The sequence below is a fragment of the Canis aureus genome, chromosome X (genome assembly GCF_053574225.1).
Source record: "Canis aureus isolate CA01 chromosome X, VMU_Caureus_v.1.0, whole genome shotgun sequence".
Taxonomy (NCBI): domain Eukaryota; kingdom Metazoa; phylum Chordata; class Mammalia; order Carnivora; family Canidae; genus Canis; species Canis aureus.
The window spans coordinates 46760532-46832620 of record NC_135649.1 but is presented as its reverse complement, the minus strand read 5'-3'; the positions used below and the strand labels follow the sequence as shown (position 1 = coordinate 46832620).

At 40.5% G+C, this 72089-nt stretch overlaps 2 protein-coding genes across 3 annotated transcripts in view; one reads left to right on the top strand and one right to left on the bottom strand.

Annotated features, from left to right (window-relative positions):
• Nucleotides 1-30636: 30636 nt before the first annotated feature.
• PLP1 (proteolipid protein 1) lies at nt 30637-47309 on the top strand. Of its 2 annotated transcripts, none has more exons than XM_077889124.1 (7): nt 30637-30783; nt 40264-40450; nt 41171-41327; nt 42500-42668; nt 43169-43242; nt 44026-44091; nt 45203-47309. In XM_077889124.1, exons 1-7 carry the CDS (start codon nt 30780-30782, stop codon nt 45272-45274), a joined length of 729 nt encoding a protein of 242 aa, XP_077745250.1. In that variant the 5' UTR covers nt 30637-30779; the 3' UTR covers nt 45275-47309. The 2 variants fall into 2 exon arrangements, with proteins under 2 accessions (XP_077745250.1, XP_077745249.1); XM_077889123.1 differs by having other exon boundaries at nt 41171-41432.
• Nucleotides 47310-68631: 21322 nt separating this feature from the next.
• The window catches only part of RAB9B (RAB9B, member RAS oncogene family), a 9748-nt gene continuing 6290 nt past the window's right edge, over nt 68632-72089 (bottom strand). Inside the window, exon 3 of the mRNA XM_077890407.1 lies at nt 68632-72089. This exon is cut by the window's right edge and continues 29 nt beyond it. Coding sequence (XP_077746533.1) covers nt 71471-72076 — 606 coding nt within the window. The 5' untranslated portion in view covers nt 72077-72089 and the 3' untranslated portion in view covers nt 68632-71470.

Genomic DNA, 72089 nt, shown 5'->3' with positions numbered 1-72089 from the left:
CCTTCCTGAGAGAGAGTTCTGGAGAGATATTACCTAATGAAAACCTGCCATCCCTTACCTCAGTGTTCCCTTTCTTCCCTCTGCTGCTTCCCCCTCCTTCAACTTCCACATTTCCCTAGGACCAGTTTAATTTGCCTAGTATTGAAATCATCCCAGGCAAAACTGTCAGCCTCTGCTCTTTACTAACAACTGGATTGAGGATTGAGGAGGCCTGGAGGTTTACTGGTTGCTATGGTGAGGAACAGGCCCTGAGAGGATTAAGGAGCTGGGAGTTTGAGCTTTTTTGTTTGTTGGTTTTGATGAGTTCTGTTTGCTTTTCTTTCCCAACCCTGCTTCCCCTTCATTCCCCTCCCCCCAACCCCTCCAAACTCTCAAATCTCTAAAGCAGAAGGATATTACTAGGAGCAAAATCAGAGCCTGATGCAGGCTCTGCTAAGAAAAATCAGTGCATACTTTGCAATGAGGACTCCTGGGAGGGCCAAGTTTGGATCCCAAGATATTTCACATTTGTAGCGTGGTGCAGCATTCTGAGGCAGAGGGGAAAACTGGTGAGGTAGGAGGGTTTGCTGGAGCTCTCTGAAACCTCCAGAGTTTTTCTTTTCTGGCCACAGAATAGGAAAGGCATAGATAAACTCAAAGCCAGGAGTTTGAGTGGAGGGAGGCTTCTGGAAACAGGGAAGCAGCTCAGTTCTGGCATTAGGGAGCTTTTATCCAGTGTTTCTCACACCCCCAAGATCCTTTTTATCTGGAGTCCAAGCATCCAGTCCACATCTCCCTCCCTTCCCACTGGTGAACAATGTAGAGCATATTTGTGGAGAAAATGTGGATTTCAAAAGGGCTTTGAAGGTATTATATTGTTGTTGTTCTAGAAATAGTTCCCTCCAATTCAGTTAATTGCTCTGAGAAGGAAGACAGCTGATTCAGAGAGATTTTGTGGTCTGGGTGCCTGGACTCTAGTCAAAAGTGACCTTGCTTCCTTCTTAATTGGTACCCCGGGGCTGAGAAGCTATATGAAGGGAGAGCTAGGAAGGAAACCCTGAGTGCACCAGCAAGGCCAGATCATGGCAAATGGTGATGTCTCAGTGGCTCCTATGTCCTCTTTCATCCTGTGGCAACTGCATAAAGCTAGCTTGATTGGATAATCATCTCAGGGTGAAGGTATCAAATGGCATCCCTTTACTCCTAGACCAGACTCTTCATCCATACTAACTTGAGAATAAGGACCCTGCTCCCTTTTTAACTCTCCAAACTTTTTTCTTAGCACCAAGGTCTTTATTTATCTTCACCTAGGTGGTGTTGTGTGAATACTCTCAAGTCTTTGTTCTCCCAGCTAGATGGCATGTTTCATGCAGACTAGTTTTATGTCAAAAACTCCACTATGGTCCCTCTTCAGGACTTTGGAACACAGAGGAGCTTGGTAAATGGGTCTTGGCTTACTGCTCAAGAACCAAGGGTCACACAAAAGGTCCATGCTATGTAAAACCAGAATAATGTAGCAATAGCAGGAAAATCTGCTTATTATGTAAAAAATAAGATTAAATACTCATCTCATGTCATATAAAAATAAACTTTAGAGGTATTGAAGACTTAAATATGACAGGCAAAACTAGGCAAAGTAAAAAATGTAGAAAGAAATCTTTGCAGCATTGGGGTAGAAAGGTTTTCTTACCATGTGGAGAGCACATACATCATAAAGACAAAAGTAGATGGATTTGATTAACATCCATTAAAAGTATTCTTTTCTACAGAGGACACAATGGGCAAATCATAGGTGACAGATTTCGAGAAAATATTTGTAAAGTATATGAACAAAAAAGGTTAATATCCAGAATACATAGGGTAAGAAAGAGGTGGAAAATCTGATAAAGAAAACAGCAAACATACAAATAGGCAACTTACAGAAGGGGAGGCTCAAATAAGTGGATCATGATTATCTGAAGAAATGGCCAACCTCATAATTTGGGAAAGGCAAATTAAAAGAGCAGGGAGATACCCTTTTGTACCCATCAGACTGGCAAAACATTTAAAAAGAGTAAGATAATAGCAAGTGTTGGTAACAATGTAGGGAAACAGGGATCCTCATGCATTGCTAGGAATTATGTGAATGAATATAACCATTTTGGGGAGGAATTTGGACGTGCTTAGAAAATTTAAATTTTTCATGACCCATGAGAGAGCAATTCCACTTCTTTTACATGCCCCATGAGAGAGTAGTTATCCTCCAGTAACTACTCTCACAGGTACACAAAGTAGCTTGTATGAAAATGTTCATCACAATATTGCAATAGAGAGGAATTGGAAATAACCTAAATGCCCATCAATAGGGGAATGGATACATAAAATGTAAAATATACAAATCATGGAATACTATGCAGCAAAGTGAACACACTAGATCCATAGATGAAAACCTAATCAGCTCTCTATAATTATGAAACTGCATGAAATAAAGAAGAAGAAAAAGATGTACAAAATAATATCATTTATGTAAAACAAACACACAAGAGTGGGTGTCCATCTGGAAAAGAGATGGGATTGGGAAAGGCAATAAAAAGGGAAAGAAAGAAAGTGAGATGAATAAAAATAAAAATAAAATAAAACAAAGTGGGTCATGCATGAACTAATGATAGTGGAACTCTGACAGAATTCTAATGAAATGCCATTCTTTGTACGTGAGTCAAAACTCCCTGTCCACCAAAAAGGAAAATAAAATAGAAAGAAATAAGAGAAGGTATAAGAAAGTGCTCAAAGCCATGTCTAGCAACCAATACTTGCTCAGCAAATGTGAGTTTCCTTTTTCCTGATTCATCTTTTTTTTTTTTCTTTTGAGAGGGAGGCGATGGTGAGTAGGGAGTACTAAGAGCCAAACACCTGGGCATTTGGATCTGTCCATGGATGCCAATTGGTCCACCTGGAAGAGGTGTCCCTACTGGAGGACACCAAATGTGAAACAAGGGCATGTGGTTAGAGACCAACAAGAGGCCTCCACGTCCTAAATGTTTGTCATTGGGATGTGAGCTATCTCTGTCCCTTATGTCCCCAGCCCTACTATCTTTGTACTGAGAACTTAATCCAAAGACCCCAATCAGTAGGGTTGCCAGGCCAGCAGTCCTGGATCCTGTTCACTCAATAGTAGGGAGAAGCTTTTCCTTTTCTCCTGACTGAGCCAACACTACACCTGCCCAGAGAACTTCTGGCTGCTCTGAGAAATGGGCTCCATGGCCAAGACACCTGACAGCTAGTTCAAGGAAACTGCCCTTCCCATATAGGGACACAGGAAGTGAAACTAAAAGAAGTGATGCCGTTAAAGAGGCTTAGCCCACATACTAAGCTAAAGAGTCCCTAGCAGAAAGGTGCTCAGAAAACCTGCTTTTCATTTGCCTTAGCCTCCATCTCTGCTGGAGGGTGATCAGGTTAGCCCAGCCTGGCACAGCCTGAATAGGGCCAGTTCTGGAGATACTAGCCTTCAGGAGCATACCACCAAAGTAGAGAAGTAAAGGAAGGAAGTGGAAAAAGCTTTGCTTCCAAGGGCATGATTTAGGAAGAGCAATCTGTGAGACATGAGTTGTTACAATGGAGCAACCAGACAGGAATGCCTTAAGTCTCCAGTCTGACTTTGACCTAGTTTGTAGCTGAGAGATATTATTCCCTCATAGAGGTCCCAAGACAGAACCAGGCCATTGTTCTAAGAACCACTAGAATGGTATTGTAGGAAAGGAAAAATTCTTCCTCTATCCTTCAAGATATCCCAGCTGATTAAGGATTAAATCAACATGAGGCAGATTGACAGAAAAAAAAAACACACAAAGTTTGTCTACATGCACATGGAAACCCAATGAAGAAATCGAGACCTAAAGAAATGACAAGGCGGCGGCTTTTGTACTTTTTAGACAAAGAGACAATAAATGTATGAGGAATTGATAGTACAAAGAGGACTTAACTTTGGGAGCTTATATTAGTAAGGGATTCTAAACAGAATTTGGGCTGGGGTAGTGAATTAGTAAAAAAATAACAGGAGTTGTTTCTATAGCCTTCTCAGCCCTGAATATCCTAACTCTGGTGATAAGGATGTCTCTTTACCTCCTTGGACAAGGAAGGGGCCTTTCACATGGAAGACTTATTTCCTGATTTCAGGTGGATAGAGGAGAGTCTGAGCATCCTTCTTGCACAGGATGTCTCTTAAGCAACTTTTATTTAAAATAACCAATATGCCAAAGTGGCACATTTTGAGGCAGTCCCCACACATTGGCCCCTACAGTATAGGTGAGAAAGGAATAGATAAGTATACATGGGGGCATAAAAAGGAAGGGCTTCTGGAAAGAGCAATTATTTATCATTTACTCTCCTTCTCTTCTGAACCAAGCTCCTGCTTGCTGGGATTCTTATTGGGCCAGTGTTAGGACTTGACATTGACCTTAGCTTTGGTTCTGCTAAGGAAGAAGGAGGCTTGGTCCTACCAGGCCACAGAGCTGCTTTGCTGTCTGTCTGGGGAAAAAAGGACTCGGCCATGTGCTGAGCATCAATATTTATGCCCACTTGTATCCTTGCCTTCATTGTATCTCTACCTCCACCTCCTCCTCCACTTCCAAGCTGTAGAGCCCTCAGTCCTCCTGGCTCATTCCTCTACATCTGTTGTCTATCTTTCTGTCTCTTTGCTTTCAAGGTCAGGCAATTGGGATTTGCTGATTTATTTTTTTATAAGTTTGAATTTAAAGATTTTGCAGGCTTCCTGCCCAGGAATGCAAGCAGCATGGGGAGTGCCAGTCCACTTGGAGTACTCCTTTGTCCAGCATCTTTGGCAGATTGAGGGAGGGAGGAGGGGCTGGGGCCAGGTGATTGGGGAACACTGCTGATCATGTGTTCCAAGGCTCACTTTCTTGGCTTTTGTTATCGGCAAAAGGTCTGCCTCCTCCCACTTGGACTCTCAAAGAGATAGGCACTGAGGTTGGAGGGGAGGATGCAGAGAAAGGAAGAATTACTAAGAGTTATGGGACACTTACCATGTGCCTCCGAGGTCAGTACTATTATCATTCCTCAGTTTATAGTCGAGAAAACTGAGACCCAGAGATGATAGATAACTTCCCCAAGGTCTCTGTGGAGATGAGACTCAAAGCCAGGTGTGTCTGACTCCAGTTGTATTGCCCTTAATCATATGGCTGCCCTGTCAAGAGCCCTAGGTTATGCTCCTGACCGTATCACCAATATTTGTGGCTGTTAATGTGAAAACTTTCCTAGGCATCCATTTTCTTTGGTAAAAATGAGAATGACAGCCTTTGTTCTGCCTAATCTCTGGGGTTGCCCTGAAGATCAAATGGGCTAGGGGATATGAAAGATTAAAAAGCCACACCCCCTTGTGGGAGAATGAGGAACAAAATGAATGCTGGTCTGTGAGTTGGGCTGCTGGGGTTTCAGTCATGGCTGTGACCCTCTCTGGTACTGTGACTTTGGGTGAATTACATTGGGTTTGGGTCTCAACAGTAAAATGAAGGAGGTAAACTCAAAGGCCCCATTCAGGTCTATGGCTATGATCATTTCCTCTCTCTCAAGTCTTAGGCCATCTGCCTGCTGCTAGAGTGAAATTGTTCCATTCAGCCTTCTTCCTTCACTGTGTTCACAGTGACTGGCTCTGAAATGATTTGAAATGAAAACAGAGTGAGAACCCAAACAGTGTCTATGTCTCCTGCTGTCCCCCTTTCACTCTCTACCAAATGGTGTTGGTCCCAGGTGTCACCATCCCTGCTACTTCTTTGTCATTAATGGGAGAAACGACTGTGCCTTGACCCCACCTTCTTATAGCCCAGCACAGCCCTACTCCCACTGGACCCCTCTGAAGAAAAATGAGTGACATTGGCTTCACTTCGTGTCATCTGCTGCTGCCATTGGAGATGTGGGAAGACCTAGTCCCAGGCTTAAGTTGTGAAATGGCTCACAATAACAGAGGCTTGACTGTCATTTGAAGTCCTAAAATGCTGCACTTCCAGTCATATCATGAAGCACCAATTTGTTGGGTATTTGTTATGTGCAAAATACTCTGCTGAGCACTAGGAAGGGAATAATCAGGTATATGAGAAGTTTATAGGCTGGTGGTCATGTGTTCTAAGGCTCACTTTCTCGGATTTTGTTATCAGCGGCCTGCCTCCTCCCACTTGGACTCCCAAATGTGTCTCCTAGTACATGTAGCACTTTGTGTATTTACAAGAGCACTCAGAATATAATTGCATTAGATTCTCAAAACTTCCAGGAGATATGCAGGTCAGTATCATATTCATTTTACAGATGAGCAAACTGAGTCATTCAAGCACATGTGAGACCAGATGCCTGTAAACTTTGAAGAGTAGGAATAGAAAAATAGGTGGCAATTGCGGAGATGTTCAATGATGTAAGGTGGACACATTCTGATGACACAAGGTGGCGAGCCACTGGGAGAGAAGCATTGTGCGAAGGCTTTGTTTTATGTTTAGCAAGCTTATTCTCAGAGAATTGAGGGGGCCAGTTACCAGGACTGTTTTTTATACAGAGGAGTCAAAGCTTAGGGAATTCATGGGGCCTGAGCCCTGTTCTTAGGTCTTCCACGGGTTGAGAAGATGGAGGGGTACTGCAGGATAAGCAGAGAGAAGGGACTAAAGCTTTGTCTGGATATCTTCTGTTGAATCTGCCTTAGGGAGGTTCCAGAATGGAGCCTTAGGATTTTTATAGGAGCCTTAGTCCAAGATGGTATCCACAACATTTGGTTCATGGAGCTTTTAATAAGCCAGTACTGTAGGACAGCCCAGTGTCTTAGCATCTGCCCTAACTAGGAATGCTCTCTGAACCCCAGGAGCTCTGCATGTGCCCCAGCCCCCAGTACTATGGCTTCTTTCAAAGGCAGAGCTGGAGGGCACATTTGCCAAGTACCTTAACTAACAAGCAATCTCTTCTCTGGCAGCCCTGCTTAGCCCTTCTGCTAGAATAATTGAGCACAGAAGTATGTGTATATGTGTGTGTGTGTGTGTGTGTGTGTGTGTGTGTGTGTATGTGTGTAAGGGTAGCTGGCAGAACAGCTGCATTGCCTGAAGAGGGGATTCTCTCCCACTTTCCAGTTACTTTACTAGCTACCTCCTTCTCCAGACATCTGATTGAGCTAAGCTTCCTCCTCTCTTTTTTTTGACCCTTCTCAGATTCCTAGGAGGGGCTCCCTGCTCTGTGCCCTAAGGCCACACTGACCCAGGGCCTTACTAAAGCAATACCATAGGATTTTTTCTTTGCCCCCAGGCACGGGGAACCAGATTCTGAATGGAGAAGGACTGAATCAGGGAGTAGAGGGTCCGGGAGCAGGCTCATCTACACATAAGCACACTAGCGAGGCAGTGTGCATAGGGGTTAGGAGCATGGGATATGGAGGTACGTTGTTTACGTTCAAACCTTGGTTTTTATCCCACCAGCTGTGTAACAGCTCTGTATCTCAGTTTCCTGGCCTCTAAAAGGGGGATTAATAATAATAATAATAATAATAATAATACCCTCCTTATAGGGATGTTTTATGGGTTCAATGCATTATGGTCTATAAAGCAATTAGAACAGTGCTAGGCACATACTAAACACTCAGTAACTATTAACTGTAATTGTTTTCCCTTCTCTACCTTCCATCAATAGTCAAGGCAGGATGAGGTAGATCATGGACTCTTCCTTGATCAGTCTTGCTCTTCCAAGGCTGGAGCTTGTCTGACCTTTGAGAACGTGTTATCCCCCCCACTCCAATACAATTGCTATTGATGTTGTTTTAGTTTGCCTTGTAGGGAATAGGCTCAGGAGGATTTGTTCCCAACTCCCAGGCTGCCAGGGATTCATATTAGATAATTGCACTGATGAGGTGCCATGGCACCTTCTCAAGGTTTCTTTCTAAGGATCCTTGGCTCAGCCTCAGCCCAGTGTAATCAGCTTTCAAGCCTTGAAGACCTCTAAAGTGCTGCCTATGTGAGTTCCAACATTCTCATTCCTTGAGGGTGTAAGGATCTACCTCACACCGAGAACAGAATGGTCTAGATTGGGATTGGCAATAGGTGCCCCAAGCCTCCTTAATCAAGAACAGCTGGAAATGCCAGAGGGAGCTGGGGAGCAGGTCATGGCCTACAGAAGCCAAGGGAAGGCCATCCATACCCCTAGCAAGAGCATGCTCCTCACTGACACCCACCCAATACAACCCTCAAAGAAGTTACCTCAGGAACTTGATCAGCCTAAGGGTATAAGAGAGTCTCAAATCTGTGGAGGCTGAGAAAAATTAAGGCCATCCCACCTAAAGTTTAGCATTAGCACAAGTACAGCCATCTTAGGCCCCTGTGAATAAGTGCTGAACTTTACAGGAAAAACTGCAGAATGTCCTCAATGTCCTTGGCAGGGAATCCCATATCAGAAAGACAAGAGAGCCCACGCCTGCCCCGTAGTAGAAAGTCCCATATTATAATGAGAACAGAGCTCAATGCCCTTGAAAGCCCCATATCAGAATGTAAACAGAACTTGAGAAATTCCTCCACCCCTTCTGAAAATCCCCTAGGCCAGCCTATAAAATACCCAGCTGTAACCCACTTCGTGGTCCAAGTCCCTGCTCCGCTGTGTCGGGTGCACTTGGACCCAAGCTCGAGCTTGCAAATAAACCTTCGTGCGCTTGCATCGGTGTCAGCTCCTTTGGTGGTTTCTCAGATTCGCAATCTTGGGCACAACAAAATCAATGAAAATTCTAGCACAGAGGGAAGAGGAAAAATAGTTTAGAGATCCAGGCCAACTTTGAAGAAGCAGAGAATTATAAATAGCTGAGCTTTTCATTTTTTTCTTTTGGTCAGGGGAATTAGGAGGGTGCTGAATCTGGACAAGATGCAAGAAACATTTGTTCTGCTTGCTATTGGAAGAGATGAGTGCTTGTGAATTCAATTTTCTGCATCGATGTCTGGAGTGATCACATATCACTATAGATTAAGGATCCCCTTGGCGCTACAATTCTCTTTGCAGCAGGAACACCTTGGCCTCCCACCCTCCCTACCAGCCCTCTGCACACAGTTGCTGCTACTTCTGGCTTTCCCAGGGTCTGGGCATACCCCTTTGCAGGATTCGGTGGCACGATGTTGGCTGACACTTGGATTTAAATTTGTTCCATATGTACTAAAGGTAGCTTTAGATTGGACATTGTGAGTGAGGGTGGCAGCATAGCCCTGACCCTTGCCCCCAGCCAATGAAGTCAGCTTAGAGGACTCCAGAGGAGGTTGGAGCTGAAGGCTTGAGTCTGAAAGAAAAACAGTATTCATACCACAAAGTCCTTTAAAGAGGCCGATCCTTAGTAGAGGGTCATCTCACTTGGGGCTTTGGTGTTTGGGATAGGATGAGGGCTGCAGTATGGTCCTACTCCTGAGGGTTAGGTAAGAATGTGCTGCCAAGAAGACACTGGCTAGGAGGAAGTTGGGAGTGTAGAATCTAGACAAGGTGCTTGCCAAGTCAAGTCAGCCCTTAGTCTATGGGGATGTAGGAAGGAATTAAAGAAAGAGAACTACGATGTATTAGGCCTCCATGATTATGTGTCAGGCAGAGTGCCATGGCTTTCCTATAATGATAATAGTTAACTTTTATTGAGCACCTACTATGTGTCACGTACTTCTTGTACATGATTTCACTTAATCTTTACAACTACTCTCTGAGTTTGGCATTATTATCTCCACTTTTCAGTTAGGCATCAGAAGCTCAGAAAAATTAAGTGACTTGCCCAAAATTGCATGCCTTGTACAGAACTGAGAATTGATTCTACTTCTGACTGACTTTGAAGCTGGTGCTCATACTACTTAGGCATTCCTCAGTGTAAAACCCTCAGAATCTTTGTCCTAGGAAATTCTCTAGGAAAAAAGAATTTCTTGATTGTATTAGTCAAGATAGGTTAGGATAAATATTTTTAAAGATTTTATTTATTTATTCATGAGAGACACAGAGAAAGAGAGAGAGGCAGAGACACAGGCAGAGGGAGAAGCAGGCTCCATGTAGGGAGCCTGACGCAGGACTCGATCTCAGGTCTCCAGGATCACGCCCTGGGCTGAAGGCACCACTAAACTGCTGAGCTACCTGGGCTGCCTGAATAGGATAAATATTATAAATGAATATCTTCCAAATCTCAATGGTTTAATGCAACCACCAAATATTTTTTATCCATGTCACAGTCCAATGCTGCTTGGAGAGAGTAATGATGGGTTGGACTGGTGAGCACTGATCTACATAGTCATTCAGGGACCCATGCTCATTTCATAGTATGGCTTGGCCACCTTTATGTCCCTGAAGCCCTTTACTGGATTCTCTGCATTGTGCTAACAAGTGAGGGGAAAGAGAGAAGGTAGAGGAGGCATACCCATTCTTAATTGCCACAGCCTGGAGGAGACACACATCACTTCTGCTCACATTCCAAAATAAGGATGACCACCTCATTGCAAGGAATCCTGGAAATGTAACTTGCTGGTGGGCTGTACGATGAGAAAATGGGTTCGGTGGGATCTGTACAGTCTCTGTCACACTGATCCGATACTCTAGTATAATCCCCTGAAGTATCAGCTGTGCTGATTACTAGCTTGTGACTTTGGATGGGTTACTTAACCTCTCTGTATCTCAATTTCCTTAATCACAGAATGCAGAGAATAGTAGTATCTATTATATAATGAAGATTGCATAAGGATTAATACATGTGAAGCACTTCTCTCAGAGCCTAGTGCATAACAAATGCTTGATAAATGGCTTCTAGCTGGAAACTTTATTCTTTTCATCTTTTAGAGACCTTATATCCACATAACCATATTGGAGATTCTGAGAAGTCTTGAAGTAGAAACACTTATTATTTTCAACTTTGGTTAAGCCAGCCTTTTCTCAACAGAGCCCTGCAGAACCTTCTTTTTAACATTATACCTTTCAATATCCAGTGGAACTAACTGACATCCTCTGGAACCTGCTTTGGGAAACTCCACTCTCCTTCCAGCTGAGACTCCAATAAAATATTTTGGAGCTTTGGAGATGCTTCCATTTGATGTTATTGATACTTTCGTTCCTATTCATTATCTCCTCTTTGGAGAGGGGATAGTTGGAGGCTCTTTTTTAAAAAATGCCTGCCTGTATCAGCTATGCTGCTGGAAACAGGGAAAGAGGCATTGTGTCTTTGTTGAGGCTGGGGCTTTCTAAGGGGAAGAGTGGAAATTCAGCTAGTGGCTCTGGTGGCTGTGGGATAAACAAGAGAATGGAAGTCCAGATGGACAAAGTCAGCTCTCCATTCTACCCTTCCATGAATACCCATCTCAAGAATATCATGGATTATTCCAATGATTCTATTCCCCTCTTAAATCTATGAGTGGAGATGGGGAAATGTTCTCTGATTATTTAATAAAGACCATCCATGAATAAGGCACCATACTAGGCCAGGGCTTTGTGGAGAGAGGATAGCTGGAGCTGGTCCCTAGAACTCTTACACATGGGCTATATGTAGCATACCCTCTGCCTTTGCTAGCCACAGTGCCCTGTGGGAAGGCCCTGAACATGAGCTTAGGCAGCTCAGAAGCAGCCACTGTACTAGCTGATTCTCAGGAAGGATCCACTGTATTTGAAATAGTTTGCCCCTACTGTCCCTTTCTGGAGACTCTAGACCCTCCTCCTTGGTCCTGTCTCTCTGGCTTCCTCCTTTCCTGCTGGCCCAGAAAAGGAGCCCTTCTTATCACACCTGAAACCAGGGATGACTGACAGCAGCTTTAGCTCTACTCTTACTGCTATAGGCTGCCACCTGCTCACCAAGCCACACTAAATGAAAGTATAATCCAAATAAAGTACCATTAGTCAGAGACGGTCTCCAGGTAAACTGCCCTGTTCTCTTAACACACACTTGAAGATCGCTGTCCTTAAACCGCAGCTACATAAAAATGGCTAGAACTTTCTTCTTTGCCTGCCTCCTTTTTTTTATCTCTTCACCACCCTTGAGACTTTCTTGACTGGTAATTATCCTAAAGCAGACAAGCCTAGGTCAGTGAATACTCACACTTCTTCATCTGAGGGCTCTCACAGCTGTGACTCATGCCCACATCAGCCAGCACATCTGCCCCCTCCTCTTAAGAGTGTTTCCTTTAGCATCTCAACACATGGTACCAGATGGGAGGGAGAGAAGGGGAGGCAGTAGGTAATGTCATTTCAGGGAGGCTAAAGTAAGCTCTTTGGTATTAAGGACATATCTTATACCCTTTCTGAACCCCCTCCTCCACCACTACTTCAACACAAGGTGGGCAGGAGGCTGACAGCAGTAAGAATTCACTTCATCCTTGCTGGGTTACTGACAGCCAATTTTCTGCTGTCAGCACTAAATAGAAGTTCCACAGTGGCAGCTCTGGCTCCTCCCTTCATGCTCCCTTACAACCCTAGTGCTGACCTAGCAGCCTCACCAGACTGGCTCTGCTGGCCCATGAGCTCCTCAGCTCCCCAGTGCTCAGCCTGGAAGGGGCCTGAAGAAGGAGGTTTGCCTGGTTTTGTTCTGTGCAAATGTGGTTGGGTGATTCAAGTAATCAGGTGCAGAGCTTGGACGTATCACAGGACACATCAAAATACATCATCACCCACCTACCCACAACACACACATACTCACACATGCACGATTTGATGAGCAACCACTGTGTGCAAGCTTAATGAAAGTATTTGAAGTGGCTGGGAACAATCCTAGAGGGAATGATATATCAATATGTCAACAAAGAGTAAGATGCAACTTACCCGAAAATGGATTTTTTTTTTTTTAAGAACGATTGCTAGGAACCTAGAATCTCCCTTAAAACACTCTTTTAAAAGCAGCATGACAGGGACACTTGGGTGGCTCAGTCATTTAAGTGTCTGTCTTCTGCTTAAGTCATGATTCTGGTTGTCCTGGGATCAAGCCCCTCACCCCCCAAAATCAGGCTCCCTGCTAAGCAGGGAGTCTGCTTCTCCTTCTGTTCCTCCCCCACTCACGCTCACTCACTCACTCTCTCTCAAATCTCTCTCTCAAATAAATAAATAAAAATATTTTTTAAAAAAAGCAGCATGACATAATGCAGGGAACAAGCCCTGGGTTCTTATGTGGGTTTCTCTGCTTACTAACTGGGTAGTCTTGGGAAAGTTATTTAAATTCTCAGAGTCTCAGTTTCATTATCTACAAAAATGGTGATGTTAATAATTTCTTCTTTGTAAAATAATATGTGTATTACTCTGTATCAAGGGAGAATGCACATGGTAGGGAATCATGGGGTGTTTCAGGATTTGGATGTAAGGGGTTTGGGAGAGGGTTTAAAGAAGTAGGGTTTCACTCTGAATTAGATACTGTCAGGAAGCAGAAGTATGTCTATAATTGGATATCTCAAAAAACCTTATCTAAAAAGAGGGAAGATTAGAGCTAAGATAAAGATGTAATTTAAGAAGTAGGAGTCACTTGGATTAGCCAGAATTGGGAGAAGTTTGGTCATATCTATGGCTTTAATACTGTTCATATTTTGTCTGTGTTCAGATTTGATTACACAGTGTTTTTTTCCACTTTAATCCTCTCCCAATTGAGCTGTTTCAGCCCCCATAGTGGTCCTTTTTGGTCTGGATCCATCATGGTCACAGAATGGCCTGTTTGATATTAATGTTCTATGACATTGTTTGGCAGGAGAAAAATAAGGCCCATATGATACTACTAAGCCAGGTCCTTGTCAGGGGCTGCTTGTTTCTTTCTTAGTGCCTCCTTTATAGCCAAGGGCAGATGAAATCTGGCTGTAAGACACTAATCAGTGATATCCAGATTTTCACCATTGCCAAGATTTTGCTGACCTGGAGGTTGTTTAGAGAACCTAGTCTGTAGTAAGCCTAGTGTTAATCTGTTCTGCTCCTTATGCTGCAGGATGAGTTGTTTAGTCCTGCAATGTGATACTGGTTGCAGTAGCATTTGAATCTACCAACTGTAATACTAACAATTATCAGAAACAAGATGATAATTAGTCAAGGAAACAAGTGGCTTTCCCCTGCTCCCTGATTGTTTTGTTTATCTTATTGTAAAGAGGCATAGCAAGAAGTACGTGCTATAGGGTAAAATTCCCCTTGACTAGTTAAAAGGGAATAAAAGGTAATGGGATATATTGATATATGTATTTATATATCCATAACAGCCCTGGCTAGTGAATTTAGATTAGTTTCTTGGGCTTTCTGAGTAGAGGTTATGTTACTTATTTATTTATTTATTTATTTATTTATTTATTTATTTATTTTTACTTTTTTTTTTTACTTATTTATTTTTAAAGATTTTACTTATTTATTCATGAGAGACACACACACACAGAGGCAGAGACATAGGCAGAGGGAGAAGCAGGCTCCCTGTGGGGAGCCTGATGTGGGACTCAATCCCAGGATGCCAGGATCATGCCTTGAGCCGAAGGTTACTGAGCCACTCAGATGTCCCGAGGCTATGTTATTTATGACTTTTTCTAGAGTCAGAATAAATGTTGAACCATCTTTTTCAGTTGTGTTATCTCTAATGTGGGAACCATAGCTTGAATAGTATCCATGAAGAAGCAGTCAGTTATTCCTTCTGGGGAATTCTCCAGGGTAGCTGTGTATGCCCCATTTGGGAGGTAATTGGGTAATTTGAGAGTAATTTTAAAATTATTTCTAGAGAAACATGATCCTCTGAAGGAGTGGTAATTTAAATATCTGAAAGTCTCTAAGAATTACCCTGAATACACAGTATTAGTGTGATGTCTGATATCCACAAATGAAGCTGTACCCTAGTGGGGTATAGACTATATCGGGAGCAAAAGTATCATTTATGACAATAGCAATGAGCTTGTTTTTATGTCCTTCTAAATTAACAGGGTTTTTTGAGTAAAGTTGAACGGTTCTTGTAGAGCAGGCTGAAGGATCTCTGAAGGTCTGTGTAGGATGTAGAGAATTCCCTAAGAGAAATAAGCAGAAAGTTGTTCCTTCTTCAAGTAAATGAAGAAACCTAATTGGGTTTTGAGTGCTGTAGCAACTGACAGTGTGAAGGGGAAAGCAATATTTCCTAGGGGGTTAGGCCACTAGCTGAAAATTGGTGAATGTTTTTTGTCCATAAAAATTTGTACAGCACAAGGAACCACTGGGTTTAGTGGAGATCTAGAACTAAGCTAATTGAAGTTTTTATGTTTTGCTCTTGCTTGTTATAGCTCTTAGACAAGGTGTTTTGTCTTAGCTACTGGATCTAATGAAGGACTGAAATAAGAAATATACCTTTGACCATTCCCATGTAATTAAGTTAGTACCTCTGTGCCTACCCAGAAAGTTTATAACAAAAAGAAAAAGCAAGGTTGTGAATCTAAAATCCTGGAAAAATCTTTTGGTAGAGATGTATTGTTATCAGTCTTTGTGCTTAAATATATTTAACTTGAAAAATTTTCAACACAGAAAGATATCAGTAGTTGCTTATATCTGAAAGATAAACTCCATTTTTCATACAGATTACTTTAATACTAAGTTTGGTAGATAAAGATCTTTTTTTAAAAAAAATTAATTTATTTATTCATGAGGGGGAGAGAGAGAGGAGAGAGAGAGAGAGAGACAGAGACAGAGACACAAGCAGGCTCCATTCCATACAAGGAGCCTGACATGGGACTCAATCCCAAGTCTCCAGGACCATACCCTGGGCTGAAGGCAGCGCTAAACCGCTGAGCCACCTGGGCTGCCCGATAAAGTTCTTATAATAGTGTGACTCAAAAGTTAGGGAAATTTAGAGAAACTTAATTGTTCTTATTGTCCTTTCATTTATGAGGTGAATAGGCATATCTTTTTGTTACTTATTGTCCATTTTAGAAAATTCAAATATGGTTTAGGCATAAAAGTCATCTTAATAGTTTTGTTATTCTGCATTTGGGAAAGGCAAAATTAAGAATAGTTAAAGGCACCTGGGTGGCTCAGTTGGTTGGGCATCTGACTTTTGGTTTTGGCTCAGGTCATGATCTCATGGGTCCTGGGATAGAGCCCCATGTCAGGTTTCTTGCTTGTCAGGGACTTGGCTTCAAGATGCTCTCCCTCTACTCTGCCCACTAGTGCTCGCAGGCACACAAGCACGTGCATGTGCACTCTCTCTCAAAAACATAAAGAATCTTAAAAATAGAGAATAGTTGTTAGTAGGACAATGTAAATCATAACTAAAGGAAGAAATATTTATTGTTAACATTATAAAATTACCTAGTAATAAACAACGTCTATCAGGAAATTAACTTTTTTTTAAAGTAAATAATTGCTTTTTTTTTAAATAAAAGATTTTATTTATTTATTCATGAGAGATACAGAGAGAAAGGCAGAGACACAGGCAGAAGGAGAGGCAGGAGCCTCAAATTTATGGTCAACTAATATTCGATAAAGGAAGAAAGATTATCCACTGGAAGAAAGACAGTCTCTTCAATAAATGGTGCTGGGAAAATTGGACATCCACATGCAGAAGAATGAAACTAGACCACTCTCTTTCACCATACACAGAGATAAACTCAAAATGGATGAAAGATCTAATGTGAGACAGGATTCCATCAAAATCCTAGAGAAGAACACAGGCAACACCCTTTTTGAACTCGGCCACAGTAACTTCTTGCAAGATACATCCAACGAAGGCAAAAGAAACAAAAGCAAAAATGAACTTTTGGGACTTCATCAAGATAAAAAGCTTTTGCACAGCAAAGGATACAGTCCACAAAACTAAAAGACAACCTACAGAATGGGAGAAGATATTTGCAAATGACCTATCAGATAAAGGGCTAGTTTCCAAGATCTATAAAGAACTTATTCAACTCAACAGCAAAGAAACAAACAATCCAATCATGAAATGGGCAAAAGACATGAACAGACATCTCACAGAGGAAGACATAGACGTGGCCAACATGCACATGAGAAAATGCTCTGCATCACTTGCCATCAGGGAAATACAAATCAAAACCACAATGAGATACTACCTGACACCAGTGAGAATGGGGAAAATTAACAAAGCAGGAAACCACAAATGTTGGAGAGGATGCGGAGAAAAGGGAACCCTCCTGCACTGTTGGTGGGAATATGAAATGGTGCAGCCACTCTGGAAAACTGTGTGGAGGTTCCTCAAAGAGTTAAAAATAGACCTGCCCTATGACCCAGCAATTGCACTGTTGGGGATTTACCCCAAAGATACAGATGCAATCAAACTCCGGGACACCTGCACCCTGATGTTTCTAGCAGCAATGTCCACAATAGCCAAACTGTGGAAGGAGCCTCGGTGGATAAAGAAGATGAATGGATAAAGAAGATGTGGTTTATGTATACAATGGAATATTCCTCAGCCATTAGAAACGACAAATACCCACCATTTGCTTCAATGTGGATGGAACTGGAGGGTATTATGCGGAGTGAAATAATTGGAGAAGGACAAACATTATATGGTCTCGTTCATTTGGGGAATATAAATAATAGTGAAAGGAAATAGAGGGGAAGGGAGAAGAAATGGGTAGGAAATATCAGAAAGGGAGACAGAACATGAAGACTCCTAACTCTGGGAAACGAACTAGGGGTGGTGGAAAGGGAGGAGGGCGGGGGGGGTGAAGGGGTGAAGGGCACTGAGTGGGGCACTTGACGGGATGAGCCCTGAGTGTTATTCTGTATGTAGGCAAATAGAACAATAAAAAATAAATTTATTATTAAAAAAAAAAAGGAGAGGCAGGCTCCATGCAGGGAGCCTGATGTGGGACTCAATTCCGGGGCTGAGCCAAAGGCAGATGCTCAACCTCTGAGCCACTCAGGCATCCCAAGAATTGCTTTTTTATTTTTCATTTTTTTACTTTTTATTTTTTTAATAAATTTATTTTTATTGGTGTTCAATTTGCCAACATATAGAATAACAGCCAGTGCTCATCCAATAAAATGCCCCCCTCAGTGCCCACCCCCTGTCCACCTCCCCTAGTTCATTTCCCAGTTAGGGGTCTCTCATGTTCTGTCCCCCTTTCAGATATTTCCCACTCATTTTTTCTCCTTTCCCCTTTATTCCCTTTCACTATTTTTTATATTCCCCAAATGAATGAGACCATATAATGTTTGTCCTTCTCCGATTGACTTCTTTTATTTCTATTTTTATTATTTTTTTTCAATTGATTTATTTTACTCAGCATAATACCCTCCAGTTCCATCCATGTCGAAGCAAATGGTGGGTATTTGTCATTTCTAATGGCTGAGTAATATCCCATTGTATACATAAACCTGCACCCCTGTGTTTACAGCAGCAATGTCCACAATAGCCAAACTGTGGAAGGAGTCTTGGTGTCCATCGAAAGATGAATGGATAAAGAAGATGTGGTTTAAGAATTGCTTTTTTAGCCTTTCTGCCGCCATCCTGGTTGCGTGTGGTTTACTGTGATCGCCATGTCTTCTCACAAGTCCTTCAGAATCAAGCGATTCCTGGTCAAGAAACAAAAGCAGAATCGTCCTATTCCCCAGTGGATTTGGATGAAAACTGATAATAAAATCAGGTACAACTCCAAGAGGAGACACTGGAGAAGAACCAAGTTGTGTCTATGAGGAAGCATCGCACATCATGAAATAGCAAACATAATTGGCACACATATTTAAGGTGCATGAAGATCACATGTTCCTATCCTATCAATATGGAAACATCCTTCCTACCTGGCCAATAGACATGTCTTATCAAGGGAATGATTTTCTCTGTTACTATGCCTCTATACCAGTAGGTTGGTTCAGTAATAAATGTGAGACCTTTCAGCTGAGCTGCTGTTGTGTCCTGATTTGTGAAGTACTGAATTCCCCCTCCTGTCAGATCTCACATAGCACTGTCTGATAGAACTTTCTGCAGTGATAGAAATGGCCCTTGACAATGAAGTATTTAAAGTGTGGCTAGGGGACGCCTGTGTGGCTCTGTCTGCTAAGCATCTGCCTTTGGCTCAGGTCTTGACGGGGAGTCAGCATATCTCCCTCTCTCTGCTCCTCCCCCTGCTCATGTGCTTTCTCTCAAATAAAATCTTTAAAAAAAAAAAAAAAGAATTGCTTTAAAAAAATATTTTAGCAGCCCTGGTGGCTCAGTGGTTTAGCACCGCCTTCAGCCCAGGGCCTGATCCTGGAGACCCAGGATCAAGTCCCACATTGTTGCTCACTGCGTGGAGCCTGCTTCTCCCTCTGCCTGTGTCTCTGCCTCTGTCTCTCAGGAATAAACACATATTTATTTGAGAGAGAGAGAAAGAGCACACAAGTTGGGGGGGAGGGTCAGAAAGAGAGGGAGAAGCAGACTCCCCACTTGAGCTTGAGCAGGGAGCTTGACACATGGCTGGATCCCAGGATCCTGTGATCTTGGCCTGAGCCAAAGGCAGACGCTTAAAGACTGAGCCACTCAGGTGCCCCCAAAAAGTAAGGGATTGTTTAAAACACAATTTTAGAATATGGCCCGAAGCTTTGACAGTTAACAGAATAATTTGGTGACAAAAAGGAACCTCTATTAATCTGATCATAGACTTAGTCATCCTACATAAAAAAGACCCACATTCTAATTTTACTCCTTTGCGACGTTATTCGTGTAATAATTTGTAGTAAAGGATTTATTCATGTATCTTTACTTATGCATACACAGATACATAAATATGAAATGGGCAATAATCTCAAGCTTTTAATTATAGTTTTAAATATAATCAACTTATCGGTATATTAAAGAAAATATACGTTATATTAAATACCTATGACAACTTTATTTTATTTTTATGACAACTTTTTTAATGAGTAAAATGAAAATAATATCCATTATCTTAAATGCATATTTCTGTTTCCCTATAATTGTTGTACCAAGTACAACTAACCATTTATATTAATTCTTATCTTCAATCAAAAGAACTAACTTTTCTTTCTTTAAACATAAGGGACAACTACAGAACAGAAAGTAAAGAATTATTTAGCTATTTTTACTCCATGAGTAATTATTTCTTATTTTAACAGTTTTAGGAAGCCAAATATATATAAAATATTCAAAAGTATTTGCATATTTTGTTAGTTGATTGCCATAAAAAAGCAAGAATAAATATGTTTGTATCTGGTTTGCTTTTTTTCTTTTTGAAAGTATCCAGATATCCAAAGATTATTTGTAATTAACTTAGGTCTAATATCTTAAAATTATCTAAGAATCTAGAAATTATAATTTAGCTAACATACTGAATTCTTATGATTTATAGCATTTTAAGAATTTCATACTATTAAACTTTTGAAAAGATATCCATTATTACTATTCTATTTAGTTGAATACAATTTTCTACTCCTAATTTCAAATTAAACACATTTGGAAACAGTGGTGATTGTGGAGGCTGAGAAAAATTAAGGCCATCCCACCTAAAGTTTAGTATTAGCACAAGTATAGCCATCTTAGACCCCTGTGAATAAGAGCTGAACTTTACAGGAAAAACTGCAGAATGTCCTCAATGTCCTTGGCAGGGAATCCCATATCAGAAAGACAACAGAGCCCATGCCCCATAGTAGAAAGTCCCATATTATAATGAGAACAGAGCTCAATGCCCTTAAGCACCATATCAGAATGTAAACAGAACTTGAGAAATTCCTCCACCCCTTCTGAAAATCCCCTAGACCAGCCTATAAAAAACCCAGCTGTAACCCACTTCGGGGTCCAAGTCCCTGCTCCACTGTGTCGGGTGCACTTGGACCCAAGATCGAGCTTGCAAATAAACCCTCGAGTGCTGGCATCGGTGTCAGCTCCTTGGTGGTTTCTTGGATTCGCAATCTTGGGCACAATAGTGATGTAGGTTTGGGAGCGTTGGTTAAGTCTGGAGCCAATGGCCAAAAAAGAATTCTTGAGACATCTCTGGTGCAAAAAATGTGATTTTATTAAAGCATGGGGACGAGACTCATGGGCAGAAAGAGCAAATACACTATGGTAGTGAGGAATGGCTGAATTGGGGAAGGTAAGGAAAAAGGGAAGTGTCCAAAAGGACTTTCATACACTAAAGAAGGGCCTCAGGATACTGGAGACCTTGCTGTTGTCCAGCTGAGGTTGTTTTTCCATCTAGCAAAGTATTACTCCCTTATCAGTGATAAGTTATTTAGGAAGTTTGAATTACAAAAAATTTAAATCTAGTCTTGAATAAACCAAAATAGTGAACTAAAGATAACGAATCACATCAAAATTCTTTTTTTTTTTCTTAAGTAGGCTCCAAGCCCAGCATGGAGCCCAACACAGACTTGAGCTCAGGACCCTGAGATCAAGAATCAGATATTCAACCAACTGAGCCACCTAGGTTCCCCTCAAATTCTTCCTTTATCCTGAAACTAAAGCCTCTTCTTATTTTATTACAGCTATAGAACAAGGCTATTATGTAAATATACTTTTCAGTGCACACAAAAAGTAACATGGTTTAGTAATTTTTAAAATTTTCTTTTAGACAAATTTGACTTTATTTGGACTAGATATTCCTAGGGTACATACAAGACAACTAAATTATTTTGTGGAAAATTAATATTTAAAGTTTCATAAGAGAGGATAAAGAAAGTGGGACAGAATAAAGTAAAAAGGAAAGAGAGAGCCAACTACAGTCAAATATGTAATTATCACTATAAAGGGCTGGTTAAGTTTCCTCTGCAAGGTGAAGAAAGAAAGCTAATCTGTAGAAATACAGATTTTGAGGTATGCACACACAAAAAGAGTGGCATGTAACTGGTTTTGATATAACATGGATCCTTGACAAGTTTTTTAAGCTGTATAATTAAAAAGGCAACATTTATTAATCTCCTAAATGTGGAGACCAGGGAGATGATATCTCCTAACTTAACAACAACAAAAAAACCCGATCTCCCTTTTAGACAAACAAGATAATCATGAGGGTTTCTTTTGCTTTTTGTTCTAAAGTGCCTCTTATTCTTGTCCAAAGCTCCTCAAAGGGGACACTGCAATTTTAAAATATTCCTCGTGAAACTGTACTAGTTGGAGGGATAAGCATACAATTTAGCATAATGGGGAGCAAACATGAAGGAAGCAGATGTTTAGCCAGGAAGGGGTGCATTTTTAGACTGAGAAAATCCTGTGAGAACTCAACAATTTGTAAAGATGGTGGTAATGAACTTTGCCTTCAGAGTTTGGTCAAAGGCAAACATCACCAATCCAAGGCTAAGCAAAACCCTCTGAGTCTGGGTAAATGAAGCTAAAGAAAGCAGGTCTCGGGGACACAAAGACAAGATTGAGAAGTCTTTATAAGGTTTTGAAATGATAAACTGAGATAAAGTTTGTCTAAAAGACACTGGTCTGAGGAGACTTTCTGAATGTCTCAGTTCCTGGGGCCAGTGCAAGGAAAAGCTTATTGAATCTATGTCACTCTTTCCCTATAGACCTTTCCTCTTATAAGCAACATTAAAGACACTACACAAGCAGACAGACTATAGGAGCATGTGTAAAAAGGCTAGAAAACAGTTTCATCAAGGAACAATACCAATTCTGATTAGATAGCCAAAAATACTCCCAAGGGATCTCATTTCTAAAAAATCAAAATAAACCCAAAGCTGAAGAACTTCAATGAAATATCAGAGCTCAATTCAGCATGAATTTACATCCCAGATATGGGCAGGTTGGTACCTCAAACAGGTAGACATGAGGAGTCTAAGATGTGGTCACTATTACTAAGTGGAAGAGCTGGGTCCAAGGCATTGTTTCAAGTGAATTTCAGTGACCCTCGGTTTCTGTCAATGCCCTCCAGCCAAAGACCACAAGGAGTGCACCTGGGTTTGAACAAATTAGGCTTCTTGCTTTGTGCCATGAAGACAAACACAAGGGAGATAGTGGGGATGCTGAGGTGTCTCTCTTTGTTGAAATGAACAATAATTCCAATTTGATCAACCCCAGGCATGTCCTGGTGGTCTTTGGCTGAAGGGCATTGACAGTGCATGAAATCAGGTAGTCTACATTTCAGCTTCTGCCACTTACTTACTGTATGACCTTAAGCAAATCACAAGTTCTCTGATACTCAGTTTGCTTATTTGTAAATTATAACATAGTACCAGTATCTACTTCTTTTGGCTATTCTAAGACCTAAAAGTAAAATTTGTTTAAAAAACAGAAACAAAAAAAAGGGTGCCTGGGTGGCCAAAGCATCTGCCTTTGGCTTGTGTCATGATCTCCTGGTCCTGGGATTAAGCCCTGCATCAGGCTCAGCAGGGAGTCTGCTTCTCTCTCTCTTTCTTTCTCTTACTCTGCCCCTCCCCACTGCTCACACGCTCTCTCTCTCTCAAATAAATGAATAAAATCTTTAAAAATAAAAAATAACAACAAAACAAAACAAAAGTGATAGGTTGGGTCTCAATTGGTGCCTAGACTAAGTAGCTCAGGAACCTAGTGGCCTAGTGAATCTGGGTGCCTGTGTTTTGCTGCTGAGTGAGCAGTGAGTACTGCTCTATTGGCTCTGGAGTTGGCCTTAGAGTGAGGCTTGTATCTTGCAGTATGCCCTACTCTCCCAGTTAGGGAACCGTTCATTTGAGAGCAATTTCTCCAACCCTATCTTGGACATATTTGTCCTCTAATTGTAGTGTACTGGGTAGTGGGAAGAAGACTAGACTCAGAGTGAGAAAAGCTGGGTTTCAATCCTAACTCTTCCAGTGCTAGCTGTGGGCTTCAGAAGTCTCAGTGTACTCGTGGGTAAAATGGGTATAAAAACCCTACTTCTTGTGTTGTACAATTAGCAGAGATTGTGTTTGTGTAAGAGGAGTGGGGTGATAAAATTATTCTTTCATCAGTTGACACCAAGGTTTATGTTAAGAAGAGGACACTCCTTTTTAAGGAAAATACTCCAATATGCCAATTGCAAGGAAGAAGGAGAAACTCTGATGGAAAGGACTGGAAGATAACATGTATGTAGCTAAACTGCCCCTCATAAGAAACAAACATGAATTTGTGATGGGACAAAGAAGAAAAAAAAAGGAATAGGAGAAGGGAGAAAGATGCAAGAACGAATCCATGGCAGAAGAATGGTTTGCACAGAGAAGTCCCAAGTAGTAATGTAACCAAGGATTTTTATTTTTTATTTTTTAAAAAATTTTTATTTATTTATGATAGTCACAGAGAGAGAGAGAGAGAGAGAGAGAGAGGCAGAGGGAGAAGCAGGCTCCATGCACCGGGAGCCCGACGTGGGATTTGATCCCGGGTCTCCAGGATCGCGCCCTGGGCCAAAGACAGGTGCCAAACCGCTGCGTCACCCAGGGATCCCTGTAGCCAAGGATTTTTAAATGAAGGAATGTTTAGTAATCAATTTTTAATTGTTTGTATTGCTGTAACATATGCCCCTTCATCTACTCAAACTTTGATAAATTCTGTTACTTGCATAAATGCTTCACGTGAGAGATTTTCAAAGAAATCCAGGAAGAAAAGCAGCATTCCCAATTTGGTATAATGAAAAGCAGAAAGAATAAAGTGGCCATGGAAGATGAACTGGGGATGAATCAGAAGCTCATTAGGAGCCTAAAATCAGAACCACATTGGCCATAGGATTCTGAGCTCCCTCAGAATTCTTAGAAACCTTTCACCTGACTGTGAAAGGATAGGCTGACCCTCTGCTTACTGGATCTGGCTTACTTAACGCTGGGCAGGCACAGGTAGGTACTCCATACTAGTTGTGTCTGAATCTTCATTTAGTTAATGTCTTTAATATGCTTTCCAGACATGATTGTAGGCTTCTTCAGGCTAGGAGTGTGTCTAGAAAGGCTCCCGTTTTTTTGTATTACCCTCAAAGCCTGGCAAAGTACTGGATACAGGATAAGAAGGAAGAGAGAAAATAAACAGGGAGAAGGTCAGGCTCTAAGTATTGACAACTGCCACTTATTGTGCTATGCCCTAGACTGGGGTGGGACATGAACTTAGTTTGGCTTGCTACAAAACCCAAACTCCTGACCGTTACATTATGCAGCCTGCCTCAGGCCTCATCCCATCTTGCCTTGCCTCAATCTTACCTAAAGCTAGATGACACCAGTTCATCCGTTGACACCAAGGTTTCCTTTGGGACCAGGGTGTCTATTGCCTAGGAAGAGGCAGGCAAGGATGGAGGAGTGCATTAACCTCTCCTTGCTTTAGGGGCTGGAGGTGGGCACAGCTCCATAGAGTCTGCCCACAGTCTCAGATCCGGGGCTCAGTGTCCCTCGTGTCCTCCTGGATGTTATAGAGAAAGTCCCACAGAAATGGAGTTCTCAGGGGAGGAATAGCTGGAGGGTAGGGGTGCCTGCCCCATACTACTAGATGGCAAGAGGAGCTCATACTAGTGGGAGAGTAGCTGCCCAGCCCTCCTGGGCTTGGCCAGGGTTAGGGGAAAAGAGGGGGAAAGCAAGTCTCAGGATCCTAACAGACTAGGGCAGGGCTATCTCCCTGTGTGGGTCATTTGTTTTAATTTCTGGCACCATGATTTGTAGCAACATGTGTTTACCTGGAGTGCCCCACTCACAGCTTGAAAGCTGAGGCTCCCTTTCTTCTCCATCTTGGCTGCTGGCACAGTTTCCCAAGGAAGGCACCCCAGCCCCAGAGGGTAGACAATCTGCTCCATAGGAAGTGTCATCTATAGCCCAGAGTGACTTTTACCTGAACAAGCAGTCACAGCTGAAGGGCTTGGCCTGATTTCTCTGAAAGGGACAGCACACTTAAAAATATTGTGTGTATATAAAATAATAGTTATTTGTTTTTGGAGGGGGTAGAATCATATCTCTAAAAAGGCAGTCCTGAGCAGCAGTGTTGAAAGAGGCCTGAGAAATTGCCTGAGAGGGAGGCAGATGTAGCCCTTATTGTTTGTGGAACCAACAGAGGGGCAGGGAGGGACTCTGTTTCCCTGGAAGGCAGAGGAAGCAGATCGAAGACCTTATTTGCTTTCAAGGGCTTATGTCTTCTCCTCCCATGGGTACCAGGGCAAGAACAACCCCTCTTCTCCATCTAGCTGTGATTGGAAGAGAGCCCTGGGAGTCCTTTCCTGTCAATGGGGGCAGCCCTTGTTTAGGAAGAGGTCAGTGTTTCAGGGACATGAACAAAGAAGGGTATGGGCAGTGTGGGTGGTGTAGAGGGAGTGGGGGCTGGCCAACCTGACACAGCAAGGGCTTCACTTTCAAGATATACCTGCCACCGTGGAGCAGACTCAAGGGGCCTGCACACTGCTGTCCCTTCATCTACCTGAAAGATTTTTCCAATGAGATTTCTCAGAAAAAGTAATAAGTGCATATAATTACAAATTCCCACCATACTAAAAGGCATAGAGTGAAAAAGTCTCCCTCTCACTCCATGCCCTCATCCCTTTCTCCAGAAGTTACCACTCTTACCAGGCAGGCTATGTGCATCTTCCCAGAAAGATCAGAGATTTCCCTTGAAAATGTTCTATTTTTTCTTTTGGATTAGCTTGAGTCTTAACTTTAGTGACTCCTCTTTTCTGACCTCAAGTTCAACCATGCAAAAGTAGAGAAAATGGTATAATAAGCCTCCATATACCTCCATATAACCAGCTTCAACAATTTTCAGCATTTGGCCAATGTTATTTTTATCTAACCTTGTAATTGTCTGGAGGAGGAAAAATCGCAGGCATCATGACATTTCATCTATACATATTTTTCAGCATCTCTAACTGATAAAGACCCTTTAAAAAACATAATCATCATGCTATTATCATACCTAACAAATACAACAAAGTCCTTAGTAATCCTCACTGGCTGATTCTGAATTCCACTGATCTACAAACTGCCTGCAACTTACCCTGTCTGGATTTCTAATATGGACATCTGGCTTAGTCTGAGAAGTACAGAAGGTTGGAGACTTGGGCCATAGCAGCCTAAGGTCTTTCCATTCTCCCCCTGGCTGTTCTTGCTGTTTGAACACCCTTTTGGAGCAGAACAATCTTCTGGGCAACTTCCAGGAATGAGAGTCTGGAGAGAGGCATTCTCTAGAGATGCCTCTGTCTTCTACTTGCAGGATGGCATTTGGAAAGCTTTCTCTGTACTGCATCAGTAAAAGGGAACAAATACCATTGGTTCTTAGCAATTAGGTGAGTATTTTACAGCCAAAGATAGTAGTAGTATATTTGCTGCACTCAGAGATCATATCAAACATGCAGTCTTTTTGCAGGGACCACTGTGCCAAAGCTGGCTAAGTTTTTGTGTTGGTGGAGGTGGGTTATATGGATAATTGGTTTCTCCATTTGCTAGTAGCTATTTGGGACCCCGCCCCCAGGCACTCCTGAGTTTATTCATCTGATTATTTTGGCTTCCAGGCTACCTTTCACTCCATCCCCAAGCCATCAGCATCTCCACAATCCACAACCAATACATCCCCTGCTCTCATTCATTCTTGCACTAATCCCTGAATCTTCAGGAGGGGAAGAACTCTCTCCTTTTCCCCCTCACTCCATGCCAGCTCAAAGTATGTGACATTTCTGGCCCTCAGCCCACAGTTCTGTTGGCCAAAAAGGCATGGCCAAGCCAATCGGCATGAAGTTGGGTGTGGAAAGTTCTAGTCACAAGTACATAGGACATAATATATTGCCTGCTAACCAGCCAGACCTCTGTGCCAGGGCTAGAAAGGCTGTAAGAAGCAGCCACTTGCCTTCCTAAATTTTGTCTGGAAGGACATTATCTTGGGAAAGGAGAAGCAGAGCCTCAGCACCAGAAGCCTAAATGATAGCAGGTAACCCCAGATTTTCACTGGAATTCTGCCTTCTCTGTTCCTCTTTACAGTCTTCTCTGTGGACATGGTGGGAGATATGGACTGCCACATTGGGCACTTGAGACCTTGCTTAGTTTCCTGGGAGAAATTCACTGGCCTTTGCTTTCATTGGAATGCTTTTCAGTGTTCAATTTATTCAATGTACTAAATAAAACCCACTTGCCCAGTGGCCTTTAAGAATCTGGTACGATGGGATCACTCCACAGAGAGTGGAAGTAATATCAAAGTATTTTGGAATTATTTGCAAGAAAGATGCACAACCAAAGCAAGTTATGATTGAGGGGGCTCAGATCCTCTGAGATACCATCAGAATTTCATGAAACAAACTGTTTACTTGTTTCATACAATCCTGCATTGTTCCCCACAAGCACCCAGTGCAGACAGCAGGCTGCTACCAAGAAGGCTGGCAGTGCCCTCTTGAGGAATCTCTGGGCACTGCCAGGGACCCAGCTGGACTTGAGAACTTTTGCCAGGAACCAATAGAAGCAGAACTGAAGAAATAGGTGGGAGTAGGTAGGTAAAAACAAAAAACAAAACAAAACAAAACAAAAACCTTGGGAACCTGGAAAGAAACCCTATAAAGTCTGTGGGGGAAGGCTCAAGAGACAGGTGCTAAAGCACTGTGTCAAGAGATCCGGAGTGACTACAACATACTAGATCCTAGGGAGGTGGAACCTTAAGGTACTGTGAGCATGACCAGGCTGAGCCCCTTTCCCATCCTTGGACCTAAAAGCAAGGTGGAGACAGGAAGACATAGTCCATCAAAGAGTGTGGAGAGAGAAAAAGAGAGACAGAGAGACAGGCAGTCAAACAGCAGAGATGGTGAGATTAAGACTTGGGGAAAGGACAGAATGCTAAAGTAAAGTGCTAGAGATGAAGGAAAAGAGAAGAAAAATGTGGTTGAAAAATTGATGTTTGTGAGTTTACTGGGAACAAATATTTTCTTCCAAGTAGCCTAACATTCCCCAGAGCTGCTGCTGAAAGTTCAAGGGCAGATTTGTAAGGAGGCTCAGCCTGAGCAATTTCCCCTGCATGCAGAGCTGTCTTTTCTATCTGAGCCATGAAAAACCATCTCTCTCATTGCCTAAATCAGAATCCCAAAGTTTGGACTCAGTTCCTTCTGCCATCTGAGGAGCTGAGGGCACCCATTTGGTGACTTCTTGCTTTTGGTCCTCCCTCTCTTCCAGGGCTATTCTGATAATGATCATCCAGAAGTTAATTGTTGGCAAAATCCTACAGCCCAGCTTCCTCAACAGGCAGAGTCTATGACTGGAGAGCAGGTATAGCGAGGTCAGGAGTCCTGGGAGCTTCTACCATCAGTCATGTGGTCTTATTCTAGTCTGATCTGCAAAACTGCCACTATATACTTCTGCAAAAGAGGCATTTCCAAGGACCCTTTCTCTTTGGGTGGGATTCAGGACCTGGGTGAAGCCACAGGGGCATCTATAGAAGACTCAACCACTTCCTAATAGCAATGCCCAAGCCAGAAACATGGTCCAAGGTCACAGCCCAAAGAGAAAACTGTAAGATTCAATCTTGCCTCTCCCCCCTCCCCCAGGATGATTGTAGGCTCTGTTCAGTATCTCCTTCTTCTCCTCTCTATCCCCAAGGCAAAGCTATAGGGAAATTTTGATGGTGATGAGGAAGGGGTCATATCTTCTTCCCCAGAGTCTTCCAACAAGTACTCCTTAAATTATATGCCAACCAGTTTCCTTATAGGCTACCTGTGGGAGAATATGGCCCTCAGGATCGAGAGAATGGTGTTCCTCTGAGGCACTTGAAGGGAAGGGAACACAAACAAGGAGCCTACGTAGACACTGGTTAAGATTCACCTCTTCTAGAAAACCTTCCCTGGCTAATCTCACCTAATATTAGGCACTCAAATATCTTCACAGTCTTTAGAAACATGTATTATTGTCAGGGCAGATTTCATATATTGTTCCCCTGTTTTTGCTTCTTTGGCCATTTTTTCTTAGTGTTTTTTTTTCTCTGAGGCAAGCACTTTAATTCTTTTCCCCTTCTCTCCACCTTCATTGACAGCTGCTGCCTCACCCCAACTTGCTCTCTGCCTCTCACCAGCCTGGCCTTAGCTCTTTTATGACACTACAGTCTCAGGATGGGATATTGACTACCTGATTCCCAGATTGTGTTAGTGATTTGTCTCAAAGTCAATTAAACTCCTTGGAAATCACCCACATCCCTAAATGACCTCTTTACCTTATTCTGTGAACATGCATAGGTCTTGTCTTCTCTCTGGGTCTCTGTTATTCTATCTATACAATTTTTACAATTGTAGCCTCCCCCAGCGTGGTCAAAATCTGTTTATGGAATCAACAGCTTGTGTTTTGTCCTCATTCAGTTGAAACCAAGAAAGATTTGGAAGGAATTATTTTAAAAGACAATTTTTTTCTTCTCTATTGTGATTCTATTGCTGGGTAGGGTGAGGGATGCTTCTTTGCCAAGAAGTAGGGGGAGGAGAAAGGTGGACAGGGCCAAGAGAAGCTAAGAGTGAGGGGTGGGGTTGGGGCAGAGTTGGAAGGACTCTGGGAATAACAGCTAGGTTTCTGACCCTGACCCTTTGGCCAGGGCTACAACTTCCATGGCTTCTGACACTTGTGCTGTCATATCCCATACCAAATAGACCCAAGCATCAGTTGGAGGCTTCCAGGACCTCTTTTTTATTTTTACCCCAAACCACATTTCCAGATGTCTCTGCAGCAAAGTGAAATTCCACGCAGACAAGGCTTAGAGAAAAGGAGAAAAACAGAAAATGAAACAATTTTCAGTTAAAAGCAGAAAAAGAAGATGGAGCCCTTAGAGAAGGGAGTATCCCTAAGGAGGTGGGGACAAGGGGAGGAGAAGGGGAGGAGGAGAGGAGGAGGAAAGCAGGCCTGTCTCTTTAAGGGGGTTGGCTGTCAATCAGAAAGCCCTTTTCATTGCAGGAGAAGAGGACAAAGATACTCAGAGAGAAAAAGTAGAGGACCGAAGAAGGAGACTGGAGAGACCAGGATCCTTCCAGCTGAACAAAGTCAGCAGCAAAGCAGACTAGCCAGCTGGCTACAATTGGAGTCAGAGTTCCAAAGACATGGGTGAGTTTCAAAGACTTTAGCATGGAAGATTCAAGCAGGCACAGAAATTTGCAAGAGAATTTCCAACTCTAGGGCTTGGGGTTTCCAATGGTTTCAATGAGTTGTGTTTTTGGCACTTGTTTTATTTAATTCTTTAGCACTCAATTAGGTTAACCCTTTCTCTGCTGTACTGAGAATGTAGCTTTATTGCCAAAGAACTCCAGCAGCACGTGGAGAGTACCATAGGTCCTTGGAGAGAGTGCCCAGAGGGTTGGATGTGGTCATGTGTCCTCCTACCCCCTCACTTCTACCTTCTCTTTTCCCCTGTTCTCAGGCCCTAGTAATGGCTGGGTCAGCTGACAACCCTGGTTCTTCTGGAGACAAATGAGTGTTGGCTAGCCCTCAGATGTATAAAATAACTGCTTGCTTGATAAAAAATTTGGACCCTGTTTAGCATCAGAAGGAAATTGGGGAATTGGGCAAGATGGAACTCAGGCTTGGCTATGGGTGAGAAGGCCAATCTCAGGTCCAGGAAATGAAAATAAAGGCCTCAGTGGCTTTACCATGGGGAGTCAATATGGGTAGCATATGTGTACGTGCATGCAAACGCACACATACATATATGGGTGACCATATCTAGCAAAAATCACAGACTTAGCCTTTCAAAGGACATGATTCAGACTCTAAATTCCTCCTATGACAAGGAAGCTGCTGGGACATTAGCACTCTTACCGACTTGGTTGAGTACTGAAGGCTTCTCCAGGTTCTATGAACAAAGACAGAAGCTATAAGGTCTGGTCTTTGGTAGCGTCTACTTAGAGTAAGATATACAGAGCACAAGGATCTTTGTCCACACAGGATGCCATGGAGACATGTAGACAACACTCACATTTGGCAAAAGAATAGCAGCTTGAATGCATCCTAAATGAAGTGAGAATTAATTGTCCTGTGTATTCACCATCATATGTAGTACCCAGAAGACTCCAGCAACATCCATGGAAAAAGGTTTTTGATTATATTAAGCTGGTGTCAGTCTTTAGATTGTTTCATCCTGAGGGAGATCTTTGAATCATGTGTTTTGCATGGAAAATTAAGAGAGGAGGGCACTGGATTAGAATCAACACAACCAGGTTCAAATCCCAGATCTGCCACTTATGAACTTCATGACCTTGGGTAGGTCACAGTGAATTATCACTTTATCATATGGAAAATGGGGATAAAAATAGTTGCTTTGTCTACTTTCAGGGTTGTAAAAATCAAGTAATAATGATGTGGATGTAAAAATGGGAAAACTCTATAACAATTTTAGATAATGATAATACCAATCATTATACAATAACACATGTATAAGCTGACTCTTAATCTTTCCAAAGTGGTTTGGGCTTTCTTTGTGTATATTTTGTGCACTTGGGTAAAAATCATTTGACCGAGTGTAGCCAGGTGAGAGGTGAATGTTAGAGGAACTAAGTTCCTACGCTTGGTGACATCAGGAACCCTATGTAATGTCAGGGCAGCTGATTAAGTAGATTGTGAATTTAAAAAAATGGAGAGGGAGTAGAGAACGATGCTGAATATTACTTCCTCAGGGGATGAAAGCTGTGAGGAAAAGGCAGGAACAAATGAGGTGACCACAGGGACAGTTCCCTGTTATGGAGGCTGGATGATTGTTTCCAGGGGAATCTCCAAGGGAGATTGCCACAGATAAGGGCACAGTTGAGATTGTATATTGGATCCCAGATTTTGGAGGTGGACAATCTTTGGGCCAGGTGCACATGAGAGTGTAGTCATTGAGTTTTCAATTATTTGGTAACAAAGTATCTTAAGTACTTTGTAAATAATAGAACATATCTAACAAGGAGTGCACTCCAAACATGGAGCACATGGCTGTTTAACGATTGTAGTAGACAAATTATATCATGGAATCTGGGATTGGAAGGAACTTTATTTATTTATTTATTTTTTAAATTTTTATTTATTTATGATAGTCACGGGGGGGGGGGGGCAGAGACACAGGCAGAGGGAGAAGCAGGCTCCATGCACCGGAAGCCCGATGTGGGATTCGATCCCGGGTCTCCAGGACCGCGCCCTGGGCCAAAGGCAGGCGCCAAACCGCTGCGCCACCCAGGGATCCCTGGAAGGAACTTTAGAAGCTGCCTCAGCCAACTCTCAAGGCAAAATTCTTTTCTATAGCAGCCAATTAAATGTTCCTATGGCCTCTCCTTAATCACCCCCAGAAACAGAGAGCTCACTACCTCAACCACATAGAATCCTGTAGGATGGGAAGCAGAGAGGAACACTGAATTCAGTATTGTCTATATAAAAGGTTTATGGGGGAAATGATAATTCATTAAACCTTGTCCTGACTTGGGAAGGGGATGTTCCAAATGAGCCTTTGGGATAACAATGGAACTGAAAAAGAGTTAAAGAGCAGTATTTGATTATTCTCTGCTCAGTAACACAATGCCATTACTGAACAGCAAAACATTGGATCCTGCAAGCCTGTTGTCTGAGAACAGTGGCTGTTACCCTGGTAACCAGACTGTGATGCTTCCCTCTAAAGGTGGCTATTTGCTGAGCAGTGTAGTTTTGTCTGGTACAGACTAAGTGAGGGTAGCCCAGAAAAGAAAGAAGTGTGGATACAAAGCAGGGGTCCAGTTTTACAAAATTTTGGCAGACTAACTGAATCCCACCAGGATGGCAAGAATGCCACAAGAATGCCAAGAGCAGAAAATGCCACAAGAATACCAGATCCAAAACAGCATACTCACTCTTCCTACAGACAATGACTAAAATGATATTGACAGCCTTCCCCACCCCATTCCCCACCTTGGCTCTGCAGAGCCAGAGAAACTCTTAGAGAGCCAGGCAGACTGAAATGCTTGCTCTGCTTAGAGGAGCTTTTGCCCTGGCTCTGGGCTATGAAACCTGGAAGTTTACTCAAGAGCTTGATTACTAGAACTACTCTGTCAAAACTATGTGAGTAGTAATAAGGTCTAAGAACCCCTGAGAGATGGGTGGGAAGGGACATATAGTGTTTAAATCCATCAAAGCACTGGCACCCAGCCAGTGGCATCTTTTCCCCTCGTTGCCTTTTTTTGTGTTATCTTGAAGCCCTGAAAACCATCCCCAGGGTGTAGTTTTTGGTCTTTAAAGAAAGCAACTGTAGAAATGCCCTCCTTGCCTACAGAACTTCAGATCTAGAGAAGATCAAGTCAGGGCAGTGGCACGATCAGATAAGGTCACGTCAGCATGGAAGGGAAACAGAGTAGATTTTCCTTTCTTTCCCATTGTTAGGGCCTCCCGAGTGCCAAACTTACCTCAAACACTCTGCAAGTACTGATTAATTAATTCCTCCTTGGTTATTTGAAAATGGTCCTAAGAGTGATCTCTCAGCTCTGTATTTGCCTCTGAGCTCTCTGCTAGGCAGAGCTCTGGAAAAGAATCAGTGACATCCCAAGGAAGAGAACAAGGTTTCCCAGATCAGCTTCACACTGCAAACAAGGAGAGAGAAGGAAATGGTAAGAGAGTGACCTAAGGAAGAAGGTATAGAAAATGTTGTCTCTTAGCTTATTGTCAGGTGCTTCTCTTTTACCTCTGCATAATTGGGCAAGATGAAGACAATATGTCAGGGATAGAGTTTAATAATCAAGGTTCTATTCAAACCTCTCAATGTTTGGGTATATATTGGCATCTGTGTGTGTGTGTGTGTGTGTGTGTGTGTGTGTGTGTGTGTGTTTGGGGTGAAGTGGGGAGTATAGGAAACAAGTTGGCCCAAATGCTGTTGTTATAGTAATAATAATATCAGTACAACGAATAGGCTGAGATTCCTTTTCATTTAAATTTATCCATAGGACTTGACTATCCATCAGGCTTGGATTCCCATGTCCTAGTGGCTGTAGGGCCCCTTTCCACCACTTGAATGTGGTATAAGTGCTGATTTCACATAGAGAGGACAATATTACAGGCAGGGCTTTGTCTGACCAGAATAAGGCCAGAAGCAAAAGTCTTTGTCTCTGGTACCTCCTGATGATTGTTGTTTTACTCCTAGAACCCACCCACTGATCCCCATCTATCCCCAGTACCAGTCACGGTTGCTTTAGCATCTTGGCCCTGTCAACTGGTATAGGCCCCAATCAAGGAGGCCTCTGTTCATGGAGTGAGGTTAAGGGGTGGATTCTGGGAGGAGGGTAAGACTGTAGTGCAGATTAGAGACTTAGGGAGATGGGGCCAGTTTTTCACTCAATGAGCCTGCCTGTTGTTTAGCTCTATTGTATAAGGTTCTTCTATCTCATCCTTTGTCAGCTGGATTCAAGGGACAGGCTGGGAATTGTGCAAGGCACAATTAGTCTCTTTCTACCATCTCTTTCGATGAAAGCCCTTCCTCTCCTCCCTTTGATAAGTTCCCAGATTCACACTGAATTTCCATCATGGAGCTGGTCCTTAAGGCATTCCCAGGGCATGGGAAAGGAGGGAGGGCTTGGGAGCTCTTGGCTCCTGCTTAAAGAGACAGCATCAGGATCAACATAGTGCCTTGGATGGACAGGGATCTGGATAAGACTAACAATGGTCCTGTTGATCTTTGTCAGATTTCTGTGAAGAGCATTGGTCAGAAGGGCTTGAAGTTCTATCACAAATTGATTAGACTCATTTTGGAAGTGTGCAGATGAATCTAGCCAACACTGAGTATTATTGTCAGGTGCTTCTCTTTTACCTCTGCATAATTGGGCAAGATGAAGACAATATGTCAGGGATAGAGTTTAATAATTATTTAATAATAATAATAATAATAATAAACCCCTTTGCTTACTTTTGCCCACAGGACTTGGTCATATATATATTTTTTGGTCATATATATTTTAACATAAGTTATAGGTAGCTTTGGTTGGTCTTTGATTCACAGACATAAGTTTGTTCTCCCCAACAAGACTGAAAGGTCATTGAAGAAAGGAATTTGGCATTATAATTCCCTTTTGTTTCTCATAGTGCCCAGCTTACTACAAATATGCTTAATAATTGTACTGAGTCAGGGGCACCTGGGTGGCTCAGTGGTTGAGCATCTGCCTTTGGCTCAGATCGTGATCCCAGGGTCCTGGGATTGAGTCCCACATTGGGTTCCCCACAAGGAGCCTGCTTCTCCCTCGGCCTATGTCTCTGCCTCTCTCTCTGTGTCACTCATGAATAAATAAATAAAATCTCAAAAAAATAATTGCACTGAATCCACATCAAAATAAATGAAAGGAAAACACTGGAAAGGGTTATTATTTTTCTCTATGACCTCTCATCCAAGTCAGGCAGTTTAATCCAATTGAATTGCATTGGGTAATATTATTACTATGTAGTTCTTTTATGCCAACTCTACCATGTGACTGTTGTATTTAGCCTGGAAATGTGAGCATGTCTCTTGAAAGAGCCAAAGAAGTCCACTATTCCTCACAGCCTTCCTGAATCAAACCAATACCCTTTCAACCATGAAGGGTGCTGAAATGGAGAGTTTGTATCTTTAAGCTATGGTTCACACATTCTCAAGGACATTTTTTGGGCTGTGAAAAATCAAAGTGGGCCCAATGGACTTTTCTCAGAATGTTTGAATTGTCAACTACTTTGATGAAGACACTGTTTTTTATAAATTTATTTTTTATTGGTGTTCAATTTGCCAACATATAGAATAACACCAAGACACTTTTTTTTTCATGTTCTGAGGTTTTCCCAGTTGGAATCCAAAAGTTGATTTTTTTGCTTAGTCAGACTGACAGATTCTTCACTTCTGCTGAATTTAAATACCCCCCAGAACCAACATTTCATTTATGAAGAGATATACATGTAATGTGTATACTGATATTGAACTATGTAGAGCTCCAGAATGATTTATCTGGGGCCATTTATTTTCAACTCCATGTTAAAGACTCATTAAAACCTATGTCTTTCTTGTCCCTTGCTTTGAGTGGCAGTGCAACAGAAAGGGGTGCTAAATTATTTGAGGTCTAAGAAAATAGAGTAAACATGCATGTAAAAAGAAAACATATCAGTTGATAATCCAGAGTTGCTTCCAAGGCTTAGCCCTTTATCACCCAGTAAGGACACTACATATGACACTCTCTAGTTATTTGGATGATGATCAAGGGATCAGATACACTAAAGAGGATTTTTCCTTATCTTTACAACCCTGGAGAGGACACCAGCTAAAACTTATAGTGGAATTCCCTGTTTGGCTAGCAAGAGTTCAAGTTCCTTCATCCCTGATCACACCTGAGCCATTTAGCTCTTCCCAGGGTGAAAAAGCTGGGGTAAGTGGCACAGGACGGTCACTTGCTAGGATGGATGGCTGTCCTTACTCTGGGCTAAATAAACAGTTCTGCCATTGTTCCCTGGGTCTGACCCCCTCCCCACCCCCAGGCCTGCAGGCCCCTGCAGAATACCAATGAGGCTCCTGGGATCTCAGGGAAAAACAAGGCTTCTTTGTGCAGCGGAGCTATGGAGGTCTCTGACCAAGCCCTGACCCTGTGCTGGGGAGAGAAGGAACAGAGGGGTCACTGACCTTCTCCTCCCCCCACCCTCAGGCTTCAGAAACCTTCTTTACTAGAAGACTTTAAGAGTTTGGGGGTAGGGAAAAGTTGGATAGACAGAGTAGGAAAATGGCAGCACTGTTTATTTCCAAGCTCCTTTTAACTTACAGGATGCATCTCATATCTTAACCTGTGAGAAAGAGGAAGATCAATTTCTGGAATGTTTCCTGAGAACAATAATCAATTTCAACTGCTGTGTTTTTCCTTCTAGTATATACATGTGTGCATGTACACATTTGCATGCTTGCATGTATGCACATGCATACACACATACACACACACTATGCACTGTGGACCAGCTCTGATGAAGCACCCTTACTAAGCACTAGTGCAAAGTTCATACTAAGTAAACTCTGCCTCCACTACAGCAGCATAGCTACAAACGGATTACTTTCCATAGAGGGCAAATTATCTGACAACAGTTCTTCAGTTCTTGGAAAAGGATGAAAATTCAGTTCTGCTGCAAATATTAGCTATTTACTCTGCTTGCCTTGAGCTTCTGAACCCCATGTCTGGTGTCACATACCAGAATCCTTGAGGAAGAGGCTCTTTGAGGACCAAAGAAGGGCTTGTCATTTTAGGGGATGATGGGTAATAGAATTCAGTCATTCTGTGACTCTGAAAACAGTGATGAATGCTTCTACCTCAACTTTTCCTTCGTAGAGATACTCTGGCCCTTCAAGATCTGTTCATATTGCATCAGCCACACAAATCAACAGATGTTTAAGCACACAGGGCTAAAAATAAACTGTACTGGTATTAAGAGGGTCAGGCAAAGGACTCCCCTAGTCTTTGCTACTGTGGTATGGACAAGTGAGCTTTGGATAAAAACTCAAACCTAGGGATCCCTGGATGGCGCAGCGGTTTGGCGCCTGCCTTTGGCCCAGGGCGCGATCCTGGAGACCCAGGATCGAATCCCACGTCGGGCTCCCTGGTGCATGGAGCCTGCTTCTCCCTCTGCCTGTGTGTCTGCCTCTCTCTCTCTCTCTCTCTGTGACTATCGTAAAAAAAAAAAAAAAAACTCAAACCTAGAAATTAGTACAGTTTGCTTTCTTTTTATAAAGAGTTCCAACATGCTTTTCCAAAAGCAACTTCTCAATAGCCAAACTGTGGAAGGAGCCTCGGTGTCCATCGAAAGATGAATGGATAAAAAAGATGTGGTTTATGTATACAATGGAATATTCCTCAGCCATTAGAAACGACAAATACCCACCATTTGGTTCGATGTGGATGGAACTGGAGGGTATTATGCTGAGTGAAATAAGTCAATCGGAGAAGGACAAACATTATATGGTCTCATTCATTTGGGGAATATAAATAATAGTGAAAGGGAATATAAGGGAAGGGAGAAGAAATGGGTAGGAAATATCAGAAAGGGAGACAGAACATGAAGACTCCTAACTCTGGGAAAAGAACTAGGTGGTGGAAGGGGAGGTGGGCAGGGGGTGGGGGTGACTGGGTGATGGGCACTGAGGTGGGCACTTGACGGGATGAGCACTGGGTTATTCTGTATGTTGACAAATTGAACACAAAAAAAAATTTATAAAAAATAAACAAAAGGAACTTCTCAGCACATCAGCTGTATATGTGCATATAATTAATATATACATATTATATATAAAAATATTTCACATATATGATACATGAATTGATGAATAAAATCAGTTAGCACACACACACATTTACACACACAATATATATGCATATATATTTGGGATCTGGCCAAGTGGACTGAGGAAGCCACCCTTTCCTCATCTAGTCAGCCATCTACTTGACATTTGTTAAGTTTTGCTCCATGTGGCACTTACAGCATGAGGCTGGTACTTGGGGCACAGCTGTTCTTAGAATCTATGAGTTCTTGTGTGCCTTTCCTGTTTCTCAGAAGCACTGGCATGGGGCCTGGGATAACAGGTCTTGATATCTCAGAGACCCTTAGCACTTTGAGACACCTGTGTTCCCAGGCTCTGGTGTGTTTTTGTCATGCCAGAAAGATGTTTCATGCTTTGCTGACTTTGTATAGAGTCTTTCTGTATCTGTTTTGACAGAACTCCAGTGAAAACCCATGGGTGCAGACATTGGCCAAGCTGCAATATAGGGGCACAAATCAGCCATACAAAGTGTTAAAAAATCATTAAGCTTGCATTTTTATTACTGTGAATAATAGTCACCCTCCCATTACCATCTCCTGCTGTCTACCAGTTTCCTCCTTCACTTTGGACTGCTCTCCATATAATATTCTGCATGAAAAAGAAGCAAGCATTCCATGCAACAAATATACACAATGTTCAGGAATACCCAGGAGCATGCAATTTTCAAAGTTTCCCCCACCTGGAGTGCTCTCCAAGGCTCAAATCCTGTCTGACAATACCAGTATCTCTATCCTGCATCCATCCCTTTGTGGAATTTTTATTGCATTTAACCTCTGTAACCACTTATTTGTCTGCCTGAAATCATTAGTTAAAAATATTAGGTCTACCTAGCTCATTCTTCTCAGTAAACAAAAGATTCACATAAGGCAGTCTATGTCTTTTATGTTTTCATGTCTCTCATCATACCTAGCACAATGCTGGGCATATAGTAAATACTCCATAAGAGCTGATAAATGACTAAAACAAACAAATCAGAATGATAAGAAAGGAGAGGATGATTGCATCATCTCCCTAGCTTGTTACTTTGATGACTGATTTAAAAAAAAAAAAAACATACATTCTGGGAATTAAAAGTAAGGACTTATTTTTAAGAATGGAACAAAGTAATGGTTTTTGGATCAATCTCACATTCCAGAAGCCTAAAGTTGGAGACTCTCCTGCTTTGGGACTCAGGGGTGACTACTCCATCTGTGCACATGAGCACAGGGCTTGATTGGTTCCACAGAGAGGTATGAGTGGCATGAGCTAATAATGGAACATCCCTGACTTTTTCTCTTCTTCTTCCCCAGGCTTGTTAGAGTGCTGTGCAAGATGTCTTGTAGGGGCCCCCTTTGCTTCCTTGGTGGCCACTGGATTATGTTTCTTTGGGGTGGCACTGTTCTGTGGCTGTGGACATGAAGCATTAACTGGTACAGAAAAGCTAATTGAGACCTATTTCTCCAAAAACTACCAGGACTATGAGTATCTCATCAATGTGTAAGTACCTGTTATCCTACCCCTATCCTATCCTCTCTTTTTCTCTCTCCCTGAAGACATATAGAACTCATTAGTACCTTAGTGATTAGCAGGGGATTAAATGTGGAGCCAGACAGGATTCTTGAGTCTCCCCTCTGTTTGCAGATTTCACTTATGCCCCATCTGAGGTCCTGAATGAGGGGAAAGTGCCAAAATCAGAAAGGGGAGATCTATCTGCCTGCCAGCCCACTTCTCACTGCCTGCCTCCCACTACACTTACTTAGTACCACATGTTCTAACTTCTGCCCATAGGGTAACATTGACTGAGTTGGAGCCTCTGCAGTGATAGGTATGGAGAATTCAAGGAAGGTACAATGACTAGACAGATTGGGGCTGCTGCTCTTGGTTTGACATACCATTTGAGTCTGCTCAGACTCCATACTGAGACTTTTGTGTTCCTAGCACATTAGGCCCCTATTCCTTCATTCCTCTTCCTCCTGGTGTAGCTTCTTTCTTCTTTCTTCTCTGAGGGAACATCTCTGAGGGGTCAGGCCAAGGAGAATAGGACCTCAGTTCTTTAGGTCACAGGGTAAGCAAGGAGCGGAGGAACCTAGCGATTCCTCTAAAGAATCCCTAGCCTCATTTGGGTGCTCACTCAAGTGTCCACCTTACTTATGCAGGAAGGGAACTGTCCTCAATTAGTATGATTTCCTGATATCTTTTGTTTATCTGTTAATGCAGGATCCATGCCTTCCAGTATGTCATCTATGGAACTGCCTCTTTCTTCTTCCTTTATGGGGCCCTCCTGCTGGCTGAGGGCTTCTACACCACCGGTGCAGTCAGGCAGATCTTTGGCGACTACAAGACCACCATCTGCGGCAAGGGCCTGAGCGCAACGGTAACAGGGGGCCAGAAGGGGAGGGGTTCCAGAGGCCAACATCAAGCTCATTCTTTGGAGCGGGTGTGTCATTGTTTGGGAAAATGGCTAGGACATCCCGACAAGGTGATCATCCTCAGGATTTTGTGGCAATAACAAGGGGTGGGGGACAATTGGGCGTGAGTCTGTGGCCTCATCCCCACCCAAGGCTGGGTCCTCTCTAGGGGCCTGGCTTTTGAGTGAGGAAGTGATGGCTACAGCCGAACGAGAAGGTCAGGAAGAACGTGGTGCCCAGCTGGCTTAGCCTCACCTTTCAAAAGTTCCCTAGAAAATTTCATCTCAAAAAATTAAAAGCATAAGTTTTGTGAACACTTCATAAAATCAGACTATTTCTAAGCCATCTGTTGGTATTCCTTTACTTTCCTCTTAGCAAGGACCACAACAAAATTAGATTTGACCACCTAAGAGCCTAAATGCTACTCATGGGATTGAAATGCAGGCACCTGATCTGAGAGGGAGGGTAGATCATGGAGATTAAGTAATTCCACTCCAAGGTGGAATTCACAATATTCTGGGATTCTGCACTGTTGGAGGTCCCAGAGGAAACTAGCATGGATCTACATATTTAATGCTTCATCTTTGTCTGAGGGTTATCCATGCTTCTGGTGAGGCATACATTGCTTTTCAGTCTCTAGAGTTAAGATCTTCTGGGGATTGAATATCTGTGGGTTATGGTGATATTTTTTGTGGCCAGCAGTTGGCTTAGAATGGTTTTGGGATCTGAAATTTAAACCTCCTATTGGCTTTGCTCAGTGACTGTCCCCTATGCCAAGGAACATTTTCTAAGCTCAGCTTAAGGCAAGAAATGGCACGACTTTCTTTCAAGATCTGTTTTGATTTCTTTACATCTTATCTGCCCAAAACAAAATCTCCTGAAGCCTCTCTAACCCAGGGATCCTCCTCACTCCAACCCCCACCCATTCCCCCCACCCTCCATCACACTTGGGGCCAGTTTTCTAGTAGATACTGCCAATGACATTTGGCAGTGGTGTCCTAATTACTAATTTCATTTGGTGGAGATCCCTGGAACCTGGTTTCATATCTGGCACACACCACTCCAGGATCTCCCAGTTTGTGTTTCAATGTCTACAGGCCAATGCTGATTTCTAACCACTCCATGTCAATTGTTTTAGTTTGTGGGCATCACCTATGCCTTGACCATTGTGTGGCTCCTGGTGTTTGCCTGCTCTGCTGTGCCTGTGTACATTTACTTCAATACCTGGACCACCTGCCAGTCAATTGCCTTCCCCAGCAAGACTTCTGCCAGTATAGGCAGTCTCTGTGCTGATGCCAGAATGTATGGTGAGTTAGGGTATTGGGGCCTTACCTTCCCTACCTCCTATGAAAGCACTATATATTTGTTTCTTAGGATGACAAGGGTGATAACTATAGAGAAAAATATTATGGATGCCTGGATCTTACTTTGTTAATCCCTCCCCACTGAAATTGGAGAGATTTCTTCCCTTGGTATGGAACTTCTCTTGGAAGTGGTAGGAGTTTTCTTGGCTGTCCACACTGCTCTAGCCTGGTTGAGAAGCAGTACATTTCAATAACAAACACAAGATTACACAACTGTTCAGTTCCTCCTCCTCCTCCTCCTCCTCCTCCTCTTCCTCCTCTTCCTCCTCCTCCTCCTCTTGCTTCTTCTTTGCAAATCTTTATAAAAGAGGATCCCGATTGTTAGTAGGATCCCACTTTTCAGCCAAGATGATTAAAGATGGAAGAAGGGCTCTCAAAGAAAATCTCCATGGAGCCCACAACTTCTTGAAGCTCACCCTGGTAAACTTGTATGTCTTACTCAGGTGTTCTCCCATGGAATGCTTTCCCAGGCAAAGTGTGTGGCTCCAACCTTCTGTCCATCTGCAAAACAGCTGAGGTGAGTGGGTCATTTGAGTTCTTCTACAATGGAATGGCTAGTACCATACAAATTCCTACCCATGGCCTTTAATTTTAAAAATCAGAGTTGGTTTTTTATGTGTTTTTATTTTTTGCTGGATTTTGAGCATAGATGTTAAAACATCTATTTTCCCTGGAGCTGCATAGAAAGCCTTCCATTCCAAGACTTCCTTCCTTAAAGGGGAAATTTGTAGGTTTAGGTAAAGAAAGAGCTTAATGACAAAATCCCCTAAATGAAAAAAATTATTCTTTTAGTTAAAAACCTCATCAAGAAAATGATTTGTGTGTAGAGACACTCATAGGTTTTACAAAACATTTTCAGTTTGGAATCTCTCCATCTCTAATGAGAAGCAAAACAAAAAGTACTCTTGAAAGAGGAAAATACTATATTGGGAATGGATGTCATGTACACATGAGGCAGGGGAATAAGAGTAAATCCTGAGGAAGAAGGCAGTAACTTTAAACATTTAAAACTTTAAACTGTGACTTTAAATTTGGAGATCCTGGGTACAACCATAGGGAACCAGTTGATTAGAAATATTTTATGAGTGCTTTATGAGTAGCCTGTGTTCTGGGTGCTATGGGGCTAGGTGCTGTAACATACAGGAGCAGGAGGCCTACACTCAGGGAAGTGACAGTTTAAAGAGGCAGAATTAACACACAGAAAGATATCAACACATTGAGAAAGCTGCATGCATGATCTATAGCAGAGCATATTTTTGTAGTTGCAAGAAACTCTTCTCCCTTTTGCATTTTTTTACAGTTCCAAATGACGTTCCACCTGTTTATTGCTGCATTCGTGGGGGCTGCAGCCACACTGGTTTCCCTGGTGAGTTGTCTCAATGATCTTGGCAAATAAATGGTCCTGGGATAGCTTGGGTACAGCTATGCTCAAAAGCAAAAAGAAAGATTCCTAACCTTGCAGTGCTGGAGAGAAGCACCTGGGAAGAGACAACAAAATGTAGACTGTGAACTGCTACTTTGGGTTGGCAAGGCAGAAAAACTTCAGGAATTAGACAGTAACAAGAAAAGTAGTGTGAGAAAAGAGAAGGTGAGAGATTAATAGCAGACATGAGAATACTTAGCATTTGCAGAGCATCTAATATTGCCAAGTGCTTTGCAGTCATACATTGCAGTTAATTCTCAACACATCCTGGCCAGATGAGTGACAGGAACAACGAAACATGACTAAATGTGATTTGCCAAAGCCTGGAATTCTATATGCTATCAATATGAATCCACCTTGAGCACTCTCCAGGGGATTTACTTACTCTCCTAGAACACTAGGAGGACCTTCTAGCATTATTAGAATTGTTATCACTACACGTGATGCTATGCTCCAGGTCCTGCTGACCTTGTTACAGTGCAGTCAGTGGGGGGTACATTCATTGTTCAGATTAAAGACCTAGGGCACTGAAGGGTGAAGGAATTTATCTGTAGTCATTAAATCAGTAGTGATAAGGATGAGCTCGCAGAACTCATGGCCCCTACTGCTGAGGCATTTATACAAACTTGAACTGTTCTTCATTCAGTAAAATAAATTGATGCATTCAGCAGAGAGGGCTGTGATGCACATTGTGGCTGTGTGTATGCAGCAAGCAGCTTGTGGATAACTCAGGTCACTCAGACATGTGGATAGGATGATGGCAGAGCCCATGCATTGATCACTTTCCTGAGAAAACCCAGTGCCAGGCTTAGCATGAGTGTGGAATAAATCCTTGTCAGGTTGATTCTCTGGGTCTGAGACATTAGAAGGAAATGTCTCAGAGGGGACTTCTAGTCAAATATGTACGGTGAAAACCTGGAACATGTTGCATTTTGCAGATCAGGGGTTTTACCTTTAACTGATTTTATTTCTACCCTTCCTCATTCCCAAAAGCTTTGGAGGAGGGAGAGCTTTCTTTTCTACTCTCACTCATATTTCTCTTCTGTTTCTACAGCTCACCTTCATGATTGCTGCCACTTACAACTTTGCCGTCCTTAAACTCATGGGCCGAGGCACCAAGTTCTGATCTCCTGTAGAAATGTCCCTTTCTCTAATAGCGAGGCTCTAACCACACAGCCTACAATGCTGCGTCTCCCATGTTAACTCTTTGCCTTTGCCACTGATTGGCCCTCTTCTTACTTGACGAGTGTAACAAGAAAGGAGAGTCTTGTGGTGATTAATGTCTCTCTGTGGACTCTCCCCTCTTACATACCTCTTTTAGTCATTTTGCTTCACAGCTGGTTCCTGCTAGAAATGGGAAATGCTTCAGATGGTGACTTCCCAGCTGCAAGTCACAAAGGAATGGAGGCTCTAATTCAATTTTCAAGCATCTCCTGAGGACCAGGAAGTGTTTTCTCCTCAAAGGGCACTTCCACTGATGGAAACAAAGTGGAAAGAAAGATGCTCAGGTAGAGAGAAGGGATGTATCTGGTCCCCTTGACATCTGTTGGGGCCAAATATATACTCCTTAGTGTACAAAACAGAGAACCTACTCCTTTTTCCCTATTACCACTGAAGATAGAAGAAGAAAAAAAGAATGCTAACAAAACAATAAGAGCATTTGCCCAAATCTACCTACTGCAGCTGGGAGAAGGGGGTCAAAGCAAGGATCTTTCACACATAGAAAGAGAGCACTGACCCTGATGGTGATGGACTATTTAAGCCCTAACTCAGCCTACTTTATAGCATAAGGGACCATAGTGTCTGTGTAGACCAAGGGGGCAGCTGGCCTTACACCTTATTAAAGAAGAGAAGCAGGGTATTGTCAGCATCTTCTCACTCCCTTCTCCTTGATAACAGCTACCATGACAACCCTGTGGTTTCCAAGGAGCTTAGAATGGAGAGAAATTAGCTCATAAGAAAAAAAGACTGGCCTAAGGAACAGCAGTTGTTAGTTGCTAATGGTGTAAACTGACCCAGCCCTCTGGTAGACACAGGATAGATAACTCTTTGGATAGCATGTCTTTTTTCTGTTAATTAGTTGTATACTCTGGCCTCTGTCATATCTTCACAATGGTGCTCTTTTCATGGGGTATTAGCCATTCAGTTACAGAAGATGATTTGAAGATCTTGATTTGTTTCAGAATGATGCATATTTCACATTTTCCAGTTTGGTTATCACTTGTTTGGGGTTGTACCAGAAGGGTCTAGAGAATGATTCTTTGATTATGATTCTCTAACAAAGGAATATTGAACGTTAAACATTGCAAATAACATTTAAAATTGGCTAGTTCCATACATCTACTAGATTTTCTCCAAATTATTCTGCTCTTTGAAGAAACAGAATTGATGAATTTGAACCTCAATTGGAATAACCTATTTGATTGATCTTTTTAAGCTAGTGGGGGGTGATTTTATTTAGCAGTGTTAACTTGGTGTGTTAAAGTCAGATTTAACATACAGGTTATTCTTAGTATAGACCACATAACGGAATGCCCCAGCCATCAGCTATTCAGTTGGTAAGCTTCCATGGAAATGGAAAGGTGGAAAGAGTTGGAAACCTGAATAATTCCCAGGTTTAAGACTTTTCTTTCTGCATTTGTTAGCTTTGGGTTAAAAAAGAAGAGGCTGATTGGTCTTTATTGAAAGGAAGATTTTACGGATATGACTGTAGGTGTGACTCTTTAGTTGTAAAGAGTTGTTTTGTTACTTATCCCCCCAAAGTGGTTTCAGCAGTATTTAAGGAGATGTAAGATATTTACAAAAAGGTACTTAATATTTGTTTTTAGACCAATATACAAGATAAGCTTCCAGGATACATAGAGGGAGGAGATGGAAAAGGATCTATAAGAAACCAATCAAGATCAAGGAAAGTGGAATAATCCATATCTTGTGTTTTGTTTTGATTTAATAACATAACAAATAACCAACCCTTCCCTGAAAACCTCCCATGCATACATACACACATATACACACACAAGGAGAGTTAACTGAAAGTGTTTCCTTCATTTCTGATATAGAATTTCAATTTTAACACACATAAAGGATAAACTTTTAGGAACTTATCTTACAAAATGAATTTTATAAAATTAAAGAAAAATAAAATTAAGAATGTTCTCAAACATCGTGTCCTTTGAGTGAATTGTTTTGTTTAACCCCACAATAAAAACTCGAATAATTAGACCTTTATTGTGCTTTGTTCAAGGAGCTTATTTATGTTTCAGGTCATCCATCATTTTCACAACAATTTTCTGAGAAAAAGAATAGATAAATCACTTCTATTTTTTTATAGCTTAGAACACCAAGAAATAGAGTCACAGTAAATTATTCAAGAAAATAAGCACATACCTGAGCTTAGGCTAGAACTCAGGTGGGTTCTTTTGTTCATTTTTGTTTGTTTGTTTGTTTGTTTGTTTGTTTGTTTGTTTTGGTAGAACTCAGGTATTAGTACCTGAGAACTTCTACTCAAGTATATATAGCAAATGCCTATATACCTGGACATGCCTGTTTTAAGGTTTCTTTTCTCTTAGAAGTTGGGTTTCAGAGTGTTCTGCTCATTCAGACTCCAATATAGTTACTTTAATATGATAATGGAACCCCAGTCCTGGTGTGTTGAGCATTAAGTTATTGCTACCTTCTCTTTCAATTGTTTGGATATTCCATTAATGAGCCCTTAATGCTTCATACATAAATAATACTTAGTTTTATCTGAAAAGTACTGGATGAGAGGCTTAAGGTAGGGGCAGAGTAGATATGATAAGGACAATGTAAATTTACACAGTGAGCAGCAGAGGCAGTATTGAAGTAAGTTAGTGATATCTGTTACCTTGGATGGCCAGCCTACTAGCCCACTTAGGACACCGCATTTACTCCCTTTTTAAGCCCTAAGCTAGAATATCACACTCTTGGACAGCATTCTACTGACTCAAAGAAAGCTGCCTTAAAATTAGTAATAGAGTTGTTATCACATAGTTGTAGCTGGCAAGGGGCATGATTGTAAAGAAAGGAGACTAGCTGGGGGCAACAAGTCAGTTGTCAGTTAAGGAGCCCTGTTGAAAAGTAGTTTCAGTTTATTTTTTTTATTTTTTTTATTTTTTTATTTTTTTATTTATTTATGACAGTCACACACAGAGAGAGAGAGAGAGAGAGAGAGAGAGAGAGAGGCAGAGACAGAAGCAGGCTCCATGCACCGGGAGCCTGATGCGGGATTCGATCCCGGGTCTCCAGGATCACGCCCTGGGCCAAAGGCAGGCGCCAAACCACTGCGCCACCCAGGGATCCCAGTTTCAGTTTAATCTCATGATTTCTGCTTCAGCACAATTAATATTCTGCAAGCAAGTCTAGTTGGATGACTTTAAGACAAAAAGCATGAAAATATGACAAGGACTTATTTTTAGACACTGGCAAACAAGGCTACAGCACCATATTTTGGAGAATTGATTCAGGGTGCTATAGAGTGAATATATTTTTGCTTCAGAGCAGCAGAAAGCCAGTTCCCAAGAAAGCCATGTTCTCCATCTGCCCTTATTTGGCTCTGCCCTCTGGGACCGATCTACAGATGGAGTTTCCAGGCTCTCAGAAGCTGAGTGCATCTCCAGTCTATCAATCGAGTCCATTGTTCTTAGCTCTCCCACATACCATAAACCTCCTTTCTCTGAACTGAAAGAGCTCTCTTTGTGCTTAGATCAGCCAAAGAACAAGATGCAGCAGTATAAACAAGAAACATTTTCTTACAGCGTCAGTTGTATTACTTTTCCTATCTTCAGGGTCAGCACTGAGTGCAGTTATGCAGGATGTGGAAGCTGCAGCTTTGGCTAAAGCAATGATTGTTCATTCATTAATTCAATCTACAAACATTTATTGAGCACCTACTAAGCTTTTGCAAAACTCTGGGAATTTTATATTTGGGGGTGGTGTGAGTAGAAAGGTAATAAAGTTATGATCTTACATTCAAGGATCTCATTCAGCCTCAACCACAAAAGAGAGGTCTTCTAGGGTGAAGCGGAGTCGAAGCAGGGAGTATTCAAGAAGCAATCTGACTGGCTGACTGCAGTGGACATCTGAATTCTCCCCTCAGTAAGTGGGAGAGGTGGTGGTTAAGGGCCATGAATTCACGTGGCTCTGGTTTTCTAGGGCCCTGATAAAAACAAAACTTCAATTTAGAGTCCTGACAACTTGTGACTTGCTCCCTCCCTGTCACCCTGCTTCTGACCTTACATGTGACGGTATTTATGCACACACTGTCACAATGCATGCTTCCACCCACTCAGTCATCTGGGGAGTCAGAGAGCACATGGATCTGGATTTATATAAACACAAGCTATTCAGCATGGCTTTTCCTTTTTGCCCAGGATAAGTCTGAGAAGCCATGGAAGAGTAATATAAGATACAAGGTACTTCTTTCTGAATTTTCTTTTTTTTTTTTTTTTTTTTTTTTTTTTTTTTTTTTTTTTTTTTAAAATTTTTTTAATTTTTATTTATGATAGTCACAGAGAGAGAGAGGCAGAGACACAGGCAGAGGGAGAAGCAGGCTCCATGCACCGGGAGCCCGACGTGGGATTCGATCCCGGGTCTCCAGGATCATGCCCTGGGCCAAAGGCAGGCGCCAAACCACTGCGCCACCCAGGGATCCCGTTCTTTCTGAATTTTCTTAGTATGAGCACAGATAATGTCTATTTTGACATAAAGAGTTACCTTGATGAAAGTTCAATAACAAATGGAAGAAATATTCATTATTACATTAAAAATTAATACTTTGCCCTTTCCTACATCAATAAACAGGTAAGGAATTCAAAGCAGTATCTATAAGCTGAGATAATTTTCCTTGTTCACTTTGAAACAAGCAACCATGCTCTTCATAATATTTATTGTCCTCCAAAGTTTGGTGTTTGTGTGTTCTTGCTCTGGTACCCTTTGAATTGATCTACTTTATTACAAAGGAAAGAAAAATAAGATAAAGAAATTAATATTTTCCAGATTATGAAATAACCAAAATATATACAACGTTAGCATTTTATTCAAACCTTCAACAAATATCTATTTAACAAATTCTCTGTGCCAACTATTATGCTAGGTGCTAGTAATACAACAGTGAATAAAATGAGTAGTCTTTGGCCTCATAGAACTCAACTTAAAGGCAAAAGGGTTAGAGAGGGAAATAGGATTTGTGGTAAAGAATGAGACTAACATTCTTTGACAAAAAGTGGAAAAGATAGAATCGGGAAGAAACTTGTACAGTCCTCTTAGAAACAAAGGGCCAAGTAAAAGAAGTGTAGGTATGCAAGTCTGCATCTAGAGAAAGAGGGCTGACAATATTTAAGGTCAAAAAATGTTACTTGGCCTTGTACTCTTTTGCTGACCAGTATGGACAGTAAGCCAGCTCTGGGCTCCAAAGAACTAACTTCATGGATACTACATGTGTTATGTGAAACCCTGGCTTTCAAACACGAAAAGGGAAAATCACAAAGCTGGATTCTGAGGGTTACAATATTAAAACTGAACAAATCAGCTGATAATTGAAAATTTGTAGATGGCTCTAATTCTATTTGATGACTTGAGATAACATGTGGAATGGCTTTAAAAAAAGAAGGGAAATATGGCTCTTGCAATCAAAGCTCCCTTCCATGACCTCAAATGTACCAGATAAGAATTTGCAAAAATCTCATTTAAAATCTTATATCAGTCCTCATAAACAAAAAATATGTCTGAATGGAAACATAAGCATTCTCCTATATGCAGATGATATTATTATCACAAGCTAGGAGTGGATTTAGTAAACAAATGGCTCAGCTAATTATTGTTGGAAAGAAAGCCTACATACCAATTTTCCTAAAATCAGATTTACATTTTCAGTATGTATTTCCAACTTCTTATTGGTGAATAATGTAAATACTTCTATGGAGCAAGTACCACAGGATATATTCTGCAATTAGTTTTTATATGGGTGGACACACAAGTAAATTACATTTCTCAAAGCCAGGTGGTTTATGGGTGTTTAATGAACATTGTGTGTGTGTGTGTGTGTGTGTGTGTGTGTTGTTGTTGTTGTTGTTTGTTTGGATTAGGTAGCTCAGGTTGTTACAATTTTTTTAATGAAAATTTAAAAAATTTATTTGAGAGAGAGAGTGAGAGAGAGAGAGAGAGCAAGAAAGAGCGCACAAGCAGGGAGAGTGGCAGGCAGAGGGAGAGGGAGAAGCAGGCTCCCCACTAAGCAGGGAGTCTGATGCGAGACTCAATCCCAGGACCCTGGATCATGACCTGAGTTAAAGGCAGACGCCTAACCAACTGAACCACCCAGGTGCCCTGTTACTACCACTTAAAAATATTTCTAGGTTAAAATGTTTTAAAATGTCATGCTTTTGACATTGAGGGTTGACAGTTTATTTATTTTAGTGGTAAAGAAGACCCAGAATAACTGAAAAAAATCTTGGCCCAGTCCACAAGCAGCCATACCTCCAACAGTCATAGTGATAATTTATTGAACTCTCCACAAAGTACAGTACTTTTGACATCTTATCTCACTGAATCCTTATATCAGTCCTCAGCTCCAGACTAGAGCATGCGCCATTATTGGTCACATCAGTTTAAGTTTGAGGCTGTCAATCTTACCCCACTTCAATTGGCTGCTAAACTGCAGAGATGAGCTACATCCAGGTGCTTGTCTGGGATGAGAAGCTCAGTCATTGTAGCTCAGTCCCCACCAGAAATGCCACTGAGAGAAGCAGTAGTTCCAAAGGATAACCTAAAGGGGGTATAGCCTATTCATTTCCTAATTATTTCCAAACATCTTTGATTTTGTAAAATATAGTAAAACATGTTGAACCCACACTTCTTCTCTCCCCCCACTCTGCCCCTCCACCCCATGACCTTGCTTCTCAAAGAGTGGTCTGAGGACAAGCAGCATCGAGATCACCTGGGAATTCATTATAAATGCATAATCCCATGCCCTGCCCTGGAATGACTGTATCAGAACACTGTACTTTAATAAGGTCCCAGGATGATATGTGTATACATTAAAACTTGAGATTGTTTATAAGTAATTACATAAGAATACATTAAAATGTATAATACACTTATGTTTAAAAATTAATGTTACATTCATAATATATGTAGTATAAAGCATGCAGAACAGAATATTTAAAAGTATGAGATGAGATAAATATGAATAGTACTTTAAAATAAATGTTCTTTTATAGATTATATATAAATTTATCTCTTATTTGAAGCATATTGTGATAAATATTTTAGTGAGAACAATGTGATAGACTATGCCTCATTAATTTTGAAATGATGATTTAACATTTTAGAATACTGAGTTCATTTTAAACTACTGCTTGTCTCCAATGGATGTCATAGCTGAAAATGATACCTCACAAAGATTCAGAGATCTAAATGGCTGCAATATGACTGACATTAGCTGTGCTCAGTAAAGCACATTACTAACTTTTCAGTCTCATTCTGCAGTTATGCAAAGGTTTTTGTTAAAATTTGGCTATTAAATTTCCACTCTCCCTGACATCAGTCAGTGGCTCTAGCCTGAAAAAATATTTTTACAAATGAGCCCAAGCTATTGGAGTAGACATTTTAGGCCAATTTTAGATGTCACATTACATTTTTTTCTTACAACTGAGTAAATTGGTGTCACACACAGTTCTCAGCATAAAAATCACAAGATGATGAAAACATTTTCAAATACTTGTTTTCAAAATGCTCTCTCTATGGCATATTTCTTTGAAAAGCACTTGCTTTTCCCAATCATTGTGAAAAAGGCATCATTCCTTGACAAACTGAGTGATGACACTAGAGTCCATCTTTATGTTAGATATTAATAACTATTTCTTTCTTATTTTAATATTAAAAATTAATATAAACACTAGCACTAATGGATCATATTGCTGTCTCACGCAGTACACACAACCTACATTAGAGACCATACTGTGTAGCAATTTTTCCAAACTATTTTGAGTATGAAAATCTCTGTCTTTTTTTTTTAAAGATTTTATTTATTTATTTATTTGTGAGAAAGAGAGAAAAGGTGGGGAGGTGGGGAGAGCAGAGGGGAAGGGAGGGGAACAAGTAGATTCAGCCCTGAGCTCTGAAGGGACATGGAGCTCCATCCCAGGAGTCCGGATCATGACCTGAACTAAAAACAAGAGCCAGTCGCTCAACTGACTGTGCCACCCAGGCACCCCAAAAATCTCCAGAAAACTTTTCTCAGGCCTCCACCGTGATAGTATCTGTACTTTTTGTATTTATGGTTGAGAAAACATTTAAAATCTACTAATTCAGTAATGCCCTTTTAAAACTTTTTCTTACAGAAAATTTCAGACACATACAAAAGTGTAGAATGGCACAATCAATTCCATGTACCAATCACTCCACTTCAACAATAAATATTCATTAACACTTTAAAAAAAATAACACTTTAAAATGGTTATTGCTATCCACACACATAAAGATAGATCATTCATTCATTTTACTGATATGTTTGGTATTCATATGGATATGGTGATTGATTCTTTGCAGAAATGCCTCCATTTTCTATGCTACCTACAAGCATATAGAAGGACAAAGCCTTGAGAATTGCTCCACTTTAGAGTCTAAAAATCTCTTGATTTAAGTCAGATTGACAGGCGGCGACATACTTGAATAGCTTCATATTGGTCCCCATGGAATTATTTTTAGTCAATTGCTCTGTTTTAGTAAATTGCTCTGTGATGTCAGTGACTTATATTAAGGGGTGTTTTTAAAAAGTGGCCTTATGCAACAGTGACTGTTTACTATGGGTGTATTTTTGTGGGTGTCATTTATTATACTATATTTATCCAGAAGGCCTCTGCAGTCTCAGTATCAAAAATAGTCATGCTTTATTTGAATGGCGGAGTAAAGCAGACTCCTTATGATTACTGATGTATTTTTTAAAAATTTTATTCATGAGAGACACAGAGAGGCGGAGACATAGGCAGAGGGAGAAGTAGTTTCCCTGTGGGGAACCTGATGCAGAACTCCATCTCAGGACCCCAGGGATCATGATCTGAGCCAAAGCCACCCCGGTGCCTCATTGATGTTGTATTTTGGATTTTTTTTTTGTCAGGAACACATAGATCACTTTAATAATTTCATCCATTTCTGAGTTGTTGGAACTGTTCCAAAACAACCTCTTGCTTTGTTGGGGTTTTTTCCTTTCCCTCTTTTCCCTCTCATCTCTGCAGAAGTGCACAGGATGGTCAGGATTGAGACAAAGAAAGAAAACAGTTGTGGATCTGATTTTCGCCAGCCCTGACTTCAAACTCCAGAATTCAGAAACTTTTACAACACTGGGATTAGATGTGATTTTGCCAGTGAGTTAATGTATGTATTCAAATATGGTGAATTGACATCTCTCAACCAGATCTGAGCATATTTGATAGTTCAACTCTAATAAGAACTTAAGTTTTTTTTTTGTCATTTTAATACATCAGCCTGAAAGATATCCTATCTAGGAAACAATTTAGAAATAGATATAAATTTGAATAAAAATAGCTCTACGCCCAATGCTTTTACTTTCACAGGTAAAGGAGGCTTTTATAAGTGCCTCATTACCTCCTTCTCCAGTTTTTCCAATGAGTATCAAGAAAATGATACAAATAAGATTTTAGTGTAGTTCAATTTTTAAATGCATGTGCCATACATTTTAAGGAAAAGATAATGAGATAAACTAAAATAAAAGAAGCAATCGTTTTCAATTCTAAAATATCTAGGGATTACTACTTTAAAACAGGGTTACCAAAAGAATGGATCCATTGTAGGCTTTATCTCATTTCCTCTTCCTCTGCCTTCCTGGGCTTACATTTGGGTGCAATAATGTCCTCAGGACTGGGTTTTAGTGTGACCCTCTATGTTGGGTCACATCATGACTCACTCAATGCCATAAACTTAGCTACCAGCTCTGAAAATTTCCTTCTGCCCCTTTTTGTTTTGTTTTGTTTTTCTTTTTGTGGTAAGAAGGCTTAACACAAGATCTACCTTCTTAGCAAAATTTTAAGAGTACCATACAGTATTGTTAATCATAAGCCTTATGCTGTAAAGTAGATTTCCAGAACTTATTTATTTTGCATAACTGAAACTTTGTACCCTTTGGCCAAAACGTCCCCATTTCTTCCTACCTCCTCCCAGCTCCTGGCAAGATTTAAATGTAGGTAGATTCTAGAGTGTCCGCATTTAACCACTGCTCTATGGTCCTCACAGGATAGGGAACACATCCTCTTACCTTAAGGGAGCAGGACTTTGAAAGTAGGAAAGACATTTGTATAGCAAAACTATCCTGTTTGTCCTGGGAAGACGGTATGTTGAGGACAAAATAAGATTAGTGAGAACAGGATGCCAAGGGCTGGAACAAGCTAATCAGAACTTGGGACGCCTAGTCCCCACAATGTAAAATAGTCCCGCAGCATAAATGCCACTGTGTAAACTTATGTAGCCACAACGTGCAGAACAAATTTTATCAAAAAATAAACAGCTAAAAAAATGCATACTACATAAAACTTTGGCATGTAATTCACGGGGATACCAGCATATTTACAGACTATATTAAGTACACTACAGTGGGAACCTGGAGTGGAAGAGGAGAATCACAGAAGAAGGAAAAACAGAGAGACAAGGGGGGAGAGAGAGGCCTTCCCCAAGATAACGAAAATTTACTAAGAACCAAGGAGTAGGATCAATCCAATTCTCAGCCACTTGAGGTCCAAATTAAATAATAAAGTTTTTTTTTTTTTTTTTCTGCAGTGGAATTCTTTGCTCTTGAAGTTCCTCATTATTTTTCTGGTTGGATGTACAAGGGCAAGCAAGACTAAAACCTAGGAGGTAGCTGTGTAGGAATGAACCTTGATGTAGTCTTTACTGGGAAATGACTAGGCTGTTTTTTGCCTCTTCTTCTCTTTATGGTTAGCTGTGGAAATAAACTTATACTTCAGGCTATCAGTGTGTGATAGATTACTTTTTAATAATTTTACTGACCCATTTAAAAGTGTACCGTTCATTGTGTTCACAGAGTTGTGCAACCATTACTGCAATCAATTTTAGAACATTTTTAAAAAGATTTTATTTATTTATTCATCACACACACACACACACACACACACACACACACACAGGCAGAGACACAGGGAGAGAGAGAAGCAGGCTTCCCGCAAGGAGCTGGATGTGGGATCCCGAATTCTGGGATCATGCCCTGAGCCAACGGCAGATGCTTAACCGCTGAGCCACCCAAGCGTCCCAATTTTAGAACATTTTTATCACCCTAAAAGGAAACTCTGTACCCGTTGGAAGTCACTACCCATTCCCTCACCACTACCCTCAGCTTCAGGCAATCACTAATCTACTTTTTTTCTCTAAGAATTTGTCTGTTCTGGATAGTTCATATAAATAGCATCATATAACATGTCATGTTTTATGACTGGCTTCTTTCCCTTAGCATAATTTTTTTCAACCTTAGCATAATATTTTTGAGGTCCATCCACCTTGTGGCATATATTTGTACTTTGTTCCTATTTATTTGCAATAATATGTCTTTCAGTTGTTGAACACAGATATTCAGAGGTATATCCAATTACCAAATAATACTTATTCCACTATATAGATAGACCTCATTTGATATATTCTTCAGTCAATGGACATATGGGATGTTTTTTCACTTTTTGGCTATTATTAATTATGCTGCAATAAACATTCCTGTACAAATTTTTGTGAGGACATGTGTTTTCAATTCTTTTAGGTATATACCTGCAAGTAGAATTGCTGAATCATTTAGTAATTCTATGTTTAATGTTTTGAGGAACTACCATATTGTTTCCCACAGTGACTGCAACATTTTACATTTCCAACTGCAGTGTGTAAAAATTCTGATTTCTCCACCTCTTCACCAACACCTGTTATTATCTGACTTTTTTATTATTGCTACCCTAGCGGATGTAAAGTAGTATCTCATTATGGTTTTGATTTGCATTTCCCTGATGATTAATGGCATTGAATGTCTTCTCTTGTGTTTATTGGCCTTTTGGATATGTTGAGAAGGAAAAATTTCCCTCTATTCCTCTACAGTTCTTCTGGCTGGCCTAAAAATTAAATTGGCATGAGATAGATTAACAGAAGAAAGTAAAATTTAATTTTGTACATATGGGAAACCTACATACATGAGCATTTCAAAGATAGAAAGGTAAAATGAAGTATATATGCCATTCTAAGCTAAGAAATGAGATGAGATAAAGAGGGGATCCCTGGGTGGCTCAGTGATTTAGCGCCTGCCTTTGGCCCAAGGCATGATCCTGGAGTCCCGGAATCGAGTCCCACATCAGGCTCCTTGCATGGAGCCTGCTTCTCCCTCTGCCTGTGTCTGCCTCTCTCTCTCTCTCTCTCTCTCTCTCTCTCTCTGTATCATGAATAAATAAAATCTTAATAAAAAAAAGAAATGAGATAGAGGCCTGGAGCCTCAAAGGAGAAGAGGACAATTCACAGGGCAATTGAAGAAGAGTAGATGTTTGGTAATTAGATGTTTGCCATACCATACAGATGGATCACTTAGATAAATTTATCTCTGGTAATGACTCTTATTCTGAGAAAAATGCCAATTTAAATTCTTCTAAATAGTTAAGGGAGAGACAAAAGTTTCTCTTGAGCCTGCGGGGTCTCTATTGCCTTTATCTCAAGATAGCTCACATGCCAAAGTGGCACATTTTGGGGAGACTTGTTCTGAATTCCTTCATATGTGTTTGGAGAAATATCTATTCAGATATTTTGCTCATTTTAAAATTGGGTTTTTTTTCTTTTTTTAATTATTGCATTATAAAAGTATTTTACACATTCTAGCTGCAAGTCCCTATCAGTTACATTATTTTAAAATATTTTCTCCCATTCTGTGAGTTATCTTTTCACTTTCTTGATTATAACTTTGTAGCAAAAAAGTCTTTAATTATGAAGAAGTCTAATTTATCTATTTTTTCTTTTTTTTTTTTTTTTTTTTTTTTTTTTTTTTATTGGTGTTCAATTTACTAACATACAGAATAACACCCAGTGCCCGTCACCCATTCACTCCCACCCCCCGCCCTCCTCCCCTTCTACCACCCCTAGTTCGTTTCCCAGAGTTAGCAGTCTTTACGTTCTGTCTCCCTTTCTGATATTTCCCACACATTATTTTTTCTTTTTTTGCTCTTGTTTTTGTTATCATATTTAAGAGACTATTGCATAATCCAAGGTCACAAATTTTCATGTTTTCTCTTAAGACTTTTTATAGTTTTCCTTTTTTTTAAAGATTTTATTTATTCTTGAGAGACACAGAGAGAGAGGCAGAGGGAGAAGCAGGCTCCATGCAGGAAGCCCGATGTGGGACTTGATCCCAGGACCCCAGGATCACGCCCTGGGCTGAAGGCAGATGCTCAACCATTGAGCCACCCAGGTGTCCCGACTTTTTATAGTTTTCACTCTTATATTTAGGTCTATGATCAATTTTGAGTTAATTTTGGTATTTTTTTGTTAGACAGATGTGCAACTTCATTTTTTCCATCTGGATATCCAGTTGTCACAGGACCATTTGTTAGACTATTCTTTCCCCATTAAATTATACTGGCACTATTGTTAAAAATCAATTGACTATGAGTGTAAGGATTTATTTCTGAGTTCTCAATTCTATTCCATTGATCTATATGTCCATTGTTACACCATTACTATGCTGTCTTGACTGCTGTAGCTTTGTGGTAAATTTTGAAATTGGGAAGTACGTCATCCAAATTTGTTCTTCATTTTCAAGAATTTTTAGCTTTTTGGGTCCTCTGAACTCCCATATCAATTGTAGCATCAGCTTGCCAATTTTTGCAAATAAGACAACTGGAATTCTGCCAGGAATTGTGTTGATTTTGTAGATCAGTTTAACGATATTAAGCCTTCCAATTCATGAACACATAATATCTTTCCATTTATTTCTTTCAGTGAAGTTTTGTAGCTTCTACAAGTCTTGCGCTTTTTTGTTAAATTTGTTTCTAAATATTTCAATCTTTTTGATACTATTATAAATGGAATTATCTTCTTAATTTCCTTTTTGGATTTTTCATTGGTAGGATATAGAAATAAAACTGATTTTTGTGTGGTGATCTTGTAGTCTGCAAATTTGTTGAACTTGTTATTAGCTCTAATAATTTGAGGGGTCTCCTTAAATTTTTTTTTAATTTTTAAATATATAATATTATGTCATCTGTGAACAAAGATCATTTTAATTCTTTATTTCTGATTTGGATGTTTTTGTTTCTTGTTCTTGCCTAATTTCTCTGGTTAAAACTTCCATTACAATAGTAAATAAAAGTGGAGAAAGTGAATATCTTGTCTTGTTCCTGAACTAGGGAAAAAGCATTCAGTTTTTCCCCATTTTATATGAAGTTCGATGTAGGTTTTTCATAGATGTCTTTTACCAGATTGAGAAAATTACCTTGTATTCCTAGTTTGTTGAGTGTTTTTTTTTTATCATGAAAGGGTGTTTAATTTTGTTATCTATTAAGATGATCATGTGTTTTTTTTCCTCTTTTCTATTAATATAGTATATTACACTGATTTGTATATGTTCATCCTTACATTCCTGGAATAAATTCTGCTTGGTCATGGAGTATAATCCTTTTTATATATTGCCTAACTCAGTTTGCTAGTAGTTTGTTGAGAATGTTTGCATATATATTTATAAGGATTATTAGTCTGTATTTTCTTTTCTCATATCTCTCTGACTTTGATATCAGGATAATACTGGTCTTATAGAATGAGTTGCAAAGTATTTCCTGTTCCTCTATTCTTGGGAGAATCTGAGAAGAATTGGTGTTAATCCTTTTTTGAAAGTTTCATGGAATTAATTAGTAAAGCCATCTGGTTCTGGGCTTTTCTTTTTTTTAAGCTCCCCTGTAGTCTTTTTTTTAAGATTTTATTTATTTATTAGAGAGAGAGAGAGAGAGAAAGAAAGAATGAGTAGGGGGGAGGGGCACAGGGGGAGAGAGAAGCAGACTCCCTGCTGAGCAGGGGCCCCACGAGGAGCTCCACCCCAGACCCCAAGATCATGACCTGAGCCAAAGGCAGATGCTCAACTGATTGAGCCACCTAGGCGCCCCATCTGGGCTTTTCTTTGTGGGAAGTTTTTTTGGTTACTAATTTAATCTCTTTTTTTTTATAAGCAAACAAAAAAAATCTCTTTACCTATTATAAACCTATTCAGATTTTCTATTTCTTCTGAGTAAGTTTCAATAGTGTGTGCCTTTCTAGGAATTGTCCATTACATCTAAATTGTCTTTTCTTTTTTTTTTTTCCTTTTCTTTTCTGAATGGTGGCCAGCTCCCTGGGCTTGGTGAGCCTGAGGGAACAAAGGCTGTGGTCTCAGGGTGTGGAAATCAGACTGCATCTTTTGGGGAGAAGCTTGGACTCTAGCTGGCTTTGTCCACTGAAGCCTGGCCCCTGTCAGCACTGGAGCACATTTTCAGTGGCTGAAGCTGCAAGAGGTTTCTTAAAGGCTTAATTTTAGCTTTGGTCTTCTATCTTCACCTCCAGTCTACCATGCCTAGACAGATCCATAAAGAGCAGGACCTTGTGCATGCCTATATGATCAAGTAGCAGGCCAGGAAAGGACTCCAAGGCGGTGGTGTGTAGGCCTGACCCCGAGAGAGAGAAGGCACCAGCCAGGCAAAGAGTGCAGGGGAGATGGGTGCAGGATGGTCGAGGTGTGTCCCTGCCCCAGGCCCAGGGTGTTTCCAAACCCTTTTACCTTGGAGGAGTCAGGCTCTCTGAGATCTGGATGCTTGTTGGCTTTCACATGTTGAACAGACTCTCTGACAGCTGCCATTGAGTCTTTCCAACACCAACCTTCAGACCATGTGCATCAGAGCTGGCTAGAGAACCCAGTAAAATGTAGAGGCCTGGGCTGTACTGCCCTACCAGAGCCCTGGATTTAGCAGTTGCCTTGAAGCATGAGAACTTCCATTTTTAACAAAGCCCACAGGTGTTTCTGCCATAGGTGGTCTGCTGCTCTGTGGACCTTTCTTGGAAAATGTTGGCAGGACAAAGTCTAGATGCCTTGCATTTGCCATGTCTATTGTTATAGTCACTGGTCACTTATATCTAGGCTGCTCATCTCCACTCTTGTCACAACCCATCTTCCACATCACTGGAGTAATCATACTATAGCAAAAACGTGAACTTCCAACCTCTTTGCTTAAAAACCCTTCTCCTACTTCATATTATTTTCAAAATATGTCCATGTTCCTTAGTTGGGATTAAATGGTTCTTTGTGTTTTTGCTTCTTCCTCAACATCTGTTCTTGCTGCTTCCCATTTGCCCTTTTCATCTCTTTACCTCAAATAATGTTTGATGCAGGGTAGATACTGGACAGATATTGATTTACTGCTATGAAAATGATGAGCTTAAAAATGTATTTCACTGAAGGACCTGGGACATTTCAAGTCATGAAAATAATACCTATGAGAGATAAAGCTGTCTTCAAATACTGGAAGATCTATGTCATGTGAAACACTTGTTTTGAATGGCCCTAGGACTAATCAATAGAAGTCATAAGAAGTCAGAATTTGATTCCATATAAGGAAGGGTGTGCTGTATTTGCTAAGATGTAGTCATCTGCACTGTAAAATGTTGAGTTTTTTGTCACCTGCAGTATTCCAGCATTGATTCAATCATCATTTGGCAGGTATTTGGTGAAAGTATATAAGCATGGAGTGGAATTTGGAAGAAATAACCTACCATTCTTGAAATAAGATTCTGTGGGGGAAATAAAGGTAAAGGGGAAAAGGAAAGAAAATGAACTCTATATTCCAGAGAAGTAGAGTATTGGGGTCTATTTTATCACGCACAGTATATCTATATACATCATAAATGGAATACCTGTTTTCTATAGCATAGAAATGGACCAGAAGGTAATATCCCTTATTTTCTTTCTTTTATGATCCAGTAAGTAATTTAGCCTCTTACAATGTCTATGGGTTATCATCATAAACATTACTTCTCATTATAATATTGAAATGTGCAAGTGTCAGTTAGGAAATATCTGCCAGAATTTGGGACACCCAGGTGGCTCAGAGGTTAAGCATCTGCCTTTGGCTTAGGGCGTGATCCTGGATTCCTGGGATCAAGTCCTGCATCAGGCTCCTTGCATGGAGCCTGCTTCTCCTCCCTCTGCCTGTGTCTCTGCCTCTCTTTCTGTGTCTCTCATGAATAAATAAAATATTTTTAAAAATCTGCTAGAATTTTAGATAAATCAGCTTTTACTACTATAATTAAAGAAGTGTTCTAGAAAAAATAAAAAACAATAAAAAGTAAAACAAAAACCAATAAAATTCATGCAGAGAGACAATAACTCTCTAGCTCAAGTTAATGTGTTATAAAAAATTTCACTGGGACAAAGAGCCATGACAGTCTAAAGAATAATGCTACAGATCAGAAAACTCACTTGGCTCACTCAGATTTAGCTAATAACAAAAGCTAACAACTGCTATATAATTTAACAGCAATTCTCACAAGTGATTGCCAATGACTATTTTTCTTTTTGCATTTTCACATAAAAGGAACAAGGAGAATATGGGATTGAAGAACAGAATTTTAAAAATCTTTCTGTCAGGTATCTCTTTCCTTGTTCTTTTTATTAGGGACACTTAGGTTTTAGTCATTTGAGTAATTTTTAATCTGACTTTTTTTTAAAGACTTGGGATGCTAACAATAGCTAACTGCTCTGATTTCAATGATTTTCAGTAGATTTTGTTTATTCAGTAAGGCAAAGGCTATTGGGGAGGCATACCTTCTCAGTAGTGCCTTCCTGGAGAGGAATGATAAAGAAATGATTGACTATAAAGACATTTCTCCCAGGCAAGAGCTGCTTGCTACTCTTCACTTCTTCCCCTTCCACTGTCTGAAGCCTAAACCCTGCTTTGCTTAGGACCTTTCCTTTCTTTGCCCCTCCGGTTTCAATCCCTATCCTCCAATCCCTATCTCTTCTGCATGTCTCAGACAACGTAAGATGAATAAGTGCTGGGGATCTATTGTACAGCATGGTGACTACAGTTAACAATAGTGTATTTTAAATATTTTATTTATTTATTTTAGAGAGAGTGTGTATGCAAAACTGTGGGGAGGGGAAGAGAGGAAGAGGGAGAATCTCAAGCAGACTCCCTGCTGAGTGTGGAGCCAATACTGGGCTTGATCCCAGGACCCTGAGATCGTGACCTGAGCTGAAACCAAAAGCTGAATGCTTAGCCAATGGAGCCACCTAGGCGCCCCAACAGTACTGTATGTTATGCTTAAAAGTTGCTAAGAGTGTGGAGCTTTCATGTTCTCATCATACATAGCAACAGCAGCAATAACAAAATGATAATTATGTCAAGAGAAGGATTGTTAACTAACCTTATTGTACTAAGCCTTTTGCAATATATACATGTATCAAGTCATCACATCATATACCTTAAACTTACACAATGTTATATGTCAACTGTATCTCTATAAAGCTGAGGGGAAAATGAAAAAAAATCCTGGCTCCAGACAGTGAGGTGTCCTGAAAATAGCACTGGACTGAGAAGTAGGAGATGAGTGTTCTAAGACTTGATCTGTCACTTCAGGAATTTGTCTAACTTCTCTGGTCCTCAGTTTTATTATCTATAAAAAGAGGGGATTGGATTACCTTATATTAGAGTCAGTTTCAAAATTTTACCCAAAGTAGCATGCACATCATCATGCTTTGTGCATCTCACTGGAATCATTTTCCATTTTGCAAAATTCCTCTAAGTCTCTTGTTTGTTTTCAAGGGAACCTTTGCATCTATTAAATACTGTAATCATCTGCTAACTTTGTCCCAAGAACCTGTGCTGTGAAGTTCTTTTTAACAATTTTTAATTATTAAACTCTGAGCACATTTAAAATTCAATGTAAATAATGCAGTAATCGTCATGAAAAGAGAAAAAAATCTGCTCTGGAATCTGGCCTAGTGGTTTAGCGCCGCCTTCGGCCCAGGGCGTGATCCTGGAGTCCCAGGATCGAGTCCCACGTCCGGCTCCCTCCGTGGAGCCTGCTTCTCCCTCTGCCTGTGTCTCTGTCTCTCTCTCTGTATCTCTCATGAATAAATAAATAAAATACTAAAAAAAATGAAGTGTCGATTATCTCATGTAACTTATTGAATGCAGGATTGAATGTGAAACCCAGAATGGTTCTAGGGTACAGAATGGTTGTCAGCATATGGGTTGTTCACCATCACGATCTCATGGCGGATTGGAAGTCCTGGGTCACAGCCACTGCCCAGCTCATTGACAGTGTCTATCACATATTGCTAGCTTGGGAAAAGATCAAAATTCAAAATTCAAAGTATGGTTTCTACTGATTGTGTATCTCTTCTGCACAAGTGTAAAGTAAAAAAAAAATCATATGTCAAGCCATTTTAAGTCATGATAGTCTGTGTTTATAGTTTGTGTCAATTTAACTAACAGTATGGTAAACTGGAAGATGCCTAGGACTCAGTTCTGTGCCCCGAAACAAGTCATTTCACTACTCCAGAATTCAGTTTTCTCGTCTATAAAATAAGGGAAAGGTGGACTACATGGATGATTTCTAGGCACCCTTTCAACTCTTTCAAGCTGTCCTCTACTTACGGTCTATGGCAGAGTATTATCTGGTCTTCATTGCCCTCTCGTGGGTAAAAGATGAACTGTAATTATCACTGTATTTGTATGAGATTTCAGAATAATCACCTTATTAAAATAACAGCACTCAGCATAAACACGAGAGACACCTAACTCTGGGAAACGAACAAGGGGTAGTGGAAAGGGAGGTGGGTGGGGGGTTGGGGTGACTGGGTGATGGGCACTGAGGGGGGCACTTGGCAGGACGAGCACTGGGTGTTATGCTATATGTTGGCAAATTGAACTCCAATAAAAAATTTTTAAAAAACATGAAAAAATAAGTAAGTAAAATAACACTAAATCCAAACCAAACCAGTCATTTGGCATCATGCAGACAAAAAAGCTGGATGGATGAATAGTCTGATTTCTACTATTTTTTCTATCATGGTGACACAAGGTTACTCATAACTTTTCGAAATAAAAATAAGTACATAGTCTCATGTGGTCAGGAACAAAAAATAGATCAAATAGATATTTTTCTATCCCCTACCCACCCTAGTTTTCTATCTTACTAAAACATGACCTTTTCAATAACCTGTCAGTGTTTTTTAAAATACTGTAAACAAAATTAAAAGAGAAGACATATGGGAGAGGATTGCAGAAAACCAGCAGTATGGATAAGAGTAAACGTTAATACCTATAATATAGAAAAAAAAATTTCTGGAAATCAGTAAGAAACAATAACGAATGTTTCCCACCCTAAATGGGCTAAGACCAGAATGGGGTATAACTCAAGAAAACAATAAAAATGGTCAATAAATGCATGAGCAACTATTTACTCTCAAAGGATGAAAAATATGCAAATAAAAACATGAGATCACTTTTCATCCATCAAATTGGGCAAATGTGGTTTGAAAGGAAGGTAATATTTGATGAATGATGGAGTGTTTAGAAAAATAGGCCTGGTGTTTGTGTAATTTGGTACAACTTTCTAGATGGCAATTAGTCAATATATATTAAAAACCATACAAATAGTCATAATCTTTGACCCAAAATTTTACATATAGAAAATATAGACATGAATTAAGATTAATATGGGGACATTAAATGCTGTTTTAAAAAGGAGACTGTTTGAAAACAATCTTAATGTCTAGCAATAAGAGTTTGATTACATATATTATGATAAATCCTTCAGTAGAATATTATGTAAGCATTAAGTGCAGTTCCTAAAAGAATATGTAGTGACTAAGAGGAAATTCCAGTATATATTAAATGAAACATTATGATCAGTGTGTGCAGAATGATATCACTTTTATTATATAAACATATAGGATTAAGATCTGGTTACCTCAAGGTAACAGGATTACAGATAACTTATTTTCTTTATCTTGCTTTTTTTCTTTTGTTCCTTTTTTTTTTTTTTACCATGGATATATATAACTTCTGTAATCAGAAAAAAAAAACCCTAAAGACAAGTTTTTTTTTTTTTTTTAAGACAAGTTTTTAAAGTTCTTACTGGTGAGACTGTTTTCTCATTGGGAACAAATGGAAAAAGAAGAGATGATTCAAAGTTTATACCAACTCTTGTACATCTATAAGAAGACTCTATATTGAACAATATATTACAGAACACACCTTTGGGTATGCTGTTTTTAAGGCAGCCAGGAACAATAAAAGAGAAAAAAGAAGAGATAAGCCTATCTCTTGCTTCCTCACGAATGTACTACATGAAGGCATGATTTGTATTTTTACTCTAATCAATACAGCTAATGTTGAATTAAGAGCTATTTCTTTCATTAAGGCAGCATTCTTCAATCCTATTTGATCAATCAATTAAGTAGAAGCACAGCGTGGCTTGTCTGGATAATTCAGGGGGGCTAGAGTGAAACTCATTACACATTTACCTGTAATTCATAAAGCATGAAAGGAATTGACAGATCACTAAAAAATATGCACACTTGCACTCACAAAACCCACCATTTAAGAAATCACTTAAATATGGCTGAATCAAAATTCTCTTTATTGCTTTGGAGAAGACCTAAGCAATTTATAAAGACATAGATCATTGCAGCAGTCCCTATTTGACTAAAGATGACAATTCCCTCACATCTTGAGCTGTGAAGATGCTTATTCTCACTGGGAACGCACTTTGGTAACCCTTCACCTCCCCCCCCAAAAACTCACACAAACATCACCTCCTCCAGAAGCAAAACAATTTTGGAAACATACCAATGAAGGGACATTTAATAATTTCTTTCATTCTTGAAATATTACTAGCTTCTATCATTATCCTTTCCTTCTCTTAAAGAGAAAGGAGTAAAGAATTAGGACTTCATTGGCGATGGTAACTTGAAATAATTAAAAAGAGCAAAAGGAAAGGTGAGGTGATGGATATGTTAATTAGCTTGTGTGCCCCCCAAAGACTAGTTTTGAAAAAATACATTAACATTTTATCAAAGGGTGTATCACAGTTTACCTGCCCCTAAATGAAATGTAAGAAAAGCACTCCACTGTAATGAATACTACAACTCCATAGCAAGGAGAGAAAAAAAAGTGAAATTCTTATCAGGATCATTTAGGTAAAAAAAAAAAAAAAATTGTTGCAATTAGAACTACTTCAGGTAGTTCAGATGAAAGTAGAGATTCCTACCCCAATTCCCATCCTGACCTTACTCAAATTGCTGTCTTGATTTTCCAGTGTTTTAAAATTCAATTACAGAATTGAAGAGAAATCTATCTATTCCACATCCTCTACTTCCTGGAAAGATCATAGCCAAGCTATTTCCCAAAAAAATGAGGGTCTATACTATTTGTTAAGACATTCAGAGAAGGAGTTTTTCCAGTGGATTATGAATCAAGCAGAAAAACAGCAAGGACAGAAAGCTAGTTTTCCGCTTTCAAAATATCAGTTTTGGATAACCAAATCCTTTTTAAGAGGCTTATAAATCTCTGATCTTCTATAGCCTAAAAGCTGCATCATTCTTTATAGCCTAATCAAAAGGATTTCAGGTGCTGTATTTCAAGCATGGTCCGATAATTTGTTAAATAATTATTCTCAGAGATGGAAACAGTATATGTGGGAAAAGAAAAGAAAAGAAAAGAAAAGAAAAGAAAAGAAAAGAAAAGAAAAGAAAAGAAAAGGAAAGGAAAAAAGAAATCTGCTCCCCCGCCCCTGCCCCCGTGATTTCAATTGCCCAGAGTCCCAATAGGCAAAAGTAGAGGAATGAGAGAAGTCTAAATCTGTGACAGATGGAACCAATGTAATGAATCTATGTGCTGCAGAGAGACAAGTGTCCATAATTTAAAAGTCATCACTATGGATATTTAAGACATTTGGTGCTAATGCAAGTATCTTTAAAGTCCAATATGTAAGAAGCAAGAGAACAGAGTTATTTCACAAACCATACTTTGTTTTCTGATCTGTTTCACCTGTATTTCCGTGTTTTCCTAAGATCTGGACAGTCTACCAGTCAAGAAGATCAAAGGATTATGTACATTCTGTTTATATTTTGTGATGGTTTAACATTTGTTTTAAATTATAACGAAGAAGGAAAGTGGAGAGTCAAGATCCAATTTCCAGTCTCAATGTTCTTCATGCATTAAAAAGTGGCATAAAATAAAGGGAACCTCCCCACATTAATCTCTTGAGTTTGTTTCCCAGTCATTAGAACCTATCTCTCTGATCATTAGATTGTGGCTACTTGGGGTACCACAGTGAAAACATCATCCAGAGGCCACATGAAGTGCAGTCTCAGGATAATTTGATTGTTAAGTACTGTCTGTCATGCCCACAGTTGCTCAAAAAGAGAAAGGGAGAAAAGCAGCACAAACATTGTATCCTGGTTATTCAAAATGCACTATTTATTCACTTTAACACAGACGACTTTTTTTTTTTACAGTTGAAACGAAATATTTGATACATAATTTTGAGTTTTTGGCAGCACCTGCAACGAGAGGATCATGGAATACCTCAAGGTAAAGGAGAGATGGCTGAGGCAGGCACAAATTAACCTGAAATTCACCAATCCACTGAAGACATATGGAATCTGAGGCCCCCTGAATGTTAGCCCAATGCATGACAATAAACTAATATTCTGCATGAGGTTTTAATGGAGTATTGTAAAACAGTATAACTCCAATTAGAAATATCTTATTCAAAAACTCCAGTGTTCATTAAAAAAACTTACTGAAAATATTCACTCCACCTTCTAGTGTTTACAATTTCTAAGTCTATATGCACAGTTCCTGGTACTCGTAGATTTCAGCCTTTGGTGTTTTATAATCTTACCTAAACTATATGTCAGCATCCCACTGAGTGTTACTCACCAAAATGCCACTGGTTTTGTCACTTAATGTTTACTGCTTTCATTGAGATATTGTGTAGTGATTTGGCAGAAAAAAATGGTTATGGCTAAGAGGAAAGGGGCTTCAGATGATCTGTCAATAAAATTAACACTTGCCTTGGTCAGACAGGAGGTCTATGAATAGGATACCCATGTAATTTTTTTACTTAAATGACCACATGTCATCTTAACAGTGACAAGTACTTTTGTAAGTGGATGGAGGTCTTTATGTAAGCCTGAGATCTACAAATAGAAACTATTATAAGCAGAGTGCAAGTAGAAAGAGAAGGCCCCAGGTCTCATGCACTTAAAAACAATTAGCATTTAACAGTTCTGATGTACAGATTTTCACCCTAACATGATTGTAGCAAAACAATCATAGAACTTGGAAACCAGTGTGGCTGGCTATAGGCATAGGCAGGATAGGGACCAATACTTAAGAGCTGTGGGGTCCCAGTTCTGGCTTAGACTTCTGGCATCAAAATTACTTTGACAATGGGGTCAGGACTATATTTAAATGGGAAATATTGAGTATGACTGGATTGAGATACTTTCTTCCACTTGTCTATGTAGCCAAAAAGTCCCAGAGCTCTTAAAGCACATAAGGTCCCATGTGTAAGGCTGATTCCATATGTGGCTACAACGGAGAGTTCTAGGCTATATTCCTGTGAAAGCTCCTGCTTCCTCCCTGGCCTACATCTCTTTTGGGGGGCCATTTCTAACTGTCCCTCACTGCCTTGGGTCACTATTTTATATCATAGATGTTTAAAAAGTACAGGCTAAAAGCTTTGCAGGACAAACAGATCAACCAACAAGAACTAGACTGCATATTTGCAATACAGTATATAGCTAGCAGTCATGGTAATCAAAATTTGGCAAACCATTTTTTGTTTTTTAATATGGTCCTTTTAGGATATTTATATCAGGGCACATAATGACTACTCAGAGCCCAAGAATTTATCCTGCCATGGCGCAAAAGAAAGAGCTGTGTAGTTGCTGTTAAATGCTGATCCCAAAATAGTTTGAGAATTTTAAAAGTCCATCTCCAAAATCTTAGCTGTTGTCTTAAGAAACATCTACTGATAACATGGCACTGAAACATAGTTTGTACCTTCCAGATACATAGAACTTAGACCTGGAAGGGATTTTAAACCAAATATCTAGGCAGCACAGAAATTCTTCTTATGGTGTTTTAACAGATGGTCACTTAGTATCTTCTTGAATATTTTCATTGGAAGAGAGTTCATTATTAAGGCAGTCCATTCCACTGTTGGGCAACTCTATGAGAAACTCATTCTACCACTGGGTTAAAGTCTGCTCTCATGTTACTTTCAATGTCCTAGTTTGGCCAGCTGAACATAACAGTGCAACATTCAAGATATTAGTTCCTTCTATAAGAAATATTTGAATGAAGGAACCTTGTGAGAAAAGCTCATTATCCCCAAATCTTTCCTGAAGTTTCCTCTGAGAGCAGAGCATGGTGGACCAAAGGACCATCAAAATTATGAGCAGAGAGCACTGCATCCAAAGCCATATACGAAGCAGCATCGCTAAATTGATAAGTGGTTGTCAGAGAAGCAACATCCCTATGCAGCAAAAGTGGACTTACGGAGTAAAAGCAGACCAACCATCTATTTGCAAGGGTTGTTGGCATATTTAAGCATAATCTAGTCACTAGTACCCTGTAACTTCAAAAACAAAGAGATAATCAACTTCCAGTGTCATCAGTGTATCTCTTATTGAGATATTTTTTGAAAAGCTCAAATGGGAACAAACCATATATAAAGATTCAAACAAGGCAGTGTACACCATTAAACTCTTGTATACCTAATTATCACAACCTTTTTATAATTGAAGCTTAGGAATCCTTGTTTGCATTATTTTTTAAATTGTAACACAGCTCAGTCTTATTTTTTTCCTTTGGCAGAAATGTCAGAAACTGCTTGCCAAGAGTCCATGGTGACATTTGTTAGTTGACTAATGGAACACTTTAAGAGATAGCTGTAGCTCTTTAACTCCTTCATGCTGCTGGGTTCTAAGTTTAAACTGTTATTTGAAAATATTTAAATCTCTCAGGACTAAAGCTTTCTGAAATGTCCTGATACACACAAGAAGGAAACAGCAGAAATCACACAAAATACACTTGGCTTGATAAAGCTTTTTTTTTTTTTAATCACTCTATAACCTTAATTTGAAAGGCTCTGATACATGATCACAACCTTCTATCTTACCCTCTTGTTTGTATATGTGCACTCTTAGAGGGGCACAGTTATTCTGACACTACTGACTGAACAATTTGGGGCCCACTTTTTAAAAGGCTTCCCACTTTTAACAGCATGAGGATCCTGCTTTGGAACCACTATTCAAGTCAATAGTGTGACCTAACATGCAATGTTCCAGCTGTTCCTCTACAGCCAACACCTGCCTGACAGCTTCTTCAAAGGCCACTGTCACATTGGTATCATCTTTGGCACTTGTTTCTAGATAAGGGTAATCCCCATTCTCCATGCACCAGGCTTGTGCCTCCTCAGTTGTCACTTGCCTGTCCTCTTTGTCTACCTTGTTACCCAGAACTACAAAGGGGAAGTGCTCAGGGTCTTTCACATCTGCATAGTAGATGAATTCTTTCTGCCAGTTACCAAGGTTCTCAAAGCTCTGCCGGTCATCCACGCTGAAGGTCAAGAGGCAGCAGTCTGCTCCCCTGTAGAAGGGTGTCCTAAGGCTCTTGAAACGCTCCTGCCCTGCAGTATCCCAGATCTGGAGAGTTACAAAACGTCCATCCACCTCCAGATCTCGATTTAAGAACTCTACCCCTATGGTGTGAAAAGCCTGGGAGTCAAATTTATTGGTTACATAACGGTTCATAAGTGAGCTTTTCCCAACTCCACCATCACCCAGGAGAATAACCTTTAAGAGCAAGGATTTCCCACTCATTGTTGCAGCACCA

What these genes read in the sequence shown, in the direction of transcription:
- PLP1 (XM_077889123.1), top strand. An exon ending in GGCTAGGACATCCCGACAAG is followed by an intron (nt 41,433 to 42,499) that starts GTGATCATCCTC and finishes CAATTGTTTTAG; the next exon opens with TTTGTGGGCATCACCTATGC. An exon ending in TGCTGATGCCAGAATGTATG is followed by an intron (nt 42,669 to 43,168) that starts GTGAGTTAGGGT and finishes TGTCTTACTCAG; the next exon opens with GTGTTCTCCCATGGAATGCT.